This window comes from Pseudophryne corroboree, chromosome 10 (assembly GCF_028390025.1).
Source record: "Pseudophryne corroboree isolate aPseCor3 chromosome 10, aPseCor3.hap2, whole genome shotgun sequence".
NCBI classification, from domain to species: domain Eukaryota; kingdom Metazoa; phylum Chordata; class Amphibia; order Anura; family Myobatrachidae; genus Pseudophryne; species Pseudophryne corroboree.
In genome coordinates, this window is record NC_086453.1 from 360,171,012 (window position 1) to 360,243,100 (window position 72,089).

Sequence of the window (72,089 nt, forward strand, 5' to 3'; positions counted from 1 at the left end):
TTCATGATGAAGCGCAACATGAAATTCACCCATGCCATTCATTTTCTAGACTTTTTACTTAATATTTATGAAGAGGGCAATCTCTCACATATAAAGGAAGCCAATTGCAACAACAGCCTTTTTCCCTACAAAAGATATCACTTTCCACCACCAATACAAAATGTCCTGACGGGTGAGTTTGTAAGAGTATAGAGAAATTGCTCCAATGATCTCACCTATAAAATTCAAAGCATGGACTTGTCTAAGATATTATGCAAGAGGGGGTACCATAGTATACTGTTCAAAAAAGCCCAATACAAGGTTGCCAAAACAGCAAGGGACTCACTTATCTTCACTCATAAAAAAGACTGCTGAGAAACAAAATTAAGGTTTATTGATAACTACTGTAACAATTGGAAAGATTTGAAGTACTATGATTATCATCACCGTGATCTCTTATGTTTTATTTTTATTATATTATTTGAATATGCACTTACTCTTTTTTTCTTTTCTATTTCTACTTTCTTTTTTCATCTTCCTACTCTTTTTCCCTTTTTCTTCTTTTTGTATTCCCCACCTGCTTCCACTCTCTCTCACAATTATATCCTGGTTGGCATATATCTATTATTAGTATTCTACTTTCACTGTTCAATCTTTATTTTGTATTTTTTTCAAACAAATGACTATGGCTTTGAGTTGAAATTCCACAATGGCAAGCCCAATATCTGTATACAGTATGTGTTTACATTAGAAATATGTTAATTACATTGCTTAAATATTTGACAACATTTAAATATAAATTGAAAAATAATTAGTATGATGATTTATTTTGCTTTAGGAGATGATCACACTGTCACCTGCATTCCCATGTCAGCTCCTGAGGCTGATACCCCATCATGTGATAACACTGATATCCTGGTTACTGATGAATATAAATAACTGGATCCTAGTGAATATATACAGAATTCCTGAGCCAGTAAATTAATAGATGTGAGCGTCAGACAGCCTGTGACACAGTAATACAAGATGGATTCCAGCGCCCATAAATTCTATCCTGTACACGGCTTTGATTCTAGAGAACATCTGGAAACATATTTCTCTAACAAAGCAGACATGATCTTTGGAGACGATTTCAATAAATTTCCAATGGAATGGTTACACCATGTATTCAGTGAGGGTATGTATATTATACTGACAGTGTGTATACTGTACTGACCAGCTTACCTTAGTGTGAGTGATTGCATGTACATGATTGTGTGTAAGGGAATTTAGACTGTATTCTCTAATGGGGCAGGAACTGATGTGCATGACAAATATATCCTCTGTACAGCGCTGTATAAAATGCTTGGACTATACAAATAAATTGTAATAATTATACTTTATAATGGATCTAAGATTATATATTTCTACGCAGTTGTTATAGTGAAGAATTACTTTTTTAATCTGTTAAATGCAATGCCTATGACTCTTTCTTTGATGACGGAACATGACTGTGTACAGTACATACTGATTGCCATTGAGTGTTAGGAATATGCATTACATCATTATATCTGTCCACTGACATGTCTATGTAACATACAGTACTGTACACAAAAGTAGTTCTTACGCTATAGTGTATTTCAATGGAGACCTCTCACATGTGCAATGGTGATTCTTGCACTATAGTATTTTATTTGACACCTCATACATGCGCAACAGTGATTTTTAAAAGCAAAATCTGGAGGATGATCACTAGTATTATACTCGCCAGTAATGCCATACGCCAAACGCCAGAGATGGATAGATGAGCGAGGCTCCATCTGTATGCATTATATCATTAGATCTGCCCACTTACATACTGTAGTTACAGTGTATTGAGTGAGGACTGAAGAACCCTGTGTAATCACACTGTCAGATGATAAGGACTAGAAGGGCAAATTGGGAGTATCCCTGACAACGATTATACCCCAGGTCTTACAGTAGGGTGGGAGTTAAACTGACAGTAATTATTCCCCCGGGTCTTACAGTAGGGTTGGAGGATCCCTGGCAGCCATGACAATCCCAGGTGTTACTACAGGGTCACAAGATCCCTGGCTGCACAGCACCAGACCCCAGTACATTGTGTAGGATCTCCTCACCTATGTGTAGCCACCAGCACATGTGCAAGCTACTGTAACTCACCAGCAGGTTCCCTTGTTGGATGTAATTTCTGGTTACACCATCTGGGTCCCCTCTCAAAGCTCGAAGTCAGGGGAGTGGCAAAACAGGACCACCATGATGCTACCAGAGCAGGATGTGGGACTGTACCATCGCTAGGGAGTACGGAGTAGAAGATAGTTTAAGTAAGAGAAGGAAAATCACATGAGGGTAGAGGGCCCTGCTCATGAGAGCTTACATTCTAAATGGGAGGGGCAGATAGACAAGGGTGACACAGATGGGGTAAACAGTGAGTCTGGGAAAGAAGGCCTAGGAGCAGAGTTTGCTGGGTTTGGTAAAGAAGTAAAGAAACGGGTGCAGGGTGTACAGTTTTAGCCCCCCTTAAGCTGCATGGTCCCCATAAAAGAATAAAAACAATGCTTAAAAAGTTTCCTACCTAGAGTAGAGCTGAGATGGGAAGGGCTGGTAAAACATATGTGGGACCCAGAAGATACAGGTGGTGTGGCCAAATAGTGGAGATTTGCCCATGCACCTCTAAAAAAAAGAATGAGGAACACTATGCATATATTATGGGCAGGCGCATTCATCCTTCTCACCAGTTGGCCCTGGCCTCTGCCAGTACCCTCGGACAAGCCTGTGCCCAGGTAATGAGTTTTTAAATCTGTTTTTGAAGTGCTACAATGCAGCGGCAACACTTTGTTTCCATGCCAAGATCTGTTGTTCTTCACATACAGACTCATTTGTACACAGATATACAAGTGTTGCATATCATATTAATCATCACACTCTCAGGGTATGGGCTAGGTGCATTGCATTGTAATAGACACTAGCAGAGGGAACTGGTAACTCACACACGCCAGGCATCAGTGATATGTAAGTGTGCATGTTTCCTAAGAGTTTACATTATGGCACATTATGACACTTCTGAGGTCTGTAAATGTCTGTGTGTATATGCAGGAAAGGTGGCTCCAGTTACTGGAAATGCTGATCAAAGAAGTACTTACATACCTCATACATTACACTGAAGCAGAAACAGGTGTGTTGTGAGGAAGTGGCTTACCTGTATCTAGGGATGTGCGGGTTCTCACTTGTTTTGGATAACCAATAATATAAATCTGGATAAATCCAAACTTGAAATAATTTTGGCAAAAAAAGAGAGAGTAAATCTGAACCCGCACATCTCTACCTGTAACAGGACATTACAGAATGATGCATAGTAGAGTACTGTAGATGCTACATATTATATTACACTCTGTAATCACTGGGATCTTTCCCTGCAGGTCACATTAAGGGAGACCTTTTGATTGACATCAGTATTGGATCCTTTATTCATCATCTCTATACACCCAGTGGATATTTCAACCAGATCCTTGTGCTGAAGTGCTCTGAGCAATGTATTATGGAGGTGAACAAATGGATTAACACACGTACCGGAGCGTTTGATTGGTCTCACATAATGCCATATATTAAATGTCTAGAAGGAAACAGGTAAGAAAACATATTTTCCAAAACATATATCAAGTGTAACCAAGTGTCAGTACTCAGTAAACTTTTCTAAATGCTTTACACTGGGCCTCATTTAGCCTGGGATGAAAGAAAATAAGAATTTACTTACCGATAATTCTATTTCTCATAGTCCGTAGTGGATGCTGGGGACTCCGAAAGGACCATGGGGAATAGCGGCTCCGCAGGAGACTGGGCACAAAGTAAAAGCTTTAGGACTAGCTGGTGTGCACTGGCTCCTCCCCCTATGACCCTCCTCCAAGCCTCAGTTAGGATACTGTGCCCGGACGAGCGTACACAATAAGGAAGGATTTTGAATCCCGGGTAAGACTCATACCAGCCACACCAATCACACCGTACAGCTTGTGATCTGAACCCAGTTAACAGCATGATAACAGAAGGAGCCTCTGAAAAGATGGCTCACAACAACAATAACCCGATTTTTGTAACAATAACTATGTACAAGTAATGCAGACAATCCGCACTTGGGATGGGCGCCCAGCATCCACTACGGACTATGAGAAATAGAATTATCGGTAAGTAAATTCTTATTTTCTCTAACGTCCTAGTGGATGCTGGGGACTCCGAAAGGACCATGGGGATTATACCAAAGCTCCCAAACGGGCGGGAGAGTGCGGATGACTCTGCAGCACCGAATGAGAGAACTCCAGGTCCTCCTCAGCCAGGGTATCAAATTTGTAGAATTTAGCAAACGTGTTTGCCCCTGACCAAGTAGCTGCTCGGCAAAGTTGTAAAGCCGAGACCCCTCGGGCAGCCGCCCAAGATGAGCCCACTTTCCGTGTGGAATGGGCTTTTACAGATTTTGGCTGTGGCAGGCCTGCCACAGAATGTGCAAGCTGAATTGTACTACAAATCCAACGAGCAATCGTCTGCTTAGAAGCAGGAGCACCCAGCTTGTTGGGTGCATACAGGATAAACAGCGAATCAGATTTTCTGACTCCAGCCGTCCTGGAAACATATATTTTCAGGGCCCTGACTACGTCCAGCAACTTGGAATCCTCCAAGTCCCTAGTAGCCGCAGGCACCACAATAGGCTGGTTTAAGTGAAATGCTGAAACCACCTTAGGGAGAAATTGAGGACGAGTCCTCAATTCTGCCCTGTCCGTATGAAAAATTAGGTAAGGGCTTTTATAGGATAAAGCCGCCAATTCTGAGACACGCCTGGCTGAAGCCAGGGCTAACAGCATTACCACTTTCCATGTGAGATATTTTAAGTCCACAGTGGTGAGTGGTTCAAACCAATGTGATTTTAGGAATCCCAAAACTACATTGAGATCCCAAGGTGCCACTGGAGGCTCAAAAGGAGGCTGTATATGCAGTACTCCCTTAACAAACGTCTGAACTTCAGGAACAGAAGCCAGTTCTTTTTGGAAGAATATTGACAGGGCCGAAATTTGAACCTTAATGGACCCTAATTTGAGGCCCATAGACAGTCCTGTTTGCAGGAAATGCAGGAAACGACCCAGTTGAAATTCCTCTGTAGGGGCCTTCCTGGCCTCGCACCACGCAACATATTTACGCCAAATACGGTGATAATGTTGTATGGTTACATCCTTCCTGGCTTTGATCAGGGTAGGGATGACTTCATCCGGAATGCCTTTTTCCTTCAGGATCCGGCGTTCAACCGCCATGCCGTCAAACGCAGCCGCGGTAAGTCTTGGAACAGACATGGTCCCTGCTGGAGCAGGTCCTTTCTTAGAGGTAGAGGCCACGGGTCTTCCGTGAGCATCTCTTGAATTTCCGGGTACCAAGTCCTTCTTGGCCAATCCGGAGCCACGAGTATAGTCTTTACTCCTCTCCTTGTTATGATTCTCAGTACTTTTGGTATGAGAGGAAGAGGAGGGAACACATACACTGACTGGTACACCCACGGTGTTACCAGAGCGTCCACAGCTATTGCCTGAGGGTCCCTTGACCTGGCGCAATATCTGTCCAGTTTTTTGTTGAGGCGGGACGCCATCATGTCCACCTTTGGTTTTTCCCAACGGTTCACAATCATGTGGAAGACTTCTGGGTGAAGTCCCCACTCCCCCGGGTGAAGATCGTGTCTGCTGAGGAAGTCTGCTTCCCAATTGTCCACTCCCGGAATGAACACTGCTGACAGTGCTATCACATGATTCTCCGCCCAGCGAAGAATCCTTGCCACTTCCATCATTGCCCTCCTGCTTCTTGTGCCGCCCTGTCTGTTTATGTGGGCGACTGCCGTGATGTTGTCCGACTGGATCAACACTGGCTGACCCTGAAGCAGAGGTCTTGCCTGACTTAGGGCATTGTAAATGGCCCTTAGTTCCAGGATATTTATGTGAAGTGACGTTTCCATGCTTGACCACAAGCCCTGGAAATTTCTTCCCTGTGTGACTGCTCCCCAGCCTCTCAGGCTGGCATCCGTGGTCACCAGGACCCAATCCTGAATGCCGAATCTGCGGCCCTCTAGGAGATGAGCACTCTGTAACCACCACAGGAGAGACACCCTTGTCCTTGGAGACAGGGTTATCCGCTGATGCATTTGAAGATGTGATCCGGACCATTTGTCCAGCAGATCCCACTGAAAAGTTCTTGCGTGGAATCTGCCGAATGGAATCGCTTCGTAAGACGCCACCATCTTTCCCAGGACCCTTGTGCATTGATGTACTGACACTTGGCCTGGTCTTAGGAGGTTCCTGACTAGGTCGGATAACTCCTTGGCTTTCTCCTCCGGGAGAAACACCTTTTTCTGTACTGTGTCCAGAATCATCCCTAGGAACAGCAAACGTGTCGTCGGAATCAGCTGCGATTTTGGAATATTTAGAATCCATCCGTGCTGTCGTAGTACTACTTGAGATAGTGCTACTCCGACCTCTAACTGTTCTCTGGACCTTGCCCTTATCAGGAGATCGTCCAAGTAAGGGATAATTAAGACGCCTTTTCTTCGAAGAAGAATCATCATTTCGGCCATTACCTTGGTAAAGACCCGGGGTGCCGTGGACAATCCAAACGGCAGCGTCTGAAACTGATAGTGACAGTTCTGTACCACAAACCTGAGGTACCCTTGTTGAGAAGGGCAAATTGGGACATGGAGGTAAGCATCCTTGATGTCCAGAGACACCATATAGTCCCCTTCTTCCAGGTTCGCTATCACTGCTCTGAGTGACTCCATCTTGAACTTGAACCTTTTTATGTAAGTGTTCAAGGATTTCAGATTTAAAATGGGTCTCACCGAGCCGTCCGGCTTCGGTACCACAAACAGCGTGGAATAATACCCCTTTCCCTGTTGTAGGAGGGGTACCTTGATTATCACCTGCTGGGAATACAGCTTGTGAATGGCTTCCAATACCGCCTCCCTGTCGGGGGGAGACGTTGGTAAAGCAGACTTCAGGAACCGGCGAGGAGGAGACGTCTCGAATTCCAATTTGTACCCCTGAGATACAACCTGCAGGATCCAGGGGTCCACTTGCGAGTGAGCCCACTGCGCGCTGAAATTCTTGAGACGGGCCCCCACCGTGCCTGAGTCCGCTTGTAAGGCCCCAGCGTCATGCTGAGGACTTGGCAGAAGCGGGGGAGGGCTTCTGTTCGTGGGAAGAGGCTGTCTGCTGCAGTCTTTTTCCCCTTCATCTGCCCCGGGGCAGATATGAGTGGCCTTTTGCCCGCTTGCCCTTATGGGGACGAAAGGACTGAGCCTGAAAAGACGGTATCTTTTTCTGCTGCGAGGTGACTTGGGGTAAAAAGGTGGATTTTCCAGCCGTTGCCGTGGCCACCAGGTCCGATAGACCGACCCCAAATAACTCCTCCCCTTTATACGGCAATACTTCCATATGCCGTTTGGAATCCGCATCCCCTGACCACTGTCGCGTCCATAATCCTCTTCTGTCAGAAATGGACATCGCACTTACTCTTGATGCCAGAGTGCAAATATCCCTCTGTGCATCTCGCATATATAGAAATGCATCCTTTAAATGCTCTATAGTCAATAATATATTGTCCCTGTCCAGGGTATCAATATTTTCAGTCAGGGAATCCGACCAAGCCACCCCAGCACTGCACATCCAGGCTGAGGCGATTGCTGGTCGCAGTATAATACCAGTATGTGTGTATATACTTTTAAGGATATTTTCCAGCTTCCTATCAGCTGGTTCCTTGAGGGCGGCCGTATCAGGGGACGGTAACGCCACTTGTTTTGATAAGCGTGTGAGCGCCTTATCTACGCTAGGGGGTGTTTCCCAACGCGCCCTAACCTCTGGCGGGAAAGGGTATAATGCCAATAATTTTTTAGAAATTAGCAGTTTTTTATCGGGGGAAACCCACGCTTCATCACACACCTCATTTAATTCATCTGATTCAGGAAAAACTACGGGTAGTTTTTTCACACCCCACATAATACCCTTTTTCGTGGTACTTGTAGTATCAGAAATGTTCAAAACCTCCTTCATTGCCGTGATCATGTAACGTGTGGCCCTACTGGAAAATACGTTTGTTTCCTCACCGTCGACACTGGAGTCAGTGTCCGTGTCAGTGTCTGTATCGACCTGAGGTAACGGGCGTTTTATAGCCCCTGACGGTGTTTGAGACGCCTGTACAGGTATTAACTGATTTGCCGGCTGTCTCATGTCGTCAACAGTCTTTTGTAAAGTGCCGACACTATCACGTAATTCTTTCCATAAGACCATCCAGTCAGGTGTCGACTCCCTAGGGGGTGACATCACTAACACAGGCAATTGCTCCGCCTCCACACCATTTTCCTCCTCATACATGTCGACACAGCGTACCGACACACAGCACACACACAGGGAATGCTCTGATAGAGGACAGGACCCCACTAGCCCTTTGGGGAGACAGAGGGAGAGTTTGCCAGCACACACCAGAGCGCTATATATATACAGGGATAACCTTATATAAGTGTTTTTCCCTAATATAGCTGCTGTATATATTAATATGCCAATTTAGTGCCCCCCCTCTCTTGTTTTACCCTGTTTCTGTAGTGCAGGACTGCAGTGGAGAGTCAGGGAGCCTTCCTCCAACGGAGCTGTGAGGAAAAAATGGCGCTTGTGTGCTGAGGAGATAGGCTCCTCCCCCTTCTCGGCGGCCTTTCTCCCGCTTTTTTGTGGAAAACTGGCAGGGTTTAAATACATCCATATAGCCCAGGAGCTATATGTGATGTATTTTTAGCCATTTAAGGTATTTTCATTGCATCCCAGGGCGCCCCCCCCCAGCGCCCTGCACCCTCAGTGACCGGAGTGTGAAGTGTGCTGAGAGCAATGGCGCACAGCTGCGGTGCTGTGCGCTACCTTATTGAAGACAGGACGTCTTCTGCCGACGATTCTCCGGACCTCTTCAGTCTTCTGGCTCTGTAAGGGGGCCGGCGGCGCGGCTCCGGGACCCATCCATGGCTGGGCCTGTGATCGTCCCTCTGGAGCTAATGTCCAGTAGCCTAAGAAGCCCAATCCACTCTGCACGCAGGTGAGTTCGCTTCTTCTCCCCTTTTGCCAGCAGGTCTCACTGAAAATAAAAAAAACTATTTAAACTTTTACTCTAAGCAGCTCAGGAGAGCCACCTAGATTGCACCCTTCTCGTTCGGGCACAAAATCTTAACTGAGGCTTGGAGGAGGGTCATAGGGGGAGGAGCCAGTGCACACCAGCTAGTCCTAAAGCTTTTACTTTGTGCCCAGTCTCCTGCGGAGCCGCTATTCCCCATGGTCCTTTCGGAGTCCCCAGCATCCACTAGGACGTTAGAGAAATATCTGTTGTACAGCTCATGCCATTTGGGGTAATTCAGATATGATCGCTGCTGTGTGGTTACACACAGCGAGTGATCAGATCATCTATGTGCAGGTGTATGCACCGCAATTAATATGGGCGTCAGGCAACAACAACGGGGATCGTCGGTCATTGACGGATTGGTGCGAAAAATCCATTTGCTTGGGTGCTCGCAAGATGATTGACACGAGGAAGCCATTTGTGTGTGGTAACTGACCATTTACTGAGAGTGTTCTGGAAAACGCAGGCATTCCCAATCATTTTCAGGGAGGGAGTCTGACGTCGGCTTCGGCCCCGATCAGCCTGATTCTATCGCACTGGAAGAGTAAGTCCTGGGCTGCACAGAGACTGCACACACAGAATTTTAGCAGCTCGGCATACACATAGCATTGCGCACTTGCAAGGTGAAAATACACTCCCCATGAAGGTGGCGACTATCTGAATGCAGGACTGCAAAAAATGCAGCCCTCGGTTAGATCTGAATGACCTCCATGGTCTCCTGATACATGTATTTCAACAGACTTAGATAATATTACTAAACCCATTACTGTTTATCTATTTCATTTGAAATAAACAACTTGTCCAAATCCCTGGGATTCAATTTCATTCATCGCCTAAATCCATATGGATTCTTCTACTCTTCTCTCCTGAAGGAGAGAAATAGGTAAAAATAAAAACCCTTTACTGAGGGACATGAAGTTGCTCTTCTGAGCCTTAAAGCACATACCCGTTGTGAGTCTGGTTGCAGTATGGGAAACCATCCTGTTGGCTGTACATTATTGACCTCTTGTGGTCAATGAATTAACATATTGTTAAATCAGATCATTAAAGTACGGGCATCTACTTTTATAGGTGGGATGCAGACAGTGATAGGCTGGGATGGGGGGCATGGTGCCATCTGCCATCTGAGCTCCTGGGCCACCTGCAGCCATGTTCTGCTTGCACATGGCCAGGTTTGGGAGGCAGGAAGGAAGTAGGCAGAGAGGATGCTCCCTGCCTGGCCGCTCTGCACTATAACATAATAAGAGTAGCTGGCCGGGCTGCTCCACCTCCCTGAGCTCCTCTCTCACTGACAGTCAGGTGTCACTACGCATGTGCATCGGGCTGCTGTGTGCCGCTGCTGGAGAGCTTGCCATTATCAGACAAGAAGAGCTGAGCAGCCACAGGAGATTAGGAAAAAGTAGATCAGGTAAGTTTGTTTGTGTTGCTGAGGGGTAGTTTTTGGAGGAACCAGGGAGATTGCTGTGTACTGGGTGGGGGAGAGAGAGAGTACTGTTGGGTGGACTCTGGGTGGACCTGAGTAGGGGGTTGATGTGTGGTGGTTGTTGAAGGGGGTAGTGCATTGAAGGGAGATGCTGTGAGGTGGACATTGAAAGGGTTAGGGAGTGATGGGAGATGGACAATGTAGGGGGGTGCTGTGTTGGGTGGATGGTGAAGAGGGAGTTCTGAGATAGATGGACAGAAAAAGGGGAGAGGTATTTTGACATGGATATGAAAGGAGGGTGAGTGCCAGGTGGTGTGCATTGGAGGGGCAAGGGGGGCAGTAAGGTAGGTATTAAAGGTGCAGAGTGCTTCTGAAGGACAGTGAAGGCTCTGATGAGAGTGCTGTGAGGTGGACATTGAGGAGCCGGGGTGCTGTGGGTGGTTGTTAGAAGGTTCTGGGGAAGGGGAGTGCTGTGAAATGGATAGTAGAGGAAAGGGCAGGGCAGTGAGATGAACTTTAAAAAGGTATATGGGTGACACATGATAGGCAGTGAAGGACAAAAGTGAATGCTCTAAGGGGACAGTGAGGGTGTCTCTGAGGTGGACACTGAGAGCTGTGGGTGGAACAGTGAGACCAGTGTGTGCTGCGTGGTCAGTGAGTGAACTGTGGGAGAGGGGGTAAATGGGTGAGATATGAGATCAGTGAGTGTTGCAAAAGGCTTAGTATTATATAGAAGGAACTGACTGAGACCTAGAGCTATAGAGGGGGTAATGAGAGCTTCTGTGCGATGCTTTTGCACTTCTGCTGGGGGGGGTCGGTACTGACATGCGGGGTGTGATAGCCCTGTGCTGGGCATCCCTCCGCATGTCTATGGACATGATTGTAGCCCTGCAAAATTTTCAGGGCGACGATCAACTCGGAATGACCCCCTATATCTGACTGGTCGCATCCTGTGTGACCAGGTCAAATAGAGAACTTGGAGGCATGGTCGCATCTGATGTGACCATGCCAGGCAAGTGGTTAATACTTTTAGGTGAAACTTAAATAATATGAGAATGGTGTGAAAACAGAAAACAGCCCTTTTCACATTATTTTAGTAAAAATAATGTTAATAAATGGACCTCTAAATGAGGCAGCTATGGAGGGGACAGTCAGGAAAATATGTGGTACCCCACCAAAAGAACACTTTCCCTTTTCATATTCACTGTGGAATGTCTTATTTGTACTCAAATATTTGTCTTATGTGTTATTGTGGTATATTTACTTATTAATATCTACAAATGCAAAGAGTTCCCCTCGTACATTGGTGACAGTGGACAGGAGTGTGCAGTGCTGAAAGTAGGGTGGTACGATGTACCATTAAGAAATGTGGTTGTAGTATTCAGCACCACAAGCCCACAGCTGGGGCATAATTTTTTAAGGGCATTTTTATGTGTGGGAAATAAAATGGTGTCAGTGGCATAACTGTGTGTGGCATAATATGTAATGGGTGTTACGGTGTTTGGCATAATGTGTAAGAGGCATTACAATGTGTGGCATAGTGTGGCCATGCCCTATTGTCATGTAGCCACTCCCCTAGTTTTGTATAAGCCCACCTCATAATGACACAGGACCACACCCATTTTTACTACCCGCAACACTAAGAAAAAAATTCTGCTTGCAGCAGAGGGAGTGTGACCCGTGTTATATGCACTGTACATTAGTGGCAGGTGCCGGCACATGATTGAAACTGGTAGACTATCCAAACACGCCAGACGCACAGGAACTCTAAAAAAAAGTCAGTTAGGGGAACTACGCACTTACCACTGGAACGGGGAAGGCAGTGGAGGTGTGTGCTGTGCCATCAACCACCTGGCTGGACAAGGTGTGCAGTTTTGGTAACACCTGGTGTATGAGACTAAGAGCGGCTGGACTTGAGTGTCCAGTGGCAGTGAAGCGGGGCTTCCCTGATTGATGGCAGCAGTTAGAAGCAGCCCTGGTGATCGGCCAGTGGGGAGGAGAGGGGGCACGGCTTTCTTGCAGTAGTCACACTAGGAGGCAGTGAAAAGGTGGCACCATCTTTGCTTAAGCCATCCCGGAGGAGTGGCCCACCAGAGATTGACAGCAGAGGGAGAAGGAAGCCTAAGGGACATCCCATCTCTGTACAGCCAAGGCAGACTGTTAGGCAGGGCTGGTAGCTCCATATAAGGACATTGCTGTCTACAGGAGAGGTAGTACAATAAGCACCACACATCACACCTGCACAGCTTAGTGGAGGAGAGAGACAGTGATCTATCACATATTAAGCTATAAAGCTATCTTAGGGGGTCATTCTGTCCTGAATACTCATTGCAGTTCTTTACAGCGCAGCAAACAGGTCAGAACTGTGCATGCACCGCCACTGCAGTGCTCCGGTACATGGCTGACAGCCAATGCCTGTTGTTGCCTATTGATCGCCTCTGCATGATTGACAGGCAGAGGTGGTCACTGGGTGGGAGGGGCCAGCACAGTGGCTGTTGGCCGTGGTTTTGTGGGTGTGGTCTGGCCAAAGCATGCGTGGCCAAACCATGCTGGGGGCTGGTCGCAGCGGTTGCATGATATCACACACAGCCACTGCAAGTCGGGCAGTGACGAGCAGCTCCTGGACAGCCACAGCAGTTGCACTGCCTGGGAGTTACTCTACAAGTACAAAAGCATCGCCACTGTGCAAGCTTTTGTAGTTGTGCTGGGGGTAGGGGGGGGCTGACATGCAGGGCGGACTAGCCCTGTGCTGGGAGTCCCCTCACATGTCAGGGATGATGATCGTAGCTGTGCTAAATTTAGCACAGCTATGATCAGGTCAAAATGACCGCCTTAGTCAGCACTAATACTATTGCAGACAATATTCTCAGCTAATAACTAGGCTGTAGTAAAGTGATACACTATCTCCAGTTCATAATAACAGCATAGAGACAGTAACGGCAGTAAGATTACAGAAGAAGTAATGAACAGACTACAGGCTATAATAGATTTATTGTCTGCAAATTCTCAAACTATTTCCTCAGCAGCCAGCACTAACAGATGTGATTCTCATCTGTCATTTACTCCCAGCTTCTTCTTCCATCTGCTTATTTACCACAAGAGTCAGTCAGGATTATAAAGTTGCTGATAATAGGCACTGAGCTCTTAGTAAACCATTCATCTTCAAATACTCCTGTGAGGAGCAGCACTTACCGGTGTTAGTCAGGAGACCGTTACTTTACTGTTCCCTTTTCTACTCTCAGTGAACAGGCAGAGATAGAGCAGGATAATCAAATGGTTACATTGCTACATCTGCTATTATTGACCCCTTCAATCCCTGTAGATTTATACAAGAAGAGGGATTGGGGAATCCTAATTAGTGTTGTTTAACCCTCTTTAGCCTTGTAATCGGCAACTGTTTCAGAGGAAATCAAGACTCATTTAATAGAGACATAACCAGGCTTTATTACCTTTCCAAAGGATTCTTCCCATGTGCACCAACAAGGGAGAAGGGGTACCCCGATAGACTGTGATATTAGTATTGCACTCTGAACTTGATGAATTATCATATAGTCAGCTAAATCAGTGTTAATTGTTGGGGTGACTAAAGCAAGCATTATATGATAAATACTTTTGAGGGTATGTTATTGTGTTAATCTAAAAGAAACTGCACTAAACCCTTTATGCCTGAGATACTCTAATGGAACCAGGTAAAAGAAGACACAATGGCAAAGAGTTCCGGAACAATAAAACTCATTCATTGTTTTTGGGTGTGCAAAATTTACTGCATTGTTGTAATTCTGTTTAAATGACATATTGCTATTGCAAGTTCTTTATGTTGTGTAGTCATTGGTAGAGGACGTCAGTTAATAAATACACTGTGTAGCAAAGTCTTCCAAGAAGTCCTTATTGTGGAAACTATCCTTGCCCCTCTGGGAGTCTAAATGAGACCTGTAGAGTCAAGAAGAGTCAAGGTACTTCTATAGAGACTGCGTAGTTACCTGCAACTTGTAAAATCATACTTACCTTCCAACAGCTACATCTAGTACCTACCTGAGTGTGACAGCTCAAATTTGGCATCACGAGGAACAGGATCAAGGACCTAGTGTTAAGAACATTTAATATCAGACAACATGTCACAGGACCAGCAGCCGGCAGGAGATGCATGTAACCTTAGTTCTACCTCTGGGAATTCAGCAAACAATTAAAGACAAGACATTCCCGTGATGTCTCAAATGAACCCTATAACGCTACTCTATTACTTCGGGGCCCCATGGCTTCCAACCTACACAGGATATGATCTAGGTTCCGATGGCAACTCTCTGAGAAAGTTCCAGAACAAGATGAAAAGTATATTTCTTCTCTACCCCTTAACGGATGGTCAGCAAGTGGAAATTCTAATTGGACAACTAAAGGGATCTACATTACGAGAAGTTACATCATGGCCACATGAAGAATGACAGAATATCAATCAAATTTTGCATAGATTTGTAGAAACATTTGATATTGGTACAATTTCTGATCTAAAAATGAAATTCCATGTGAAGAAACAGCCAGGAGAATCTCTACATGGCTATTTTCTAGGCCTACAGGGGAAATTACGGAAGCTACAAGCAGTGGACAACACCAAAATAAGAAATTTTGACAAAACCTTGATTAACAAAGTCATAGAATTTGCGGATAGTGAAAATGTTAAAACTCAGTTCCGTTTGTTAAGACTAGGGTTGAGCAGGTTCGGATCTCTAAGATCCAAACCTCCCCAGACTTCAGGATCCAAGCCCAGCTCTGAGTCCGGCTCGGGACTTTCCGTCAGACTCAGATCCCAGAATAAGGCAAAATATAATCATCCCGCTGTCAGATTCTTGTGGGTTTTGGATTCCATATAAGGAGCCACGTGTCTCTGCTGTTTTCACTCCAGACTTGGAGAGTGAGGGAGATAGACCTCTGTCTGTCTGTGGATTTTAGTGAACATGGGTGCTGCTTTCCTGTGCTCTTCAGGGGTGGTGTGCTCTGCTGGTGTACTGTGCTGTTAGGGGTGGTGCTGTCTTGTGCTGTTCTGGGGTGGTGTCCTGTGCTGCTGTCCTTTTCTGTACATGGTAGCATTTCTGGGGGGGTCTTGTGCTGTTTGGGGTGCTGTACATGGGTGCTGCCATCCTGTGCTGTTAATTGGCATTTTTCTGTGTGCTGTAAAAATAAAGGGGCACTTTGGCCCTGTTGGGTGAAGAAAAAATACAGGGGTGTTTTGGCCCTGTCATGTATGCTGTAAAAATACAGTGGTGCTGTATGAATACAGGGGTGCTGTGGCCCTGTCATATATGATGTAAGAATACAGGTGTGCTGTGGCCCTGTACTGTATGCTGTAAAAATACAGTGGTGCTGTATGAATGCAGGGGTGCTGTGGCCCTGTCCTATATGATGTAAGAATACAGGGGTGCTGTGGCCCTGTACTGTATGCTGTAAAAATTCAGGGGTGCTGTGATAATACAGGGGTGATGTGGCTCTTTCCTGTATGCTGTAAAAATACAGGGGTGTTGTAAAAATACAGCAGTGCTGTAAAAGTGAAGGAACACTGTGGCCCTGTACTGTATGTTGTAAAATTATAGGGGTTCTGTAAAAATAAATTAACACTGTGGCCATGTCCTGTAGTTTGTAAAAATATGTGGGTGCTGTAAAAGTAAAGGAACACTGTCTACCTGTCGGGTGCTGTAAAAATAAAGGAATGATGTCTGCCTGTCGGGTGCTGTAAAAATAACAGAATGCTGTTGCCCTGTCCTGTATAGTGTAAAAATATAGGGGTGCTGTAAAAATAAAGGAACACTGGCCCTGTCCTGTATGCTGTAAAAATATAGGGGTACTGTAAAAATAAAGGAATGCTGTGGCCCTGTCCTGTATTCTGTAAAAATATATGTGTGCTGTAAAAATAAAGGAATGCTGTCTACCTGTTGAGAGCTGTAAAAATAAAGGAATGCTCTGTTCCTGTTGGGTGCTGTAAAAATAATGGAACACTGTGGCCCTGTCCTGTATGCTGTAAAAATATAGCGGTACTGTAAAACTAAAGGAATGCTGTGGCCCATTCCTGTATGCTGTAAAAATATAGGAGTGCTGCCTATCTGCTGTATTAGTCCACAGGTGCTGCCATATAATTACAGGGGTTTTGCTGTACTTGATCCAAGGTTTAAAATTTAAATTAATGCCTAGTGCAGAATATGTAACAAGCTTCACCATCACAACCAGATTTGTGAAAACATATAGCTGTAAAGGTGGAAATGGAAATTCCAAGTTTGACAAAGTGTTTTCCAATAAAGTGAAAAGAGACCATATTTGTGACCAAAGTCAGTCAGACTCAGAAAAGACAGAATCATAATCCAGCGGAATGTGACATGGCAACATCTCCTACTTCATTTTCTCTGGCAACTGCCGGAGAAAACTATATTTTCTAAACATACCTACTGTATGTCTATATGTCTGCAATATAATTCCAGGGGTGCTCTGTCTGAACCTGCTCATCTCTAGTAGGTATATCTTCTAGTGTGCACTGTCTACCCAGCATTAGAGAGAGGTTCTTCTCAATTATTTAATGTTCGGACTCAAATTAATGGCTCCAATTAGTCAACCTTAATATAAAATTATTAATTTTCCACATTTTGGGATTATTTTCAAGATGGACATTTGTTGTACAGGGTTCTTTTCCTTTATTGTGTAAATGTTTTCTCCTTAATAATTGTACTATGTAAGGGCTGCGTATGGTTATCGCAAGACCTTGCGGTGTTAGAAGAAAAGTTTCAATGATCTTGCATTGCATCAGCTTTCCATTGCACTACACTAGATGGGCCACGAGCTCCTGTGAGAAACATACAGTTACTGAATAATGGCACAGTATGGAGTCTCGTGATGGCTTACAGCCAGGAAGCTTTCTGGCTTGCCAGGCTGAGGAATGCTGCTGGCACAGAGGTTAGCATTGCTTCCTCCCACACTCTAACTTGTAATATGAAATGAGTTTGGATTAGAGTGGTAAACTCCACTAGGGCAAGGGCTCAATAACAAAAAAAAACACTGCACAGTCCTGCATAGGACTGTACCGAACCCACCAGAACTTAACTTTCCTAATCCGGGGCTGCTGTGGGGGCTCACGAGGGGCTGCTAAATCATCTAAGGGGCTGCTTTATTTAAAAATAAAATAGCAATAAAATAAACAAAACACACAGGTATGCTCACATGCGTGTAACTGGGAGCTGTGAAAAATTGAAATAAGGCATCTGCCATAAAATATGTAAATAGACATGCAATTAAAAAATGGAAAAAAGAAACCCACGAGATTTTCACAAAATAAGTCTCCATATTCCATGGAGGGGAAAATATCCAATCTTGATCCTATGGAATACACCAGTTTATTTGCATCTCAGATTTAAATCTCAGATAATCATAATCCCAGAAAATGGAGAAGGGGGTACAAATTCAGAGGATTGGCCCCTAGTTTTTCTTTTTGTCCAGTGATGTGGTAATTATATATTTGCTGGGTTAAAGTCTGTGAATGCCAAATTGCTTTCTCACAAATATTTAAAATGCCCACTCTAATATATATTGCAGATACCAGGCGCATCTTATTACCATATATGATAAAAGTGCGCTGTACATCGCAAAACACTGCATCCCATAAGAGAAAACAATACACCCACACATAATCTGAGTTCCAAAGCTCATCGATGTATATATTTGTTATTGAAAGGATATGGATTCAATATATTACAAAGTACAGTATACCTATAGTTACATGGTTACAACTCACACAGTAAGCAGTTAAAATATACAGTTACAGTCACAGTTACATAAAGTTACAGGCCAGCATACAATACCATTATCCTTAAGTTATATAAATTCATCTTTCCATATTTCTCTCTCTCTCTCTCTGTAAATAAATGCAGGAACTGGTCTGCCAGCAACTCCTTCATCCTCTGGTACCAAAAAGCGATTGCCCTCCTGTGTGGTCAGCAATGTGTTATCTAGTTTCTGGGGGAGGGGACTCACTCATTCATGATGAGTTACTTGTCTCTTTGTATATGCTGAACAGGTTCAGCCTTGGGGACGTCCAAAGGGGCTGGCCTGAGCTTCCTGTCCACTACCTGTTTGGAATATCTATTGTTCTAATAAAAGTGATTTTAGCTTACATACATTTAATCATAATTATTTGTTGCAATGTCCTACAACTTTATAACACATATCAAATGAATCTACACATTAATCTTGATCCTTTAATAGTAAATATGACCGGTCTATCTTGTTTCGTTCAAATAATACACATACATGACACCACTTCATTACATAATTCCAAATCACCATAATGTCCGGCGCTTGACACTATCATAATTATGTACTGCATGAAATAAGTGTCGAATCCATCTCTGTGGCATGTCCGTGTAAATGCGTGTGTTACCATATATTGCTGTGCTCACTGCGCGTATTGGCAAGTATAGCGACTTATATGTGTGTAGTTTGTATGTTCTTTTTTGTAATATTTTTGACTTTGACAGTCCACCCTTTGGCAGCAAACAATAACTGCCATCAATTATTGACATAAGAAAAAATATTTCATACAATAATCGGTGACCTAGACACAAGTATGTATTTATTTTGCAAATCAGACACTTGACTATATTTGGGGAAGACAGGGAGGAGGACAAGACATCCTCTATATGCACTCGGCGGTCACGGGACCACTGGGTGTGGGACAACATTCAACCTATAGAGTATGCTGGGACAGTGTTTTGGCCTATAATGTCTGATTTGCGACGAACATTTCATACATACATGTACCTACGTACACTGATGTTTGAATTCGATTGAGGTTCTGCTGGGTAGATGAAGTAGACACAAACAAATCGTGACAGTGACATATAAAATTTTCATGATCTACATATTCCTATCATTTTCTGAACATTGTTTCCATTTCTGGAATGTTTGCTAGGTCTGTTTAATCATTGAACAAGGGTTATAAGTAGTGTCCTTCCTAAATAACATAAACCTTAGGAGTTCGGGGAGAGCCACTCATAAACCTTTCTTCCACATATATTAATGAGCTCTTTATCTGCAATGTGTGAATAGCCATTGTCTGATTGTTCCTGAATACCTCTGAACTCCATAACTACTAGAACTTTGATTTTTTTTATCTAACTTTAACAAACTGACCGGCTAATCCTGGGATCCTATAAGGAAATCACTCCTTCCTCCAGAACCAGTTCCAGTCCCACACTCGACTCCTCATACAAAAAAACCTCGCAAAAATAGAATATCCTGAAAGAAAATGTTTGTCAGCGGAAAAGAGAGAAAAGAGAAATAGAAGAAAACAACTCTTGTTCATACCAAATCAATTACAATGACTGGTCTTTCTGCAGTCCTTTAGTATGCTCAGGTAGTGTTCAACAGTGCCGCCTCTCAGTCTTCACGGAACAGAGTCTCTAGTGATACGAGGTTCTCTTTGCCTTGCTCTTTGAACACACAGATCACTTGGAACACACAGTTCACTTTGCACTCCACCTTGCTCTTTGAACACACAGTTCACTTGGAACACACAGTTCACTTTGAACACACAGTTCCCAAACTACACAAACTCGATGAATGTGAGCAATAAACTACTTTGTCACGAGTTCTCTCCGGGTCAGCGACCTTCTTGCAGTGGGATGAGTGGACCCAAGTCTCTCTTTCGGCGACCTTTAGTACTGTCAACAAAATTTGGTATGGTCCTTCCCACCTGTCTATTAGGCAACCTGAGCGTAAGAACAATCACACAGTCTCTTGGTTCACAATCCAGACAGTTAGCATTTGGCATACCAGCAATCAACAGTTTCAAGTTCTTTTGTCAAGTTCTCAAATGCTGGCTCATCTCAATAAGGTACTGTACTGTCACCTCATTGGTGTATTTCTGATCATTGTGCGGATCAATCATGACATGAGGTTGTCTTCGAAAAACAACCCAAAAAAGACACAAATACCAAAACAAAAACAAAAACAAATTTCGAAGAGGGTGATTCGTTGAGTGAAGATCTGGGAGTGGTTCCGAAGCTACATAATACTAGTGGCAGTATCTATGATCACAATAGTACAATTTCAAGCTTTGCTCCTACTTCTAGGTGTACCATTATCTACACACAAATTTCTGCACAATTTTTCTTTGCGGTAAACACAGCATCATCCGTGGCAGCAGGAAATACCTCTACCCAGTTTGAGAAAACATCAGTGCACACCAATACATAACAATAATTCCTAAAGGTGTTAACTGTACGAAGTCAATTTGTATTTCCTGAAAAGATCCATCTGCAGGAGGGATATGGGATGGCTCTGTTGGTATTGCTTTACCAATATTCTTCCTCAAGCAAGCAAGACAAGTCATTGCTCTCGCCCTGCATGAGAATAGAATCCTGGCGCACACCAGTAGGCTCTCATCAGCCTGCACCTACCCTCCTTGCCTAGATGAGTCAGACCGTGTGCCACCTCAGCTAGACTTGGAAGGTATGCTCTGGGGGCTACTGGCTTACCGTGTCCCCCTGTTACAGTCCTGAGGACTCCTGACCATACCCCTTTGTCCTCCAGACTGCCTTTTCCTGTAGGGAACACAAATTTTTTGTATCTTAATTTAACTATCGTGTGTTTGCAATGTAGAGTACCATGAGCATAACTAAAAAAAAAAAGAAAAAAAGAAACATCTCTAGAGGAGAGAAAGAAGAAGAAAATGAAAAAGTAAATGTCAGGTTTGCCATTCACCAACAGGCATATCAGTGTCTATAAAAAATTTCCCTTCACCAGTATTGCCTTTCTCCACCCTTTGTGCATGACAAGGCACACTGCAGTAAAACTGGTGTCATCATGCTGTTGAAATAAACTGGGTTTGGGCAGAACTCTGAAGGACCTAGGCATGTGGAGTTTGAACTGTACTTGGGTCCATGCATTGTACCACCTTGTGTGAATGCAAAAGATGAAGAGGAAAGTGTAGAGAAACAGAATAGAGGTTGGTGGGGGGGCATGGCTTGGCTGGAGAAGAGAGCAGACGTGTCTCTGCTGCTCTCCTCTCTCCAGTGCTAAATACTTCAATAAATCAGGGTACTCACCCCCTGGATTTTCCTTCTGGGGGCTCCCTGTCCCTCCCTGTGTGTCCCCTGTGCCCTGTGGTGTGTGCTGCGGAGCGGTTTTCACCGCTCTTGCAGGTTGCGGCCTACGCACGGGCCAAAGCCGGGGACTCGCGTACTCCTGGCGCCCGCATCTCGAGCTCCACGGCGGGAGCGCGGCGCCAGGGAGCGGCGCGGACCCCACAAATAACCTCCGGACCACGCGGGGGCCCCCGGACCTCCGGAGCGGACACCCCCTTGTTGTTGCAGAGCGAAGGGACACAGGACAGCGGGAGACGGAGGTTGTTCAGACGGCCAGTGTGACTCGGCGGCCATCTTTAACTCCCCTGGTGTGCTGGCACTAAGGTAGCAGGGTGCATCTGCGGCTGTGGAGGTCTCTTGGTGGGGAAGTATTCAAGCCTGGTGGCCCTCTTGCATTGTCCCTTCCCTGCTCCTGCCCTGGGGCCCCTGCAGTGGGATTGGTGCATTTTTGAGTGGGGAGAAACAGCCTGTTACTTGGCTCTATTATTTTCTATTGCAACTGCCCCATCTAGTGGCCTCTGGAGGTAATAACATACACCTCTCACATAGTGTGCTGGATATACAATACATATTGCTCTGCTGAATTCGTAGGGCCGCAGATATCCCGGCACCTGCTGAGACGATCGGCTGTGATGTCCTCATGGTTGAATAACCAAGATATTATGAAGTGATCGTTCTGAGATAATTCTGCCTACACTTGAATGCTCCTATGACATGATATGACAACTTGACTTTTGCATGGATCCCTACTCGATTGATATCTCAGAAGCCTTGTGCCTCCCGTCCCTTCACCTTTGACATTCAGCACCACCATGCCTCCCAAGAAATATAAGGCCGCTAAAACTGTCTCCCAGGTGGCGTTCTTTAAACCTTCTCCTCAGGCCGCTAAAGCAAAAGATGCACGGGGTGGTGCTTCTAAACCTGCTGTCTCGGTGCCCTCGCCATCTGGAGTCATGTCCGTCCCTGCCACTACACACCCCAGCTCCATCAATGACGGTGACTCGCTTACGGTGGGTGCTATAAAATATCTATTAACGCAATTTAAGGATGAAGTCGCGGCAGAATTCAAAGCGACTATGAAGGAATGTCAGAGATCTATTGACGAGATAGGTGGCCGCACCGATCACCTAGAAACGAAAATGGGTGAAGTGGTGTCGTCGCACAACGACCTGATCTCTTCTCATAATCTGCTTCAAAATGAGGTCACGGCACTCAGGGACAAATTCTCGGATATTGAGGACAGATCGAGACGTAACAATATAAAGCTATGTTGTGTCCCGGAAGCTGTCGCTAATGGCGTTTTAAAAGATTTTGCAGTTGACCTCTTCAGCAAACTCCTTCCTTCGTTCTGCTCAGTTGACTTTCTACTGGACCGTATCCATAGGCTCCCTAAAGCCAGGAACGCACCTGATGGTGTCCCCCGAGATGTCCTGATGAGGTTACACTATTTCCACGTGAAGGAGGTGATCTTGAAAGCTGCTAGACCCTCGGATACTGCATCGGAGGCTTTGGGCTCACTTCAGATATTCGGAGACCTGTCCCCTCCTACTTTAGTGAAACGGCGCTCTCTTTACCCCATCACATCAGTGCTACGTAAAGAGAACATTCTATACAGATGGGGATATCCCACTAAGTTGCTTATTTCTCGAGAGGGCTCTACTGTTGTCATAACGAATGTCGAGGAGGGTAAAAAGATCCTAGCATCATGTAACTCTGCAAGCTCTTCTACACACACCTCTCCCGAGTGGGGCCTCCAGCGGGACTGGGCCTCTTCGACTGCGGAACTTTGAGTATTGTTTGATTTACTACACTTGCATTGATTTCATGTCTTCTGATAGGTTTGTAGTGTCGTACCTCTTTCGTTGCACCAGTTCCTTAGCAACTGTTCGATGAGGGTGTCTATGTGATATCTGCGTGTTATTAGAATGTTTTTCAGTGATGCCTTCTCTATGCCGATTTACTGTTTGCTGCCTGTCTCTGCTGCCCCCACTGCCACCCACATTTTTTTGTCGGTTGGGAACTCGACCCGTGTTTCCTTTAATCCCGGTGGCTGTCGGGGGACCAGAGATGGAGGGCTAAGGAACTACATTTTGTTTCATTTTGGTTCGGGTGCGGGCAGATTTACCACTACCCCCCACAATTTAACTCTGAGTCGCCATGGTTAGGCGTCCAAATGTGCCCCCGCGAGGGGTTATTGTTCTGTTTCTTTTTTCTGTTATACTTCATCTCTTTTGTCCTTTCTTTCCCTTTTCCTCTCTTTTTGTCCGGAAATGTTACACACACTTTCTAGTTGCCAGTTGGTTATTGATAGCTATGCAATCCCCGACAGTTTTACAATATGGTTAACATTGTTTCTATAAATGCAAAGGGTCTTAATTCCCCAGACAAGAGGACATTAGCACTTAACTATTTCCATAAACTTAAAGCTCAAATCATAGCCGTAAAAGAGACCCACTTTATTAAATCAGCCCCTCCAAGGTTTACTAATGGGAGATTCCCCCACTGCTATCTGGCCAACGGGCCAGCAAAGAAGGCGGGGGTGGCAATCTTGATATCTCAACACTGCGAGTTTTCCCTCACTTCGCAATACTGCGACCCTGAGGGGAGAATTCTAATTCTGGTTGGCACTCTTGAAAATAAAGAGGTGACATTAGTTTCTTGCTACGCTCCTAACACCAAGCAACTAGCATTTTGCAGGAAACTTTGTGCTAAGGTGCAGCAATTGGCTAAGGGCGCTTTACTCCTATTGGGGGACTTTAACTTGACCCTGGACCCTTTAGTTGATAATTCTAGCAAACGGCCCTCGCTCTCCTGTCAGCTCCATAGGAATGCAAAGGGATTTAGCCAGCTACTGGCGGAATATGATCTTTTAGACCTCTGGCGCATTAAACATCCAATGGACAGAGATTACACGTTTTTCTCCCCGGTGCATAAATCATATTCTAGAATAGATCTAGCATTAGCAGACAAGTGGACTCTACAGTCCATCCGTAAAATCTCCATTCTCCCCATGTCCTGGTCGGATCACTCCCCACTATACATCGAATGGGACATAAATAGTAGAAAGGTTACCCCGGCCCCCTGGCGCTTAGGTAAACTCAGTCTCCTTCAGCCAGAGACCACGCAGGCGATCCAAACCACTTTGGATTATTATCTTTCTGAGAACTCTCCTCGGGAGACTTCTATCTTCACATTCTGGTGCGCCCTCAAAGCTGTAACACGAGGTACGGCGATTCAAACTGCGGCTAAGCTTAAAAGGGCATATCGTAAGAAATTTGAACAAGCTGAGCTCACAGTCGCTTACCTGGAGAGTTCTCACAAGGCACAACCACATGATAAAGCTCTCCTTAAGTCATTGAAAGAAGCAAGAGAGGCGGTAAATGTCTTCTATCTGGCGGAGGTCCAACGCAACCTACATAGACTGAACCAAAAATGTTATGTTTATGGCAACAGGGCTTGTAGACTACTGGCGAGGAAGCTGAGGGGTAAGAAGGCGAAAGAAAAAATCCATATTGTCCACTCAGATAGGGGCAAGAGAGTCTACGATCCTGACAAAATTGCAAATGTATTTGCATCCTATTACTCTAAATTATATAACTTGAAGAGGGATTCTGCTACTTTTCAACCTACAGGCACAGATGTTAAAAATTTCCTGAGTAACTTTCCTCTCCCCTCGCTGTCGTCAGAGTCTTGTAACTCACTCAGTGCGCCTTGGACTTTAACCGAAGTCGAAAAGGCTATTGACTCCCTTCCAGCAGATAGGGCCCCGGGACCCGATGGTTACCCTTCTGGTTTCTATAAATCCTTTAAGGAGAACTTGGCCCCGATGCTCTTATCAGTGTTTAATGAAGCCTCAGAAGCTGGCCACTTCCCCAAAGAGATGCTGGAAGCTCAAATCATCACCATTCCCAAACTGGGAAAAAGCCCTACCTCAGTCCAAAATTTTAGACCAATTGCTTTATTGAATACAGATCTAAAAATTTATGCCAAATTAATTGCTAACCGTATCAGTCCCCTTCTCCCTTCCCTTATCAACCCTGATCAAGTGGGGTTCATCTTAAACCGACAGGCCCCGGATAATACGCGTAGGGTGATTAATGTTATTGAACACTCTGCCAGTAGACGCGAACCACTCCTAGTTTTGTCTCTAGACGCCGAAAAGGCGTCCGATAGATTGAATTGGGAATTTATGAGATTAACTCTGGACAAATTTGGCTTCTCTGGAAGGATCTTAGACTCCATCCTAGCTCTATATTCCACACCCAGTGCGCGGGTCTATGTTAACGGATGCCTTTCTTCACCCTTCAACATTTCTAATGGCACGTGACAGGGCTGTCCGCTATCCCCTCTTATTTTTGCATTGGCGATAGAACCCTTGGCTGCGTGCATTAGATCCTGGGACTCGATTAGAGGCCCGGTTATAGGGGGCATTTCCCATAAAATTAGCTTATTTGCGGACAATATTCTGCTATGTCTCTCTGACCCTGAGGCTTCCTTGCCGGTTCTTCATGATGTCCTTCAAAGTTATTCAGATGTTTCCTTTTATAAATTAAATACAAATAAAACTGAAGCCCTCCTGTTCAATATATCTCCGACTGTGGTCTCTGGATTGAAGGATTCGTACAAATATGCCTGGAAGTCCTGCTCTTTGAGATATCTAGGGATTAATTTAACCAGAGAAGATAATTTGATTGAGTGTAATTATGCCCCGTTACTAAAAGCGTTTACGGAGCTGACTGGGGAGTGGATGTTACAGGAAGTGTCTTGGTTGGGTAGGATTGCTGCTGCCAAGATGGTCCTTTTGCCGAAATTAATGTACCTGTTTCGCGCCATACCAAGGCCCCTTCCCAAACTCTTCTATAATAAATTTAATCAGGTCCTGATCAGATATGTGTGGGGAGGCTCTAGACCGAAAATTGCAAAAAAAACTCTTATTCTGCCCAAATTGTCTGGTGGGGTAGCTTTCCCAGATATAGAAAAATACCATGCTGCATGTCTGATGAGTCAGTCTAGAGACTAGTTTGACACCTCGAGTCTGAAACCTTGGGTTATCCTGGAAGCTTCATGCTTAGATGCTGTTTCTCTCCCTGACTTGTTTTGGCTACCACTGTCTGCTTCTCGGAGTAGGGCCAGATCCTGCAAGTCTATTAAAACGACCCTAGATTCATGGCATAAACTAGTGCTCTCTTCGGAAGAGATTAATTTACCTGCCCCCTGCCTGTCGCTATCTGCTCTTATGTCATCGATTCTTAATGTCTCCTTAGAGGAGTGGATTCGGAAGGGGCTTTCCACTGTGGGCGATTTATTTGTAGGAGACGTCTTGATATCCTTTTCTCAATTGCAAGAGAAATTTGGGATTCGGACTCAAGATTTTTTCAAATACCTACAGGTGAGAAGTTGGTTACACTCATTTACTCCCTCACATCTCCACAAACCTTCTCTTCCGGCTTATATTATAAACCGATTGGAGTCGTCCTCGCACAAATATGGGATTACGTGGTGGTACCAATTTCAATTGACTAACGGCCCCCAGACAAAATTAAAAGCTCAGGATCTATGGGAAAGAGATTTGAATAGGTCCTTTGTTGATGCAGATTGGGACAGTATATTTAGATTTTGTTTTAAAGTCTCCAAATGTGTTAACCACTCCGAAATGTTCTACAAGCTTATACAGAGGGCCAACTTCACCCCTGAAAGACAACACAGGATCTGGCCCACACAATCTAAATCATGTTGGAGGAAATGCGGCTCCACGGGGGATATCTTTCATATCTTCTGGGCATGCCCTCATATACAACCACTTTGGAGAGAAGTTTTAAATATGGTTAGCATAGTGTTAGGGCTCAACATCCCTCTGGACCCAGCTCTAGCGCTGTTCCATTTATACGTTGATCGCCTCTCCGCAGCTGATCGCTACGTCTTGGGACATACCCTGATAGCCACTAAAGCCGCTATAGCACAATTGTGGAAGTCTGAGAATATTCCTACCTTAGCGTCTATTCAAAACAAGATCCACAAACATTTCATTTTCGAAACAGCGGAGGCTAAATACTCATCCTCGGCTAACTCTATCCACCTGAAATGGTTAGGATGGTAGAGAAGGTAGGCTAACCGTTTATAGCTCTCCAATTGATGTGTCTGTGCTTTACCCCACCTAGATTGACCTTTTCAAGAATGTTGTGCTATCAGGTATTGTCTAAGTTTATTGTATTTTAGTCCTTCTTGTTTTTTTCTCCTTCCATGTCTTTTCTCAGTGCTTTCTTCTTCGCTTGTATTTGAACGCCTAATGTAGCCAATTGTATATTCATCCGACTGTGAGCTGTTTGTATTTTGCATATGATAACCATTCCGGACTTACCCTGTGTTTCCCTTACCTTTTTTTTCTGTTCCCCATTTCTGTGTGTAAACTCTTCAATAAAAATGTAATGTTTTAAAAAAAAAGAATAGAGGTTGGTGACAGATGAGTTTGTAAAGGTGAAGAAGATTTTATAAAAATTTGACAACTGGATTGGGCACTACGGGGAAGTAATTCTCTACATGGTTTACTCCCCATAAAAAAAAAAATCTGTGTTTATCATATCGCTATTGGGACTATCCCAGCCATCAATCCAGTGTCCTGTCCATCCTAAGTTCATAGCGAACCCGGTATCTGTGAGATAATTTCCTCTACCTGTGATGGACATGCATCTAGAACAGTAGAATGCGACATTAGTCTTCGTGGGAGCACAGTATATGTATATCATATCTAACAAAATTAAGTTAATCAGGGGCCATTTCTGCTAGGAAAAAGAAGCAAAAGTTTAGGGCCCCATCTTAACCCCATCAAGTTTTGTCAAAGGGTAATGTTGCATTTATTTTGTTTTTCCCATTAGCCGAATCTGTGTTTTCTATATGGCTTATAATTCCTTACTATATGTCCCTTGGTCCCGTCTATGTGTTTAATAATGTGGCTTGTGTATTCTGTCTAGGGGATCTATATTGACTATGTGTCCTACTACTCCTACAATCTCTGGCAAAATGCCCTTCCTTCCTACAAGTTTAACATATTATTGACCATTAGGGATCTGGGGTTTGGACTGATGGGTCTTTCCTGTATGTGCCAGTATACTTACCGTCCTCAACCTCTCCACCTGTTGTTCTCTGCGCCTAGCACTATTCTTGTGATGTTCAATAGCACACTATCTAAGAATAGCTACTGTGACCCCTTTCCAATTTTGCAAAGAAGTCTGCACCCTGACACTCAATGCCTTATTGAGCCCGTCCATTTGCACAGAGACAGCCACCTCCCATTTGCCGAATTAGTGTTTACCAGTGGTCTTATCCAGATGGAGAGTTTTCAATTACTGCAAGAGACAAAAAAAAAAAAAAAAAGTTTAACAAGCTTCTAGGTCATGCGAAGTATTTCATTCAATCCTTCTCATCCCATATTAAGGGTCTCTACATGGTCCAACAAACATTTCTGAGCTCATCTTTACTAGGGACATTACTAGGAATGAATACTTCTTATATGGTAACTGAAAGAAATACCCTGGGGATACCTTTTCTCTGTCCGCTTTCCTACTGGCAAATACTAATGTGCGGACAAGTTTTTCTCCATTTCTGATGTTATTTTCTTGATTTTTTTTTTCATTACTATATATGTACACGAATGATACCATACTTACCTGTTCCACTGGTCTCAGCCACTTCCCCCACAGGCTACTGCTCTTCTTTTACCGGTTGGATACTCCTCTGGGTACATGAGAAATGGCTGAAAACAATCAGGTCACCTTCTCCTCCTAAATAAAACTTCAACATTCATTAGTACATATATAGGTTACAGTCATATTTTTAATATTTTTATTATTTTCTATAGTTTGTATGCTGGCCGTAACTGCTTCCACATCTACATAAGGCGGTGTACTTGCATTCTCTTTTTTTTTCTTCCTACTTGTTTATTGTTGCTACAAGTTCAAACAGTTCTTATATTTCCATTCTTGTCTTATATGACTTTGGTTAGACATACCACCTGCAATACCATAGGATCAAACTCACCAACCCCTCTTGCTGCCACAGGTTTAAACAATTTGTATGTCTGACCCTTTGTTTTCGTGATTTTATCAGACATATCCCTATCCTTAAGTTCTGCAATACCTCTGGTTCAAAGCTGCCCACCTTAGTGAATGGTACCCTATCTTTGTAAGTCATACATAACCATTCATTGCAAAAAGCCTCCGTGTGTGAACCATACTTTTCACACATAATAAACCTTGCTGACCCTCGGTCGCAATACTGACCTTTTCGGTCCCACTTCTTCAGCCTGAACCCTAGCTACTAAACGCCCACTGCTTGTGCAATTGGATCCCATCGCTGACTTTTTGCCAATAAACGCAATCCCCAATGCACACCGCAGATAGACGGTGAAAGACACCTAGCGCTTTCACTCGCTCCTTCTCCGCTGAGTACCACGACTCACTCCAATAGTGACCACCGCATACCCAGTGAGGCCCTATCTAGTTTCTATTTACTGGAAGTTGTTAGGAGTGACTTACCTTTTCCAGTAAATATCTGCCGCTGGAAATTTTCCCGAGAGAGACCAGCGAAAACTCCCTATACTCTTATACACAAATCACGCTTGCGTATGCTCTATACAGCGCTAATGATACCGCGATTCTACGCAAAAAGCTCGTAAAAGGGGTATCAAGATGAGCTATATATCACACCCACAAACGCGCGGTCCAATCGCACAGCGTATAGGTACTTGTTACCTATCTGCTGTACAACCACGGGTCTATGTACAAACTGCGACCCTCAGCTCGGAGCGTAACAAAAAACCTTTTTACTTCAATACTACAAAATGCACAATTCCCTATTACGCTCCTCTGCAAATCTCCTCACAATTTACGTATTTCAATCTATATTAACGTGAGTCAGCCGCCTCATGTCACCAAGCCTCCACTTACTTGGTGTACCACGGGACCCGATTTCCGGGGTTCAAATCCACTCTCTCCTACGTTCGCTCACTACAATACACTTTGTTTTTTTTACTGTACAGAAAATTTCAATTCATTCAGATAGGCAGCTTTACCCCAGAGGCAACACAGTTTTTAAACTAAATTTAGAGTAACCTGCTTTTGAAATCTGATAGTTATGTGCTATTGTATTAAATGTCTACTATCCCACCTTTGAACTAAACAACACTATTGTATAATTTGTACTCAGCACCCGCATTCTTACGCACTTTGTGTAAACATGCGACCGTGCGTGTCCCTTACGCTGCGTGCGCAGTCCTTTACTTTGTCCGAGACACGTGTACAAAACCCTGCGTCCGCAATAAATCACACAGATCTATAAATGTGAACAATACTAATTACTATTGCCCACTAGACACAACTTGTTCTGTATAAACTTTTATGCAGACCTGTGTTTGTGTCTTTACACTTACTTCCTTAAAATACTGTTATTTCAAATTTACCTATATAGCAACAAATGTATCCTATTTCACACAGATCTATAATGACTATAGCAATAATCAATAATTTAAATGATATGATTCAGATTGGATAGCTATCTTGCAGAACATACACTGATATAAATATACACATAATTATAATATTATCTATATGTACCATTCACTGGTCTCCTATGAGACACCATACCTCTTATTTGCATATCAAAGCTATTTGGTTTTCACTGCTAAGAAAAAGTAGTTACACAGGTTAATTTGCGTTTCAATGGCTATCCTATAGCAAACAGAGAGTTAACTAAATCCTGGGAAAGAAGAAGAAAAAAAAAGTTTTTGTTTTTTTTTTCAATTTCTTACAGCAAGCCAAGCATTTATCTCACCATTTACTCTCACTGGCCCTACTGAAACTATTTGTAATTGACTATGGCATGGGTTAAATAAATGCATTAGTAACTCATAAATGGTGTTTGATGTGAACAAGGAAACTGATTATTCTGAGCAGACTGAAAATCAGCTATTTAGATAATGACCTTCCTAAAATGGCCACTGCTCCTCCCCCTTCCACATGCATGAGGTTTACACAAAATGGTGGACAGGCCATGTGGTTAGTCCAAAATGGAGAACAGACCATGGGGCTTTCTTTGTTACAAAGAAATCACACATTATACAATCACCAGAAGTTATTTTAGGCCTGAGTTGTGTAGTAGTGTATGCCGGCGGCCGGGCTCCCGCGACCAGCATACTGGCGCCGGGATCCTGACTGCAGGCATACCGACAGCATGGTGAGCGCAAATGAGCCCCTTGCGGGCATGGTGGCACGCTACATGTCCCACGCTATTTATTCTCCCTCCAGGGGTGTCGTGGACCCCCAAGAGGAAGAAAAAGTGTCAGTATGTTGGCTGTTGGAATTCCGGCACCGGTATACTGTGTGCCGGGATCCCGACAGCCGGCATACTGAAGACCACCCTCCATGGCAAATGTTCAGACCCGTCTCATTAGCAGACTACAGGCTATAATAGATATATTGTCTGCAAATTTCCAAACAATTTCCTCTGCAGCCAGCAATAATAGATGTGATTTGCATCTGCCATTTACCCCCAGCTTCTTCTTCCATCTGCTTATTTACCTAAAGAGTCAGTCAGGAATATTAAGTTGCTGATAATAGGCATTGACCTCTTAATAAACCATTCTTCAAATACTCCTGGTGCTCCCAGAAAAATAGTTCAATAAACTGTATAGATTAAATTTTTTTAAATAGGAGGTAAAGACAAAAGGAGACTATAAATCTGTCCTGGGGCACACTTGTAAAAAATTATTCATAAAAATATAACTTTTAATATTCACAGTTAAAATAGATCATCACACAAAGTGACATGGTGACATGTAAAAATTGTAATCATAAACTTTTGGTACAGTAATCAAAATTTGTAATCACAAACTTTTTGATACTGTAATCCAATATATCATAAATAAATATATGCAGTATTGAAATATCAAAACTCTCTCAGCGGTGTATTACCTTGTTACAATACCTTGAGAGAATTGGCTTCTCTATACTGACACCTTAAACACCAAATACTTGCAAAAAATGACAAGTATCAATAGTGCTTCTTAATTAGTGTCATAATTTTCATATCAAATCTGTGTTGAGTTTGTAGGAACTCTCCATCAGCACATCATCAATCATAAGAGAAAAGATTTTTGCAAACATACAGGCAACATTGATCTAAACATCAGAGTTGATTCACTATGGCTTTTTATGAAAATATTCTCACAATGGTGTTTTTAATTTTCCCCTTAATGTAAAAAAAATGCAATCACCCTAAGGAATTGGAATGTGGATGATCAATTAAGTCATAAAACACTGCAAAATGAAGAGTTTGTCAACCTAATTGATCAATAACATTCTGCAATTAAGGCAACAAACATACTGTTTGCCCTCAATATGCTTGTAGTCCTATTTGCATATTTTTTCACTTTTACCTGGGATGCTCATGTATTACACAGGTTCTGTGGCTGGCTCACTTCAAGCCTACATTTTAGCTGGTTAAAATTAGAGATGAGTGGGTTTGGGTCTCAGAGAACTGAACACCCCTGAACTTCACGCTCTGAGGTTGGATCCGAACCCGGCTTGGGACTTCCTGCCAGACTCGGAAACCAGAACGAGGCAAAATGTCATCATCCCGCTGTCGGATTATCACAGGATTTGGATTCCATATAAACAGCCGCGTGTCACTGCCATTTTCACTCCAGTCCTGGAGAGTGTAGCGAGAGGACGTGTATCCTCAGTGTCTGTGCAGGAAAGTAGTGTAGCGCATGGGTGGAGTGGCGAACTACTCTTTTGTATCAGTCCAGTGGTTGTGTCTTGTGCTGCATCAGTCCAGTCGCAGTGGTGGTGTCCTGTGCTGCCATAAGTCCATTGCTGCTGTATAAATCCAGTCCAGTGGTGCAGTCTTGAGCTGCATCAGTGCAGTGGTGGTGTCCTGTGCAGCCATAAGTCCATTGCTGCTGTACAAATCCAGTCCAGTGGTGCAGTCTTGAGTTGCATCAGTCCAGTGGTGGTGTTCTGTGTTGCCATTAGTCCAGTGCTACTGTATAAGTCCAGTCCAGTGGTGCTGTCCTGTGCTGTCCTAGTACATATATAGGTTACAGTCATATTTTTAATATTTTTATTATTTTCTATAGTTTGTATGCTGGCCGTAACTGCTTCCACATCTACATAAGGCGGTGTACTTGCATTCTCTTTTTTTTCTTCCTACTTGTTTATTGTTGCTACAAGTTCAAACAGTTCTTATATTTCCATTCTTGTCTTATATGACTTTGGTTAGACATACCACCTGCAATACCATAGGATCAAACTCACCAACCCCTCTTACTGCCACAGGTTTAAACAATTTGTATGTCTGACCCTTTGTTTTCGTGATTTTATCAGACATATCCCTATCCTTAAGTTCTGCAATACCTCTGGTTCAAAGCTGCCCACCTTAGTGAATGGTACCCTATCTTTGTAAGTCATACATAACCATTCATTGCAAAAAGCCTCCGTGTGTGAACCATACTTTTCACACATAATAAACCTTGCTGACCCTCGGTCGCAATACTGACCTTTTCGGTCCCACTTCTTCAGCCTGAACCCTAGCTACTAAACGCCCACTGCTTGTGCAATTGGATCCCATCGCTGACTTTTTGCCAATAAACGCAATCCCCAATGCACACCGCAGATAGACGGTGAAAGACACCTAGCGCTTTCACTCGCTCCTTCTCCGCTGAGTACCATGACTCACTCCAATAGTGACCACCGCATACCCAGTGAGGCCCTATCTAGTTTCTATTTACTGGAAGTTGTTAGGAGTGACTTACCTTTTCCAGTAAATATCTGCCGCTGGAAATTTTCCTGAGAGAGACCAGCGAAAACTCCCTATACTCTTATACACAAATCACGCTTGCGTATGCTCTATACAGCGCTAATGATACCGCGATTCTACGCAAAAAGCTCGTAAAAGGGGTATCAAGATGAGCTATATATCACACCCACAAACGCGCGGTCCAATCGCACAGCGTATAGGTACTTGTTACCTATCTGCTGTACAACCACGGGTCTATGTACAAACTGCGACCCTCAGCTCGGAGCGTAACAAAAAACCTTTTTACTTCAATACTACAAAATGCACAATTCCCTATTACGCTCCTCTGCAAATCTCCTCACGATTTACGTATTTCAATCTATATTAACGTGAGTCAGCCGCCTCATGTCACCAAGCCTCCACTTACTTGGTGTACCACGGGACCCGATTTCCGGGGTTCAAATCCACTCTCTCCTACGTTCGCTCACTACAATACACTTTGTTTTTTTTACTGTACAGAAAATTTCAATTCATTCAGATAGGCAGCTTTACCCCAGAGGCAATACAGTTTTTAAACTAAATTTAGAGTAACCTGCTTTTGAAATCTGATAGTTATGTGCTATTGTATTAAATGTCTACTATCCCACCTTTGAACTAAACAACACTATTGTATAATTTGTACTCAGCGCCCGCATTCTTACGCACTTTGTGTAAACATGCAACCGTGCGTGTCCATTACGCTGCGTGCGCAGTCCTTTACTTTGTCCGAGACACGTGTACAAAACCCTGCGTCCGCAATAAATCACACAGCTCTATAAATGTGAACAATACTAATTACTATTGCCCACTAGACACAACTTGTTCTGTATAAACTTTTATGCAGACCTGTGTTTGTGTCTTTACACTTACTTCCTTAAAATACTGTTATTTCAAATTTACCTATATAGCAACAAATGTATCCTATGTCACACAGATCTATAATGACTATAGCAATAATCAATAATTTAAATGATATGATTCAGATTGGATAGCTATCTTGCAGAACATACACTGATATAAATATACACATAATTATAATATTATCTATATGTACCATTCACTGGTCTCCTATGAGACACCATACCTCTTATTTGCATATCAAAGCTATTTGGTTTTCACTGCTAAGAAAAAGTAGTTACACAGGTTAATTTGCGTTTCAATGGCTATCCTATAGCAAACAGAGAGTTAACTAAATCCTGGGAAAGAAGAAGAAAAAAAAAGTTTTTTTTTTTTTTTTTCAATTTCTTACAGCAAGCCAAGCATTTATCTCACCATTTACTCTCACTGGCCCTACTGAAACTATTTGTAATTGACTATGGCATGGGTTAAATAAATGCATTAGTAACTCATAAATGGTGTTTGATGTGAACAAGGAAACTGATTATTCTGAGCAGACTGAAAATCAGCTATTTAGATAATGACCTTCCTAAAATGGCCACTGCTCCTCCCCCTTCCACATGCATGAGGTTTACACAAAATGGTGGACAGGCCATGTGGTTAGTCCAAAATGGAGAACAGACCATGGGGCTTTCTTTGTCACAAAGAAATCACACATTATACAATCACCAGAAGTTATTTTAGGCCTGAGTTGTGTAGTAGTGTATGCCGGCGGCCGGGCTCCCGCGACCAGCATACTGGCGCTGGGATCCTGACTGCAGGCATACCGACAGCATGGTGAGCTCAAATGAGCCCCTTGCGGGCATGGTGGCACGCTACATGTCCCACGCTATTTATTCTCCCTCCAGGGGTGTCGTGGACCCCCAAGAGGAAGAAAAAGTGTCAGTATGTTGGCTGTTGGAATTCCGGCACCGGTATACTGTGTGCCGGGATCCCGACAGCCGGCATACTGAAGACCACCCTCCATGGCAAATGTTCAGACCCGTCTCATTAGCAGACTACAGGCTATAATAGATATATTGTCTGCAAATTTCCAAACAATTTCCTCTGCAGCCAGCAATAACAGATGTGATTTGCATCTGCCATTTACCCCCAGCTTCTTCTTCCATCTGCTTATTTACCTAAAGAGTCAGTCAGGAATATTAAGTTGCTGATAATAGGCATTGACCTCTTAATAAACCATTCTTCAAATACTCCTGGTGCTCCCAGAAAAATAGTTCAATAAACTGTATAAATTAAATTTTTTTAAATAGGAGGTAAAGACAAAAGGAGACTATAAATCTGTCCTGGGGCACACTTGTAAAAAATTATTCATAAAAATATAACTTTTAATATTCACAGTTAAAATAGATAATCTCACAAAGTGACATGGTGACATGTAAAAATTGTAATCATAAACTTTTGGTACAGTAATCAAAATTTGTAATCACAAACTTTTTGATACTGTAATCCAATATATCATAAATAAATATATGCAGTATTGAAATATCAAAACTCTCTCAGCGGTGTATTACCTTGTTACAATACTTTGAGAGAATTGGCTTCTCTATACTGACACCTTAAACACCAAATACTTGCAAAAAATGACAAGTATCAATAGTGCTTCTTAATTAGTGTCATAATTTTCATATCAAATCTGTGTTGAGTTTGTAGGAACTCTCCATCAGCACATCATCAATCATAAGGGAAAAGATTTTTGCAAACATAGGGGGAAATTTACTAAGCTCCCGATTTTGACCGAGATGCCGTTTTTTCATCAAAGTGTCATCTCGGTAATTTACTAAACACTAATCACGGCAGATATGAGGGCATTCGTAATTTTTTGCAAGTCCAAGTAAAAAATTACGAATGAATACACCATCGGTCAAAACGCGGCTGTTTAAGTATGAATCTCGGTCATTTACTAAGAAGTGCAAAGCAAAAAAAAAACAAACACTGCCGTGAAAAATTACAACTCGTAAAAAAGTGCTAAAAAAAAACAGACCTTATTTTTTTTCCCGTGATTAGATAGGCATGCACGGATCCATGAGATCCGTGCATGTATATCAGTGGGAAGGGGTGGGAAAGTGCTTATTTTGTCAAAAAAAATTGCGTGGGGTCCCCCCTCCTAAGCATAACCAGCCTCGGGCTCTTTGAGCCGATCCTGGTTGCAAAAATATGGGGGGAAAAATGACAGGGGTTCCCCCATATTTAAGCAACCAGCATCGGGCTCTGCGCCTGGTCCTGGTCCCAAAAATACGGGGGACAAAAAGAGTAGGGGTCCCCCGTATTTTTAAAACCAGCACCGGGCTCCACTAGCTGGACAGATAATGCCACAGTCGGGGGTCACTTTTATATAGTGCCCTGCGGCCGTGGCATCAAAAATCCAACTAGTCACTCCTGGCCGGGGTACCCTGGGGGAGTGGGGACCCCTTCAATCAAGGGGTCCCCCCCCCCAGCCACCCAAGGGCCAGGGGTGAAGCCCGAGGCTGTCCCCCCCCCATCCAATGGGCTGCGGATGGGGGGGCTGATAGCCTTTGTTGTAAAAGAAAAGATATTGTTTTTAGTAGCAGTACTACAAGTCCCAGCAAGCCTCCCCCGCATGCTGGTACTTGGAGAACCACAAGTACCAGCATGCGGCGGAAAAACTGGCCCGCTGGTACCTGTAGTACTACTACTAAAAAAATACCCAAAAATAGACAAGACACACACACCGTGAAAGTATAATTTTATTACATACATACACACATACATACATACTTACCTTAAGTTCCCACGCAGGTCGGTCCTCTTCTCCAGTAGAATCCAAGGGGTACCTGTTGAAGAAATTATACTCACGAGATCCAGGGGTCCAGGCTCCTCGGGAAATCCAGGGGTAATCCACGTACTTGAAAAAAATAACAAAACGGTGTCCCGACCACGAACTGAAAGGGGACCCATGTTTGCACATGGGTCACCTTTCCACGAATGCCAGAAACCCACTCTGACTTCTGTCTAAGTGGGTTTCTTCAGCCAATCAGGGAGCGCCACGTTGTAGCACTCTCCTGATCAGCTGTGTGCTCCTGTCCTCACTGACAGGCAGCACACGGCAGTGTTACAATGTAGCGCCTATGCGCTACATTGTAACCAATGCTGGGAACTTTCTGCCCTGCGGTTGACCTAAAGTGACGTCACCGCTGAGCAAGAAAGTTCCCAGCAGACATCAGTCAGAGTGGGTTTCTGGCAGTCGGGAAAAGGGGATCCATGTGCAAACATGGGTCCCCTTTTAGTGCGTGGCTCGAGTGTCCGTTTTGTTATTTTTTTCAAGTACGTGGATTACACCTGGATTCCCCGAGGACCCTGGACCCCTGGATCTCGTGAGTATAATTTCTTCAACAGGTACCCCTTGGATTCTACTGGAGAAGAGGACCGACCTGCGTGGGAACTTAAGGTAAGTATGTATGTATGTGTGTATGTATGTAATAAAATTATACTTTCACGGTGTGTGTGTCTTGTCTTTTTTGGGGTATTTTTTTAGTAGTAGTACTACAGGTACCAGCGGGCCAGTTTTTCCGCCGCATGCTGGTACTTGTGGTTCTCCAAGTACCAGCATGCGGGGGAGGCTTGCTGGGACTTGTAGTACTGCTACTAAAAACAATATCTTTTCTTTTACAACAAAGGCTATCAGCCCAACCATCCGCAGCCCATTGGATGGGGGGGGACAGCCTCGGGCTTCACCCCTGGCCCTTGGGTGGCTGGGGGGGGGACCCCTTGATTGAAGGGGTCCCCACTCCCCCAGGGTACCCCGGCCAGGAGTGACTAGTTGGATTTTTGATGCCACGGCCGCAGGGCACTATATAAAAGTGACCCCCGGCTGTGGCATTATCTGTCCAGCTAGTGGAGCCCGGTGCTGGTTTTAAAAATACGGGGGACCCCTACTCTTTTTGTCCCCCGTATTTTTGGAACCAGGACCAGGCGCAGAGCCCGATGCTGGTTGCTTAAATATGGGGGAACCCCTGTCAATTTTTTTCCCATATTTCGGCAACCAGGATCGGCTCAAAGAGCCCGAGGCTGGTTATGCTTAGGAGGGGGGACCCCACGCAATTTTTTTTTTAAATTTTACAGTGTTTAATTAAAAAAAAAAAAAAATAGAACCCCAGCACGGATCGCACAGATCCGGCCGAGATTAATTGTAAAAAAGTCGGCAGTGTTTTGCTAATCACTGCCGTAAAAAACACAAAAAAAACACGAATGACATCGACATCGGAAGAAAAGAAAAACCCGAATACGACAGCTTAGTAAATCCATCGTAACAAATTCAAAAAGTTGCAGTTTTACACTTTCGATGTCATTCGTGATTGAACTTTGACCTGAAACGGGAAAATACGAATCTTAGTAAATTTACCCCATATAGGCAACATTGATCTAAACATCAGAGTTGATTCACTATGGCTTTTTATGAAAATATTCTCACAATGGTGTTTTTAATTTTCCCCTTAATGTAAAAAAAATGCAATCACCCTAAGGAATTGGAATGTGGATGATCAATTAAGTCATAAAACACTGCAAAATGAAGAGTTTGTCAACCTAATTGATCAATAACATTCTGCAATTAAGGCAACAAACATACTGTTTGCCCTCAATATGCTTGTAGTCCTATTTGCATATTTTTTCACTTTTACCTGGGATGCTCATGTATTACACAGGTTCTGTGGCTGGCTCACTTCAAGCCTACATTTTAGCTGGTTAAAATTAGAGATGAGTGGGTTTGGGTCTCAGAGAACTGAACACCCCTGAACTTCACGCTCTGAGGTTGGATCCGAACCCGGCTCGGGACTTCCTGCCAGACTCGGAAACCAGAACGAGGCAAAATGTCATCATCCCGCTGTCGGATTAGCACAGGATTTGGATTCCATATAAACAGCCGCGTGTCACTGCCATTTTCACTCCAGTCCTGGAGAGTGTAGCGAGAGGACGTGTATCCTCAGTGTCTGTGCAGGAAAGTAGTGTAGCGCATGGGTGGAGTGGCGAACTACTCTTTTGTATCAGTCCAGTGGTTGTGTCTTGTGCTGCATCAGTCCAGTCGCAGTGGTGGTGTCCTGTGCTGCCATATGTCCATTGCTGTTGTATAAATCCAGTCCAGTGGTGCAGTCTTGAGCTGCATCAGTGCAGTGGTGGTGTCCTGTGCTGCCATAAGTCCATTGCTGCTGTACAAATCCAGTCCAGTGGTGCAGTCTTGAGTTGCATCAGTCCAGTGGTGGTGTTCTGTGTTGCCATTAGTCCAGTGCTACTGTATAAGTCCAGTCCAGTGGTGCTGTCCTGTGCTGCATCAGTCCAGTGCTCGTGTCCTGTGCATCATCAGTCCAGTGGTGTTGTCCTGTGCTGCCATTATGCCAGTGCTGCTGTATAAGTCCAGTCCAGTGGTGCTGTCCTGTGTTGCATCAGTCCAGTGTTGGTGTCCTGTGCTGTCATAAGTCCAGTGGTGGTGTTCACTGCTGCCTTAAGTCCAGTGCTGCTGTATAAGTCCAATCCAGTGGTGCTGTCTTGAGCTGCATCAGTCCAGTGGTGGTGGCCTGTGTTGCCATTAGTCCAGTGCTGCTGTATAAGTCCAGTCCAGTGGTGCTGTCCTGTTCTGCATCAGTCCAGTGCTCGTGTCCTGTGCTGCATCAGTCCAGTGGTGGTGTCCTGTGCTGTCATAAGTCCAGTGGTGGTGTTCTGTGCTGCCATAAGTCCAGTGCTGCTGTATAAGTCCAATCCAGTGGTGCAGTCTTGTGCTGCATCAGTCCAGTGGTGGTGTCCTGTGCTGCCAAAAATCCAGTGGGGGTGTTCTGTGCTGCCATATAAGTCCAGTGCTGCTGACGTATAAGTCCAGGGTTACTGCCATATTAGTTCAGGGGTACTGCCATATAAGTCCAGGGGAACAACCGTATAAGTCCAGTGGTACTGCCATATAAGTGCAGGGGTACTGCTGTATAACTCCAGGGGTACCGCTGTAAAAGTCCAGGGGTGCTGCCGTATAAGTCCAGTCGAGTGGTGCTGCTGTATAAGTCCAGTGATGCTGTACTGTGCTGTATATTATTTACGCCAAATAAAGGTGTTATTAATATTTAATCCAAATAATTTTTACAGGGCTTGCCCTGTGTGGTGTAGGGGTATGCTCTCCTGTGCCGCATATTGTTATATAACTCCAGAAAAATAATGGAGAACAAAAATTTGGAGGATAAAATAGGGAAATGTCAAGAACCACTTCCTCCTGCTGCTGCTGCTGCCGCTGCTGTTGTTGCTGCTGGGAGTTGATCGTCATCCCAGAGGGGAAGAAAAAAGTGATTTTGTGGACTAGATGGCGCTAACGTACAAGCAAGAGTGGAAATTGTGAGGGAATAGGAATACTTAGCTGTGCTCTGTATATCCCAATAGTGGACCGGAAGACTCTGTGTTCGGATCCTTGATGGAACACTCGACCACGGAAAGAGAATATAAAAAGAAAATACACAATGTGTAGTATTGTTATGTACCCTAGGGTGAAAACTTCACCAATCTCATCCGGCGTACCTCACTTACAATGTGAGTCGTCAGATGATATACATAAAGGTATCTTTTAGCATGAATGGTATCTTCACATGAACACACCTCACTTACATCGAGGCAGGTATCTGTACTCATATAAAGGTATCTTTTCTGACCATAGCCAAATTTTTTCACAAAGATATAGTGACAGATTTATTTCAAAAATGTTGGTACGTGATCAGCGTACCTAACACTCACTCTGACAGCTGCATGTCTCCTCACATCACGGTTTCTTTAAAAAGCTCCATCCAAAAGAGGTAAAAGAATGTGCGTTTATTCAAAGATAAAAAACAACATAAAAGGCTTGATTCAGCGTAAAAGTCAGACTCCAGGGGAGGTAAGTGCCGTCTTGGAACATAGAAGTGGCCAACCTTGTCTTATTTGTTTTTTGGAACTCATATAAGTTGGCCACTTCTATGTTCCAAGACGGCACTTACCTCCCCCGGAGTCTGACTTTTACGCTGAATCAAGCCTTTTATGTTGTTTTTTATCTTTGAATAAATGCACATTCTTTTACCCCTTTTGGATGGAGCTTTTTAAAGAAACCGTGATGTGAGGAGACATGCAGCTGTCAGAGTGGGTGTTAGGTACGCTGATCACGTACCAACATTTTTGAAATAAATCTGTCACTATATCTTTGTGAAAAAATTTGGCTATGGTCAGAAAAGATACCTTTATATGAGTACAGATACCTGCCTCGATGTAAGTGAGGTGTGTTCATGTGAAGATACCATTCATGCTAAAAGATACCTTTATGTATATCATCTGACGACTCACATTGTAAGTGAGGTACGCCGGATGAGATTGGTGAAGTTTTCACCCTAGGGTATATAACAATACTACACATTGTGTATTTTCTTTTTATATTCCCTTTCCGTGGTCGAGTGTTCCATCAAGGATCCGAACACAGAGTCTTCCGGTCCACTATTGGGATATACAGAGCACAGCTAAGTATTCCTATTCCCTCACAATTCTCACTCTTGCTTGTACGTTAGCGCCATCTAGTCCACAAAATCACTTTTTTTCTGTCCAAATCCTTGGATCTTTTTTGGGATAGGTCCAATATTGGATTCAGAAGGCAGCCAACGGTAGACAAGGAGCGCCCAAGAGGTTTTTCACTTTTTTTGTAGCATCCCAGAGGGGAAGTCAGAAGACCACTTGTACTACTTCAACTAAGCAATTGACTGTCCAACAGTCCTTTGCTAGGAAGATGAAATATGACAGCAGTCATCCTGTTTCAAAGTGGATAACTGACAGCTATGTTGGTGTTAGACGTGCGTCTGGTATCTGTCATTAGTGCAGAGGGATTTTGACAATTGATGGAGGTAGTGTGTCCCCAGTACCAAATCCCATCTAGATTCCACTTCACTAGGAAAGCGATTCCTGGACTGTACAGGGACATTAAGAAAAGTGTCCTCAGTGTCCTGAAAAATGTGGTTGTACCAAGTGTCCACTTAACCACGTACATGTGGACAAGTGGAACAGGGCCGACTAAGGACTACATGACTGTGACAGCCCACTGGGTAGATGTATTGCCTCCCGCAGCAATAACAGCAGCAGCAACAACAGAAGCAGCATCTCACAAACACCAGCTTGTTCCTAGGCAGTCTATGCTGTGTATCACCAGTTTCCGTAAGAGGCACACAGCTGATAACCTCTTTCGGAAACTGAGGGACATCATTACACACTGGCTTATCCCACTTAGACTATCCTGGGGATTTGTGATATCGGATAACGCCACCAATATTGTGCGTGCATTACATCTGGGCAAATTCCAGCACATCCCATGTTTTGCACATACAATTAATTTGGTGGTGCAGTATTTTTTGAAAAATGACAGAGGAGGTACAGCAGACAGCAGATAGGTAGACTTACCCGCTGTTGCCTAGGAGATCCACTTGTGCAGCTCCTCTCAAAACAGGGCATCCCCTGCAAAAGGGAGGTTTCCTACACCTTTTTTTAAATCAGAATCCGCTGACCATTGTCTTAGCCACAGAGCCCTGCGGGCCGAGCCCGGCATAGCTGTAGTACGGCCACTGATGAGGCATAATTCTGTAATAGATTTGCTCATAAAGTTAGTCGCATCCTGTATATGATTCAGTAGGGTAATTATCTCCTCCTGTGGCAGGGAGTCCAACCCATTCACTATATTTTCAGACCATTTTAACATGGCCCTAGAAAACCAGCCACAAGCAATAGTGGGCCTCTGAGCTACACCCACTGCAGTATAAATTGATTTTAGTGTAGTCACAATTTTATGGTCAGCTGGATCTTTGAGAGAGAGAGCCCCAGGTACAGGCAGTACAACTTTATGCGACAGCCTGGACACTGAAGTATTGACGGGGGATTTTCCCAATCCTTTTTGTCCTCTGCAGGAAAGGCAAAATAATTTAATAACCATTTTGGGGTAATTAATTTCTTTTCTGGGTTTACCCGTGCCTCCTTAGTCAGGGAGTTTTGGTCCTTTAAAACAGGAAAGGTGACAGAGGATTTTGGCTTTACATTAAAATACGATTCCTCTTATTGTTCTGCCTCCTTATCTTGTAAATTGAGGACCTCTCATGGCATAAATTAGGGCCTCAACTCCAGGGGACAGGAACTTATCCTCGTCCACCTCAAACTCTGCCTCCTCCAACTCCAGTAAGTCAGTCTCAGAGTAAGACTGGAGTTCCTGTGGAAGCATTCATTTATGAGAGACCACCAGAGGGGGCTGAGTAGACTGTCTGCGGTCTGCAGCCTTAACTAGGAAATCATCCATAGACTGTTTTAAGGTCTGTCTTTCATGCTTAGCCATAGCTAACTCAGTATTAATATTAGCAATAATTGTTTTAAATGATTCTAACCACTCAGGTTCCTGCATATCACTGGCCTGTGAAGGCAGAGAACACTGGGTACACAGTAAAGATACCTGTGAAGAAGGTGTAAACTTAGTGTTACATGAGGGACACACAGATTTTTTTCCCAGACATTGTTACAGCAGATTACAAATAGTTAATAAGAATACAATGTAAACAACACAGTTAGTGCACAGACACAGTAACCCCAAACAGCCCTGTATGGGGTGACACAGAGAGGATCGAGACCAGCACCCAATACCATACTTAGCAAACAAATCTATATATAATATATCACTGGGTATATTAAATATGTGTATATATATATATATATATATATATATAAACAAACGAGGTGATGTGGGCGGCACTCAATACAGACTTCACAGCGTGAATAAACGGTACTTTATTAGGCCAACATGTTTCGGGGACCAAACCCAATCCTCAGGGCCAGACAAGGCACAATACACTAACACATATACTTATATAGGCTGAACAAGACAAACATTAGTGCAGATCATACTCACCTGCTCCACGGCGCTGCCACCCGCCAGTCCGTCCGGCCACGCTTGCACGTTGCTTACCGATGACGTCACGGCGCGCCGCGTTGCAGGAGAGTAACCTAGGCAACCAAACGAAGCCTCCGCTCGGTCACCTGAGAAAGTGCCGCATGAACACAATGAGACAATCAAAAACACAAAACAAATATAAATACTCTAACAATAAAAACAATCACCAAGGAATGCATACTGGTAATAGGAATCTATGGCAGCCATAGCTTAAGCCCATATACAGGCTACAGACATTGAAACAATACTGTAATGTGATTAGGAGGGTACATAAAATAAAATAATAGGGGGAGCAACAGATGGATGCTGAACTAAATGATGGTGATATCAAAGGAAACACTGTAATCCTAGGTTCTCATTGAGACCCCCGGGTGACAGAGTTCCCAGTTTATAAATCCACCTGGATTACTTTTGTAATAATATCCTATCCCTGTTGCCACCCCTAAGTTTACGAGGAGCGTGATCTATAAGGATGGCCCTAATGCTGGCTACCCCGTGGCCCATTAGCATACGGTGCCGTGCAAAAGGTTGTTCACTTTCTTTTTTCTCAAATGCCTTTTTTATTGCACTCCTGTGGAGTGCCATTCTCTCATGGAACTGCCTAATGGTCTTGCCCACATATGCAAGACCACATGTGCACGTATAGATTTGTTTGCTAAGTGGACAGCGGTGTAACTGCTGTATATATATGCACTCTCCCCTTCCTATTATACCCCCAGGTACCAGTACAGTAGTGGTTCAGTGGCCTTTGTGAAGGAGCAGCATCAGCATGCAGCCTGTAGCAGCAGGAAATGGTGCCTTCTGGTCACTGGTCCCGCTCTCCCGGAAGCCCCGCCCCTTTCATGGTGTGTGGTCCCTATCTATTATACTGGCTTGTACTGTGTGTAAAAAGCAGATTTGAGGTAAAAAACACAGAGAACAAGTAAAAACTGTAACATACCATTTTGTATGCAGATACAGCCAAAGACACACACATCATTCTAATCAGCAGTGTCTGTGTATGCATCATATTCACATCATGACACAAATAAGATGCAATTTAGCAAAAATAGATGCCCAATGAATACAGAATTGCACAGGACCTGTCAGATCACTCACACCAGGGATCTCCCACTACATGGCATATTGAGGTAAGATGTTTCAGGACATATCTGTAGTTGCGGTACATGGAATCAGCGGACAGAATCATGCTGGAGATGATTATAGCAGGCTGAGGATTAAGCTCACAAATATAATCACAGGAGACTTGTTCATTAAGTGTCCCTGGTGACTTGCAGGACATAGACAGTTCATCAGTGGTCCTTACTGCTCCCTAGTTACAGTATATTGGTCCTAGTTAATGGTCCCTAATGCTCCCTAGTTATATTGCTAAGGTAGCAATATACTGTGAAACTGTTGCTTTAATATCTTTTGCAACTAAGTAGCATTTTTGTTGCACTGGAATTTCCAAATAAATGAATTACCTCACTGCACCCACAGGCTTTTACTGGTAACAATGTTCCGCTTAGTCAATGCTGGCTGCCGGCGTCCCGGCTAAGTTCAGACACAGAATACTGATTACCGTAGCGTGGCCGCTGTAATAGTTACCCCTGCACACGTGTAGTGATCCTTCCACTGTGATCAAGCCACCGGACTATGGTGGTCATTCCGAGTTGTTCGCTCTGTAAATTTCTTCGCATCGCAGCGATTTTCTGCTTAGTGCGCATGCGCAATGTCCGCACTGCGACTGCGCCAAGTAAATTTGCTATGCAGTTAGGTATTTTACTCACGGTTTTTTCTTCGTTCTGGTGATCGTACTGTGATTGACAGGAAGTGGGTGTTTCTGGGCGGAAACAGGCCGTTTTATGGGCGTGTGGGAAAAAACGCTACCGTTTCTGGGAAAAACGCGGGAGTGGCTGGAGAAACGGAGGAGTGTCTGGGCGAACGCTGAGTGTGTTTGTGACGTCAAACCAGGAACGACAAGCACTGAACTGATCGCACTGGCAGAGTAAGTCTCGAGCTACTCAGAAACTGCACAGAGATGTCTTTTCGCAATATTGCGAATCTTTCGTTCGCAATTTTAAGAAGCTAAGATTCACTCCCAGTAGGCGGCGGCTTAGCGTGTGCAAAGCTGCTAAAAGCAGCTTGCGAGCGAACAACTCGGAATGAGGGCCCATTATCTTTAGAACAACTACTAGCAGAGAATACAGAAGGATCCTTATATACGATCAGACTATAAATCTGTCTTCTAGAAAATTCTAAAGTTATAAGGATATCACAATTCTTTCCTATTGATGAGAAAAGCCCAGCTATAACACTGTATTATAATAAGACATTAGCTGACTTTAAAATTATATGCAAAGATACAAATAAGAGTAAGAACAAAAAGAAATACTGCCTACAGGGCCAGATTAACAATGGGGAGGATGGAGCTACAGCTCCAGGCCCCCCATTGAAAATAGGCCCACAGGAGGAGACTGACAGTGCTGACAGGATACAACTGTTCCCTATCACAGACTGCTAGCAGCCATCCTCCCAGGCTCCGCCTCCTGAAGCCCCGACACTCCCACCTGTCAGTGTTATCAGCAGTCGCAGAGCCAAGCAGGCAGTGCAGTGGCCGCCCCTCCCCTCTCCTCCAGAGCCCACTCTCTCCTCACTCGGGTCCTGACTGAGACTGACACACACAAGCTCCACCCCCCAGACTATACTATACAAGGAAGGAGCTGCTACTGATGTTGCTGCATGGTGCCTGGTAACTTCTATAATGGCTGCATGATGAGCAGAATCAATTTATGATGTGTGTCTGTGAGGTGTGTGTGTTGGGGTGTTGAAGTGTGTGTTTGTGAAGTGTGTGTATGGTGGTGTGTTTTGTGTGTGGGCAAGGAGGTGTGAAGTTTTTTCATGTATGGGGGTGAATGTGTTACTGGGCATTGGGATGTAGAAATTGTTGTGTTACTGAGTGCTAGGTGGGGGAAGTTAATGGGGGCTGTGTGAGCATAGTATGGGTGCTGTGTAGTATGGGTGCCACTGTGTGTGTGTGTAGTATGGGTGCTGTGTAGTATGTGTGCTGCTGTATAAACATAGCATGGGTGCCACTGTGTGAATGTAATATGGGTGCTGTGTAATATGGGTGCCATTGTGTGAGCATAGTCTGGGTGCTGTGTAGTATGGGTGCTGCTGTGTAAGAGTAGTATAGGTGCAGCTGTATAAGCATAGTATGGGTGCTGCTGTGTGATGTAGTATGGGTGCTGCTGTGTGAGAGTAGTATGGGTGTCACTGTTCGACGTAGTATGGGTGCTGCTGTGTGAGAGTAGTTTGGGTGCTGCTGTGTGATTGTAGTATGGGTGCCGCTGTGTGATTGTAGTATGGTTGCTGCTGTGTGAGTTGTATGGGTGCTGCTGTGAGAGTAGTATGGGTGCCGCTGTGTGAGCATAGTATGAGTCCTGTGTGAGAGTAGTATGGGTGCTGTGTGATGTAGTATGGGTGCAGCTGTGTGAGAGTAGTATGGGTACTGCTGTGTGAGCTTAGTGTGGGTGATGGTGTAAGTGTAAAATGGGTGCTGTGTGATGTAGTATGAGTGTTGTGTGAGAGTAGTATGGGTGCTGTGTGATGTAGTATGAGTGCTGTGTGAGAGTAGTATGGGTGCTGTGTGATGTAGTGTGGATGCAGCTGTGTGAGAGTAGTATGGGTACTGCTGTGTGAGCGTAGTGTGGGTGATGCTGTGAGTGTAATATGGGTGCTGTGTGATATAGTTTGGGTGCTGCTCTGTGAGTGTAGTATGCGAGCAGTTTGAGTGTAGTATGTGTGTTGCTGTGTGGGGGGAGCTTTATGGGAGCTTATAGGGTGGGTGGATAAATGTGCTAATGGGTGTTGGGAGGAGGGATTGATAATGACTTGAGGAGAGATGGGATAATGGATGCACATCACCACATGACACCACCAAGATACCACATGACTTAGTGGTGACATGTAGTTTTGTACATAGTACTTTTTTTAAAAAAATCTCACTATCGGGTCCAGCTCTAGTATCTTCTTTGTATATACAGTACTGTATATAGAGATGTCACATTCATGATATCGCATATACCCCTTTCAGACCACCAGCTATGAACACGGGTAATTGGCAGATCAGCACGCATAACCCGTGTTCATGTGCGGTCTAAAGGTGCCAAGGGAAAAATACAGATGGTATTACCGGTACTGGTAGTGAGCAAGGTTGAACTCGTGTTCAACCTGGCTCACTGTGCGGTGTGAATAGGAGCCGGGTCGGTATGACCCATTTCCCGTTCACTGTGTGTGTGTACGGGCAGTGCTTGAAAATCATGTGATCTCCATGCACTGCCCCCACTTCATCACTGCTGATGTCATCATACAGGCAATATGAGGCGGGGCATTCCCTGGGAGCTTCCATGTCAGGCTCCTGTGGGCGACCTGCCTCAAGTGGTGTGAAAGGGGTATTAGTGACCCATATGCTCTTTAGTAGAGAGGTTCAAATTCATATAATCACTAAGCACCATTTTTACTTTTTTGTCAGGTGAACAAGTATGTTTTTTTTGTTTGTAGACTTTCATATTACACTGTTGATACAGTGTAGCCACGCTCATCCATCCTGCAGCTCGGCCACACAAGCACACACGCCACGCTCAGCTGCAGCTTAGTACGCTGCTCATATTTTCCTATGGGTGCTTGTACTTATAAGCACACGTTCGTCCTAGTCGTGGGCACACTTGATTGCCGCAAATATGCCGAGCTGCAGGATGGATGACCGTGGCTACATCTGTATAAGTAAAGTGTGTAGAGGGTGGGGCAATTGAATGAAGGCTCTTGCTACAACCCATGAAGCAGGCCACACCCCCACTCCACTGGTCATGCCCCCCACATCACTAGTCACATCCCCTGCGGCAGCACACAATAGTCCTACCATAAATTTCAGCTCCAGGCCCATATGAACCTTAATCTGGCATTGACTGTCCACTACCATTTAAGCAGAATTTATCTAAACAAGAGAGACAGGCACTTAGGGAAAGGAATAATATCAATTTGCTGGTCATCAAACCAGCTGACAAGGGAGTGGGGGGAATCATTATACAAGATCGCATGAAATATGTTATAGAAGCAGAAAGGCAGCTACATAACAGTGATCACTATAAATAATTATCCAGTGACCCTACCTCCCCTTATCAAATTGAATATAATGGCTTACTAATTGAGGCCTGGGCAGAGGATGCAATCACAGAAATAATTACATTTTTTAGTGTGTCCCCATTCTATCCCTCCCATTTTTTATAATTTGCCTAAAATTCACAAATCACTTAGTGCACCACCTGGTCATCCCAATATTTCTGGTATTAGGTCCCTCACTTCTAATTTATCATAATTTGTAGATGCCCACTTGCAGAGCCACGTCACCAAACTAAAGTCTCACATTAAAGACACCAAGCATATCCTGCAGAAAGTCTCTGAAATTTGTTGGCATTTGTTGGCATTTTTGACACTCAACGTCCAAGCCCTATATACAAATATTCAGCATAAAGCAGAAATTGAGGCGATAAAATATTATTTAAATGGAGACATGAAAATAACAAGAGAGAGACGTGACATTGTAAATGATGCAATAATATGTATATTAACACATAATTATTTTTTGTTTAATGACACATATTATTTTCAGACACTGGGGATGGCCATGGGAACCAGATTTGCACAAAGTTTTGCAAATCTCTATATGGGCCGCTTCAAGGAACAATTTATTTGGAGCGGTCCATATAGAGATATGTGGTCCTCTATGGCCATTTGATTTCTTTATAATTTGGAAGGGCAGGTCAACACAGAGCACTGGAATTTGTTAAATATTTAAACACTAATGATTTTAATTTGCAATTTACTCACACATTTAGTTTTGACATGGTAGTCTTTCTGGATGTCGAATTCTCTGCAAGGGATGGTATCATTGTTCCATCAACTTATTTGAAGCCCGTGGGTGCCTCTAACTATTTACATTATAGTAGCAGTCATCACAGACCATGGATAAGGAATATCCCACAAAATCAAATATTGCGTCTAAAGTGAAATTGTGCTGCTGATGAGGACTGTTTTCCCAAATTGGGATAATGCTGGGACACTTCAAAAGGAGAGGATATCTGGATAAACTCCTTAATAATGTAAGAGATTATGCTAGGAAATTATGTAGAAAAGAGCAAATACTACAGTGGAAGGGGAAAGCTTGAGCATTTTAAAGATGGGGGATTTAGCTGTTGATATGAAGAAACAAATAAAAAATAGGCTGATATATGAAAATATAATATTTTCATCTAAATATAACATCAAATCATGGAAAATAAAAAAAGATTGTGATAACTTCATATTATTGGAATAGGATCCTGTATTGAAGAATGTTTTTGAAAAAATAACAGCAGTAATCTTAAAAAAGAACCCAAACTTGGGTGACATTTTAAACCCAAGTATGTTGAAAACTCAGATTTGTGTAGACAAAGGAGGTCCAGGTACAGTAATTGGCTAGCACAGAAATTTGTAGGTAGCTATTGATGCAATAAATCAATCTGTGTCACGATCTGGGTAATTATTCACCACTTCTTACCTTCCAAGTGTCTCCTGAGACTGGCCCAGCATTCCAAGCCTGGACTCCACCTGCGCTGTCTGCGTGCAGCGCGCTGTACAACATTGCCTCAGTCTCCCCTCTATGATCCAGGCAGCGCTGTCATGGCAACTACTGTATACAATTTATCCCTTCTGTCATAGTAAATGACGTCCCCTGTCTCCTGCAGCCTCTGCCGCCATCACCACTGATTTCCTCATGCTAAAGTTCAAACAGACTTTCCCTCCAAATTTAAACATGGGCGCCGCCATGTTTGATTTCATCACATATCATTCTACAGCCTATCCGCTGCACTCTGGACTCTGCCTGATTGCTCAGCCAATACCTGCTTCCCAGCTGGTATAAATATCCTGCATCAAGGCTGCCTAATCGTCAGTGCTTTGGTTGTCCATCCTAGTGGTATATGTATCTCCTGTCTGTTGATGTTCCAGCTTGTGCTTACAGGTATTCCAGCTCCTGTGACCTTGCTCCACTTAGAGACCCAGAACCAGTTACCATCTGGTGGTGCTGCCTGACTCCAGCAGTGTTCCTACATTGCATCCTGTGTCCTGCAGAGATCCATCACCGGCTTCCAACTTTCAGCATTGTTCCAGAATTGCTTCCATCTTCCATCGGCTATCCAGTATCACTCCTAGCTCTCATTGCCTACCAACATCTCTGTGATCAACAGTGACTTCATCACTGGCTTCCAGCATTGCTCCAGTTTCACTTCCACCTGTGTTCCTGTGTCACTCTCAGCTCTCAGCGGTGTTCTGTATCACTCCCAGTATCTCTCTCCATCTCCAGCGGTGTTCCAGCATCGATGCGTTCATCATCTATCACACAACATCGAACCACAGTTCACCATCGATACTCACCATAGTTCAATACACCTTCTGTCTGCACGGGTTCCATCCGGCATCCCTGGCAATTCTCCGGGTCTTGCAAGGACTTTGTTACACCTCATCCTGCATTTGTCACAGTATTCATTACCACTGCGCTTCCAGGAACTGTACTGCTATATTTATCTGCACAAGTTACTGTTGAAAGTTATCTGAACTGCCAAGATGTCTAAACTGTGTGTTCAATAAACAGACTTTGTTTTATATACTCCGTTGTTGTGGTTATGTCTTCGGGCAAACAATGCTTAACCTGCTGCATGTCCAAGAAACCAATTCTACCTCTATGGTTCACATACATGCCAGCCCCTATGTCTGAGACTTCCCCAGCTCAGCCTCAGCCCTCAGTTGTGACAATACGCTTAACTTACACATTTATGGTAAATAAATCAAATAGTATAAATCCAGTGTGACTGGGGAAACATTTGTAATTAAACAATTTATGAATTGTGAATCCAGTTACTGTGTGTATGTTCTCCAGGGTCCGTGCTCCCTGCAATATGTAGGGAAAACCACTAGAACTATTAAGAGCAGGTTCAGAGAAATGTGGCAGTAGAAAAATATAATAACACAGAAAGGGGAGGTAATAAGATTAGACAGCTCTGTATAGGTGAATCATCTTAGATTTTTAAACTACTGTAGATGTTCCCACTCCTAAAGGCCTCAATGAGGCATTGGATTATACATGTTTAGATGGTTAATTATTTTTTATTATTATTATCCTTTATTTATATGGCGCCACAAGGGTTCCGCAGCACCCAATTACAGATTACATATGCATATAATCAAAACAGGAAAACAGTGACTTACAGTTGAAGACAATTTAGGACAAGTACAGGGTAACTAAGCATAACTACACCAGTAAATGACAGAGCTAAGTTCCAGGTGGCCAAAAAACTGCGTGATTTGGGCAGTTGAGGATTATTAAAGTAAGAAAAGGATAAGCACATGAGGGAAGAGGGCTCTACTCGTGAGAGCTTACATTCTAAGGGTCAGCCTCATTAAGTATTAAGTATGTGCCTTATCCTATGAGACACAATGTAACCTATAATGTTTGGTATGGATATAGGATGAAGACGATATTGGAAAAGGAACAGGTTGTGCTACACTTTTATCCCACTAAACCATAATAATAGGTTAAGTATACAAACTGGAGATTTATTTCAGGGTGGGAGAAAACTAAGGAGGGGAAAAATCATGTGAAATAGTTGAAAATATCCTTTGAAAGAACTAGTAGTTTTTTCTGAGGATGTAGAACCCAATCTGGCAGATTGTTACTTAGGGGGATATCCAATTATACCCGGTAAAACATCTTTTCAGACTTTTTTCTGACGTTTCACTGATTTTTTTTTACAGGCTATCCAGATGGATAACTGTAAAGAAAAAAAGAAAAAACACTACTCCCGAAAACACACAGGTTCAGTGAAAGCTGTGTGTTTTTGTGTGAAACAGCCCCGATTTTGGACAAAAAACAGGCTGTTTCCGTGGATTCTGCTTCGCCTGCCGGGGCAGGTGAAACAAAATCTCTAATTAGCCGGCGCGTGCCGCGGCTTATCGGGGCTAATTAGCTAGCCCCCGGCGGGACAATTAGCCCCCGTAATTTACCAGGGCTAATTGGATATCCCCCATAGAAGGGTTAATTTATGTGTAAAGTTAGAATTCGAACTGGAGGACTTAAATTATTAAACATATATGTTGGTATGTATGAATGTTTTATTAGCCTTATTAGTTATGAAATCCATTAATGTGGATAACATACGTATAGACACTCATCAGTTAATATAGATGGGATTAATTAATGAGAAATCATAGATATAAAAGACTAAAAAACCAAGGAGTCTGCAGTCTTGAGAAAGTCCAAGTGCATTGTGGGATGAAACGCGTTGACACTATCACTCACTGGCTTACCTCTACTGCATCACCAGCACAGGGAGATACGCTGCTGTAAGTGACTGAAACTACCCCAGCACTGTGGTCTGCACTGGCAGCGACAAAGATCCGGCAGCTAACCAAACAGAACTAAATGCTTACCAGCACTGTTACCTGCCCGGGGCGGTGATATCCTCACCACTGGGAGAAGAGGAATGGGGGCTTGATCATAGTGGAAGGATCACTACACGTGTGCAGGGGTAACTATAAAAGCAGCCATGCTACGGTAATCAATATTGATTAAGCGGAATATTGTTACCAGTAAAAGCCTGTGGATGCAGTGAGGTAATTCATTTATTTGGAAATTCTAGTGCAACAAAAATGCTACTTAGCTGCAAAAGATATTAAAGCAACAGTTTCCCAGTATATCGCTACCTTAGAATAACATCACTAGGGAGCATTAAGGACCATTGATGAACTGTCCATGTCCTGCAAGTCACCAGGGACACATAATGAACAAGTCTCATGCAATTATATTTGTATTTTATTGTGTGATTTTTTTTTTTTGTATTTTAATATGTATGGTTAAAATAAATGTACAGGTATATTTTATAAAGTATCGGTCTCCCAATGTTTACTGCTGAGCATGCTGCCACTTTATTATATGTTTATTGTAGTTTACAAGAAGCGCAGTGCTTTACTTTAAATTATTTTGTCTGAATGGAAGACTCTACTAATCATGTGGTTCATAACATAACTCAGCTGACAAATGAGATATTGATAATCATTTAATTTGGGCAGTTGGTTGTGGGTTTGATTGCCAGCATGTCCTTTGTGGAGTTTGTATGTTCTCCCCGTACTTGCATGAGTTTCCTCTGGGTGCTCCGGTTTTCTCCCACATCCCGAAAAATATATTGTTTGGTTAATTGGCTCACAACCAAAATTAACCCTAGTGTGTGTGTGTGTGTGTGTGTGTGTGTGTGTGTGTGTGTGTGTGTGTGTGTGTGTGTACATGGGCAGATGAGATTGGCCAAGTGCTTCTTATCTGTCATCACATTCTATGGGGTAAATTTACTAAGATGAGAGTTCTATTTAAGATGGGATGTTGCCCATAGCAACCAATCAGGTTTCAGGTATTATTTTCTAGAAGGTGCTAGATAAATGATAAGTTGAATCTGATTGGTTGCTATGGGCAACATCCCATCTTAAATAGAACTCCCATTTTAGTAAATTTACCTCAGAGTTTCTATATTTCTTTGAAATAATACAGATACTGTAGTTATGTAATTTCAGCAGGTAAGGTAAATCATTCTTGTTATTTTATCAGTATCCAAAAATTATATTCTTCCTGAATCCGATCTATAACACAGAATGAAATAAATAGGTTCTATGCATTTCCCGAGTAGTAATTAGGCAGAATTAGTAATCTCCCAATACTGTATGTGAAAAATGCCGCCTGAAGCTGTTATGGTCACCTCACAAAGGGCCAGATGTACTAAGCCTGAAAAGTGATAAATATCACAGTGATAAAGTACCATCCAATCAGCTCCTAACTGTCATTTTTCAAACACAGACTGTAACATGGCAGTTAGGAGCCGATTGGCTGGTGCTTTATCACAGTGATATTTATCACTTTTCAGGCTTAGTACATCTCCCCCAAAGGGAGGCAATTGCAAGACCACCTATCAGGATCCCAGCAATCACAATGCGGACACTGGAATCCCAACAGTTGGTGAAATGCTGCCGCCGGAATACCAGCGCAACAGGCTTTTTCCCCTTTCCTCCCCTTCCCTCTGGCACAGCCAATTATGGAAAATCTGCCCCACAGGCTGTACAAGAATGAAAAGCTGATTGAGCAGCAAGAGCCCAGCAAGTAAGGGAACCTTTAATGGGTTCTTGGTGTGTGATTGAGGTTAATGGGTGCTGTGAGAAGGGGAGTTAATCAGTGATAGGGGTGACTGTATTAATAAATGCTAGGTGACAGGGTTAATGGGTGTTGAGCATAAAAAGATAAATAGGTGCTGGGAGGGGTGAGGGGTAATTTTTGCAGTGAGGGGGGGTTAATGAGTGCTTGGAGTGAAATGATTAATATGTGCTGGGATTATGTTGGGTAGGAGATAATTTGTGCTGTGAGAGAACTGAATGAGTTCTAAGGGAGATTGGGTTAGTAGGTGCTGGGTAGCAGGAGAATAGGGAGTGCTGACAGTGTGGACAAATGTGTTAATGGGTGCTTTGAGGATGAGTTGATAAATGGGTGTGCAAAATGACTGCGCCCCCTTTGTCATAGACCAGGTGTGGTTTTATGGAAATGATTTGAAGGATTGTATTGGAGAATTAGGGCAGTAATGTAAATCTTTGCCTAGGGTGCCTAGAACCCTCACAGTAGCCCACATGCCAATCATAATTGTACATGCCACTAAATCCACTAACCCAAAAGTGACACAAATGCTCTTAAATCCACATACACTACTTATATTGTATGTGGATAAGCAATAAAGAAATCTGATGCTCTGATCATCTTCAGTCTTATTCTCTGCTTTAGAAATTATTGTAGCTGTGTTTTAAGCAGAGAATAAAGCAGGTAGGAGCTGAGTGTTCCGGATAGAGGTATCCAATGGCCGCCTGTTTCCCACCACTGCCATATAAAATGCTCCTGAAGGATTAAAGGTGTGTCTGATTGAAAGTGAAGAATAATGCCCAATCTCTACCACTTTTGAGGAACCCTTCTAGAAAACAGACAATGCCTTCCTAAATTATACCTTCCCACTTATTCAATCTCCATATATTAAACTATATCCTGTTTCTTATGTGGTAGCATGGCTAGTCCTAGATCCCAGTGAACTTTATTGTGTTTGTATATTTCAGTGACCAGTGTCAGGACAAAGACATGACATTGAAGATGACAATAACAAAGATCATGAAATGTGTCACTGACAATGAGAATCTCACAGACCCGGAAGTGATTCCACCAGCAGACTGTGTCATCAGTGGAGCTCTCTTGGATTTCATCAGCAAAGACCAAGATGATTATATAAATAATTTCAGAAAATTAGTGAAGCTACTAAAACCTGGAGGATACCTGATATTGATAGGTGCTTTAAATACAACTTATATGATGATTGGTCAGGACAAGATACATGTGTTCAGATATGATGAGAAATTTGCAAGAAAAGTTCTCACTGATGAAGGGTTTGTTATTGATCACTGTGCAGTCCATAAAAAAACAGCAGTGAGTGACCTTACTGACTATGAGGCATTTATATTTATTACAGCTCATAGAGAGTAATATGGGCCCGATTCTGAGTCACATGCTGTGTTAGGTGCAGTTAAACATTTTCTTTATACTGCGCATGTGTTTAAATCACACTGTGCATACATCTTGATTGTGTTTTGTACACAGTTGAAGTAGCTTTGACACACGCATGTAGAAGTGTATTGAAAATGTATTAGGTGTTCCCAGATGCGGCTTCAAATAGGAGGGGGCCTATATACAGGTTCCGTATGGGCCACCTCCTCTCCGGTTGTGCAGTAGACTCTGGCTTTGTGCCACAGTTTGCTCTGCATGCAGAGGTCTCTTAGAACTTGGCACCTGCACCTTGTTCTAGGGGAAAATCTTTACTGTGCAAATCACAAGGATAATGGCCACGGCAGACACTTTCACTGTGATTTTTGCAGCTCTACAGCCAGTGCTGGGACAGTATATATATATATAGGTACAGGGTGTGTGGTATGTGGGCTTGAAAACAAGGGGTGTGGTTCACAACAACATCATTCCTGTGAAGTCATGCCTCCTTTTGCCAAGTCCATGGCCCCTTTTTGGGCACAGGAGTCCCTACGCCACCATGGAGAATGTTGGGTGATATGTATGTGAGTGTCATGGAAGTGTTGCAGGTACAGATGTGACCACTTACACCTTTTCTGTACATACAACTGCTAAACTTTTTTGTAAGTGCAGTAAGTGGATGGAATATATTGTTTCCCATAATAGAATATGTATAAAGTAGTATAATAAAGCATGGCTAAATCTCTGACTCTATGGCATGCCAAACCATAATATACATGGCAGAATATAGGAAAGGTGTATGAGGACACATCTGTATGTTGGTGAAGTAGCTGTGTATAGAGATGTTTAGACACTCACATTGGAGGTCACACTCAGATAGAAACTCTGCACCTAGCATGGGGCTGGGGTAAGTGTCTATGATGTGACTGACTGATGGTGACATGTAATGATGTACTGAGTGGTGTTACAGTGTCTACAGATGCTGGAGGTCAGCGTCTCAGTCCTGGCACAGTCAGACGCAGCTTGTACACCAGGAGAAGGGCTTTTACCTGTATTATCATATAGTCACAGACACAACTACACCAACAGAAGCGGACGCAGCGTGTGACTCAGATCAGCCCCTACTGTAAGTCTGAGATGCAAATAGACATAAATACACCAGATCTTCCTGTCAATGTGCAACTGATAAACCTTAATAATAAATAATCACATAGATTACTGTACATTTATACTGAGCTGATGTTTAAACCTGATCAACAGATAAAGATATTGTCATTTCTGGTAGTTTACTGTTAAATAAAGATTCTGAGATTCATGTGTGATCTGAGTGGTTCTGTCACCCACCAGGGATCATTGTTGTCATTCGCTCAGCAGACTGTTAGTTACTACAATAACCCATATATCATTTTATTATCCCACTGATATCTGACATAGAGACAAAGAATAAATTAGGATTAATGTCACAGAGAAAAATAAACTTTGTAATTTACTTTAATGTAACCTTATAACATTTTCTATTGAAATATATTATTATATTACTGTAGAGCTTTGATTCTTCTAAGTAACTCCACAATTCTTCCAGCCAACATACATTTACAGAAAGACCCCACATCTTTCTAATAGGACCCACCCTGCTAGGCAGCTGGAATCAGAATTGTCCCAAGTGACATGGAACTGTAATTTACCACATGTATGTCAGCCATCAGCAAATTTACTGGCACAGTTTAGGTGGGGAATTCAATTGTGCCCGTTAATTATTGACACAAAAAAAATGGGCTTTAATCACAATTTTTGCCCGTTGGTCTGTATTGGGCAACTCAATTTAAGAACTGTTTTATCATATGAAAAAAACTGACCCATTTTCTTGCAAAAACAAATGTATCAGGGATAAGTTTCTAGATCTATGAATTTTCATGGGGTTTATTGTGAAAATGGGTCAGTTCTCAAGGTTTTTCTCACATCAGTGTTCAGGGTTTTCTCAGGTCAGTTCTCAGGGATTTTCTTTGCTGCCTCCAGTCAGGTTAAAAAAATTCTCAATAGTGCTGGCTTTAGGGGCTACTTGGATAACCCTCGGGGGAATAATTAGCCATGGTAAATTACCGCAGTTAATTTATTTCCCCTGTATGTTTTTTTTTAAACTAAGCTCCTAATCATTTACATGGTCTGTACCATGTTACTGATGGTGAAACAGTGGCCCTCATTCTGAGTTGTTCGCTCGCTAGCTGCTTTTAGCAGCATTGCAAACGCTAGGCCGCTGCCCTCTGGGAGTGTATCTTAGCTTAGCAGAATAGCGAACGAAAGAGTAGCAGAATTGCTACTAAATATTTTCTTGCAGTTTCTGAATAGCTCCAGACCTACTCCTAGATTGCGATCAGATCGGTCGGTTTAGTTCCTGGTTTGATGTCACAAACACGCCCTGCGTTCGGCCAGCCACTCCCCCATTTCTCCAGACACTCCCACGTTTTTCCCTGACACACCTGCATTTTTTAGCACACTCCTGGAAAACGCTCAGTAACAACCCAGAAACGCCCCTTTCCTGTCAATCACTCACCGATCAGCAGTGCGACTGAAAAGCGCCGCAAAGACAACAGCAAAACTGCTACATTTTTTGTTAAATAACTAAGCGCATGCGCGCTGCGTACCATGCGCATGCGCATTTAGCAACAAATCGCAGCATAGCGAAAATCGGCAACGAGCAAACAACTCGGATTGAGGGCCAGAATCCCTAAGAATGATGAAGTGAGTGCATTCAGGTTACACAGGGAGAAATAACCACACTTTATTCCAAGTCAGTGGATAAAAATCTATGATAGCCTGTCTGAGCGAGGTCATCTGGTCACACCTTCCAAGAAAGAAAGAACCCATGTTTTTCACTGAATTCAAGCAATAAGCATATATAAACATACGTGTTTAGTTGTATGTAATATATGTGCTCGCATGTTTCCGAGATCGGCAAGAGGTGCTGTATACCACAGCCACCAAGCAGAACCCTAGGACTCTCAATTAGGATTCCCTTTCCTAAGGAGTCTGGAGGCAGGCCACTCCCCAGCAAACCCAATCCAGTGGTGACTAGTGGGGGGGTAATGCCATGTCCGCAAGGACCAACATAAATGTGTCACCCGGCTTTGGCCTTGTGTCCCTGGCTAGTGGAGCGCTGTGCTGGTTTCAAAACTACGGGGGACCCCTACTTCTTTTGTCCCCCAAATATTTGGAAACAGGATTGTCCCAAGAGCCCGGTGCTGCTTGTATAAATACTGGGAAACCCTAGGCAATTTTTTCCAGTTATTTAACAACCAGGACCGGCTCAAAGAGCCTGAGCCTGGTTATGCAATTTTATTTTGTCTTTTAACTCTTTCAGAAACTTCTACACCAAGAAACAATCACGTATCTCACTGGCCCATGCATGACTATCAAAACACGCCAGCAAAAAGAAGTTCTATTTAAACGCTCCTTTTCTGTATGAATTCAATGCTTTCCCGGCAGTGTTTGGCTATTGTCGGCATTGATTGAGAATACAAATTCTTAGTAAATTCCTATGTTGTATAAAATAACAGCCGTGTTTGACCAATGGTCTATTGATTCGTATTTGTGTGGCTGGCAGTGTATCTCAATACGAATAGCCCCAATACTGCCGAGATTTGTGTTTAGTAAATTCCCGAGATGATGCTTAGAAAAAAAAGCAAACTCTAATGTAATAGGGACCTTAGTAAATTTCCACCATTGTAGGTAAGTGCTCTATCCGTAATCCATAAGTTCCCTAACCCTTCTTTTCAGCAGCCTGACACTAACCCTCCCCCGCAGACTAACACTATCCATCCCCGGGGTTGTGTAACCCTAACCCCCCTCCCCAAAGCCTAACACTAACACTCCACCCTGCAGACTAACCCTAACCCTCTGCTACATCCTAAACCTAAACCTCATCCCCCGCAGCTCACCTGACCACAGCCATGACAGACCTTCATTCGGTGCCGGGATTGTAATCAATGTCAGGATTCCGGCATCAGTATTCTGACTGTTGGGATCCCATGTGCCGGGATCCTGACCATACCGCAAGTTATCATATCTTTTCTGCATTAAACACATTCTTATAATTGATATCAGATGGCTTCAGTCTTAGTAGTGAACTCATTAGCAAAGGTCACACCACAGAAGAACTTGACAGCATTTATCTGGACAAGATACAAAAGACAATGGCACTCATTCCGAGTTGATCACTAGCTGCTTTCAGTCGCAGCGCGGCGATCAGGATAAAATTCAGCATTTATGCGCATGCATATGGGCCCCAGTGCGCACGCGCGAAGTACTTTCACACAAAACTATGCAGTTTTACACAAGAGCTTGTGGCGCTTTTCAGTAGCACTGCTGATCGGTGAGTGATTGACAGGAAAGAGGTGTTTCTGGGAGTGTGCTAAAAAACGCAGGTGTGCCAGGGAAACGGGGGAGTGGCTGGCCGAACGCTGGGCGTGTATGTGACATCAAAGCAGGAACTAAACTGTCTGAAGTGATCGCAAGGTAGGAGTATGTTTGGAGCTACTCAGAAACGGCATAAAAATATTTGACAGCAAAACTTCTAACCTTTCGTTCGCGCTTCTGCTAAGCTAAGATACACTCCCAGAGGGCGGCGGTTTTAGCGTTTGCACTGCTGCAAAAAGCAGCTAGCGAGCGATCAACTCGGAATGAGGGCCAGTACCTAATATCAGCTGGGAGAGTGACTTCAACTCAAATCGAATTTGTAAAAATGTACAAGAGTCAGGACAGAACCTAGGATTTTTGTCACCTGAGGCAAGGCTGTAATTTGGTTCCCTTTCCCCGGTGTCTCTGCACCAGCCTGTGCCCCTTTGTTGTATCTACAGCAGTCTGTGTTCCTCCTTCCCATATCTCTGCAGCAGCCTGTGTCTCTCCCCCATATCTCTGCAGCAGCAGCCTGTGTTTCTCCCTCCATATCTCTGCAGCAGCCTGTGTTTCTCCCTCCATATCTCTGCAGCAGCCTGTGTCTCTCCCCCCTATCTCTGCAGCAGCAGCCTGTGTTTCTCCCTCCATATCTCTGCAGCAGCCTGTGTTTCTCCATCCATATCTCTGCAGCAGCCTGTGTTTCTCCCTCCATATCTCTGCAGCAGCCTGTGTTTCTCCCTCCATATCTCTGCAGCAGCCTGTGTTTCTCCCTCCATATCTCTGCAGCAGCCTGTGTTTCTCCCTCCATATCTCTGCAGCAGCCTGTGTTTCTCCCTCCATATCTCTGCAGCAGCCTGTTTCTCCCTCCATATCTCTGCAGCAGCCTGTGTTTCTCCCTCCATATCTCTGCAGCAGCCTGTGTTTCTCCCTCCATATCTCTGCAGCAGCCTGTGTTTCTCCCTCCATATCTCTGCAGCAGCCTGTCTATCTCCCTCCATATCTCTGCAGCAGCCTGTGTTTCTCCCTCCATATCACTGCAGCAGCCTGTGTTTCTCCCTCCATATCTCTGCAGCAGCCTGTCTATCTCCCTCCATATCTCTGCAGCAGCCTGTGTTTCTCCCTCCATATCTCTGCAGCAGCCTGTGTTTCTCCCTCCATATCTCTGCAGCAGCCTGTGTTTCTCCCTCCATATCTCTGCAGCAGCCTGTGTTTCTCCCTCCATATCTCTGCAGCAGCCTGTCTATCTCCCTCCATATCTCTGCAGCAGCCTGTGTTTCTCCCTCCATATCACTGCAGCAGCCTGTGTTTCTCCCTCCATATCTCTGCAGCAGCCTGTCTATCTCCCTCCATATCTCTGCAGCAGCCTGTGTTTCTCCCTCCATATCTCTGCAGCAGCCTGTGTTTCTCCCTCCATATCTCTGCAGCAGCCTGTGTTTCTCCCTCCATATCACTGCAGCAGCCTGTGTTTCTCCCTCCATATCTCTGCAGCAGCAGCCTGTGCCTCTCCCCCATATCTCTGCAGCAGCCTGTGTTTCTCCCTCCATATCTCTGCAGCAGCAGCCTGTGTCTCTCCCCCATATCACAGCAGCAGCCTGTGTCTCTCCCCAATATCTCTGCAGCAGCCTGTGTCTCTCCCCCCATATCACTGCAGCAGCAGCCTGTGTCTCTCCCCCCATATCACTGCAGCAGCCTGTGTCTCTCCCCCCATATCACTGCAGCAGCCTGTGTCTCTCCCCCATATCACTGCAGCAGCCTGTGTCTCTCCCCCCATATCACTGCAGCAGCCTGTGTCTCTCCCCCATATCACTGCAGCAACAGCCTGTGTCTCTCCCCCCATATCACTGCAGCAGCCTGTGTCTCTCCCCCCATATCACTGCAGCAACAGCCGGTGTCTCTCCCCCATATCACTGCAGCAGCCTGTGTTTCTCCCTCCATATCTCTGCAGCAGCCTGTGTCTCTCCCCCCATATCTCTGCAGCAGCAGCCTGTGTTTCTCCCTCCATATCTCTGCAGCAGCAGCCTGTGTTTCTCCCTCCATATCACTGCAGCAGCCTGTGTCTCTCCCCCATATCACAGCAGCAGCCTGTGTCTCTCCCCAATATCTCTGCAGCAGCCTGTGTCTCTCCCCCCATATCACTGCAGCAGCCTGTGTCTCTCCCCCCATATCTCTGCAGCAGCCTGTGTCTCTCCCCCATATCTCTGCAGCAGCCTGTGTCTCTCCCCCATATCACTGCAGCAGCCTGTGTCTCTCCCCCCATATCACTGCAGCAGCAGCAGCAGCCTGTGTCTCTCCCCCCATATCACTGCAGCAGCCTGTGTCTCTCCCCCATATCTCTGCAGCAGCCTGTGTCTCTCCCTCCATATCTCTGCAGCAGCCTGTGTCTCTCCCCCATATCTCTGCAGCAGCCTGTGTTTCTCCCTCCATATCTCTGCAGCAGCCTGTGTCTCTCCCTCCATATCTCTGCAGCAGCCTGTGTTTCTCCCTCCATATCTCTGCAGCAGCAGCCTGTGTTTCTCCCTCCATATCTCTGCAGCAGCCTGTGTTTCTCCTGCCATATCTCTGCAGCAGCCTGTGTTTCTCCCTCCATATCTCTGCAGCAGCCTGTGTTTCTCCCTCCATATCACTGCAGCAGCCTGTGTTTCTCCCTCCATATCTCTGCAGCAGCCTGTGTTTCTCCCTCCATATCTCTGCAGCAGCAGCCTGTGTTTCTCCCTCCATATCTCTGCAGCAGCATGTGTTTCTCCCTCCATATCTCTGCAGCAGCCTGTGTCTCTCCCTCCATATCTCTGCAGCAGCCTGTGTTTCTCCCTCCATATCTCTGCAGCAGCCTGTGTCTCTCCCCCCATATCTCTGCAGCAGCCTGTGTCTCTCCCCCATATCACTGCAGCAGCCTGTGTCTCTCCCCCATATCTCTGCAGCAGCCTGTGTCTCTCCCCCCATATCACTGCAGCAGCCTGTGTCTCTCCCCCCATATCTCTGCAGCAGCCTGTGTCTCTCCCCCCATATCACTGCAGCAGCCTGTGTCTCTCCCCCCATATCACTGCAGCAGCCTGTGTCTCTCCCCCCATATCTCTGCAGCAGCCTGTGTCTCTCCCCCCATATCACTGCAGCAGCCTGTGTCTCTCCCCCCATATCACTGCAGCAGTCTGTGTCTCTCCCCCCATATCACTGCAGCAGCCTGTGTCTCTCCCCCCATATCACTGCAGCAGCCTGTGTCTCTCCCCCCATATCACTGCAGCAGCCTGTGTCTCTCCCCCATATCACTGCAGCAGCCTGTGTCTCTCCCCCATATCTCTGCAGCAGCCTGTGTCTCTCCCCCCATATCTCTGCAGCAGCAGCAGCAGCCTGTGTCTCTCCCCCCATATCTCTGCAGCAGCCTGTGTCTCTCCCCCATATCACTGCAACAGCCTGTGTCTCTCCCCCATATCTCTGCAGCAGCCTGTGTCTCTCCCCCCATATCTCTGCAGCAGCCTGTGTCTCTCCCCCATATCACTGCAGCAACCTGTGTCTCTCCCCCCATATCACTGCAGCAGCCTGTGTCTCTCCCCCATATCACTGCAGCAGCCTGTGTCTCTCCCCCCATATCACTGCAGCAGCCTGTGTCTCTCCCCCATATCACTGCAGCAGCCTGTGTCTCTCCCCCCATATCACTGCAGCAGCAGCAGCAGCCTGTGTCTCTCCCCCCATATCACTGCAGCAGCCTGTGTCTCTCCCCCATATCACTGCAGCAACAGCCTGTGTCTCTCCCCCCATATCACTGCAGCAGCCTGTGTCTCTCCCCCCATATCTCTGCAGCAGCCTGTGTCTCTCCCTCCATATCTCTGCAGCAGCCTGTGTCTCTCCCCCATATCTCTGCAGCAGCCTGTGTTTCTCCCTCCATATCTCTGCAGCAGCCTGTGTCTCTCCCTCCATATCTCTGCAGCAGCCTGTGTTTCTCCCTCCATATCTCTGCAGCAGCAGCCTGTGTTTCTCCCTCCATATCTCTGCAGCAGCCTGTGTTTCTCCTGCCATATCTCTGCAGCAGCCTGTGTTTCTCCCTCCATATCTCTGCAGCAGCCTGTGTTTCTCCCTCCATATCACTGCAGCAGCCTGTGTTTCTCCCTCCATATCTCTGCAGCAGCCTGTGTTTCTCCCTCCATATCTCTGCAGCAGCAGCCTGTGTTTCTCCCTCCATATCTCTGCAGCAGCATGTGTTTCTCCCTCCATATCTCTGCAGCAGCCTGTGTCTCTCCCTCCATATCTCTGCAGCAGCCTGTGTTTCTCCCTCCATATCTCTGCAGCAGCAGCCTGTGTTTCTCCCTCCATATCTCTGCAGCAGCAGCCTGTGTTTCTCCCTCCATATCACTGCAGCAGCCTGTGTTTCTCCCTCCATATCTCTGCAGCAGCCTGTGTTTCTCCCTCCATATCTCTGCAGCAGCAGCCTGTGTTTCTCCCTCCATATCTCTGCAGCAGCCTGTGCCTCTCCCCCATATCTCTGCAGCAGCCTGTGTTTCTCCCTCCATATCTCTGCAGCAGCAGCCTGTGTCTCTCCCCCATATCACAGCAGCAGCCTGTGTCTCTCCCCAATATCTCTGCAGCAGCCTGTGTCTCTCCCCCCATATCACTACTGCAGCAGCCTGTGTCTCTCCCCCCATATCACTGCAGCAGCAGCCTGTGTCTCTCCCCCCATATCACTGCAGCAGCCTGTGTCTCTCCCCCCATATCACTGCAGCAGCCTGTGTCTCTCCCCCCATATCACTGCAGCAGCCTGTGTCTCTCCCCCATATCACTGCAGCAGCCTGTGTCTCTCCCCCCATATCACTGCAGCAGCAGCAGCCTGTGTCTCTCCCCCCATATCACTGCAGCAGCCTGTGTCTCTCCCCCATATCACTGCAGCAACAGCCTGTGTCTCTCCCCCCATATCACTGCAGCAGCCTGTGTCTCTCCCCCCATATCACTGCAGCAACAGCCGGTGTCTCTCCCCCATATCTCTGCAGCAGCCTGTGTTTGTGCTACCACTCCTCCAACCACCACTTACTGTACCTGGACCTTCTTCTAGCTCCTCCTTGAGGCAGTGACAGCAGCATACTCCTTACACACTGTTCTTCAGTGCATGTGACATAATGACACCATGTGCATAGTGCAGATAGGAAAATTATTATTGTGCCAGGTGATCCCAGTCCAGTTATGCCTGTGCTCTGCTGATTAGTCCAGAGGTGAAGGTACGGAGCCTGGTCACAATCATTAGACCATACTCAGGGCTGCCAAGAGAAATCCTGGGTCCAGGAACAACAACTTTTTGGGCTGCCCCTGCACACCCTGGAGGGGGAGTGACCACAGCATGCTGGGGGCATAGCCACACCTCTTTGGGGGTGTCTCATATGAGATGCACCCACTTACAGTAGAATGGCATGCCTCCCAGCCAGGGCAGTAGAGAGCCTGGCTTGGCCCATGTACTTTTCATGGGGCATGGCCTAATCACAGGAGACATGGACCCTCCAACAGACCTGGGCCCAGGTAATTTATACCCACTCTCCTACTCTCTCTGCGCCACTGACCATACATCAGCTAAAAATGGTTTGGAGGTGCTCCAGCCAGTGGGCCCCCAGAGAGAGGGAGGCCTGGGGGCACTCACCTTCTGTGTGCCCACTTAAAACAGCCAGGTCCTATCCTCTAAAGCAGGCATGTCCAAACTGCGGCCCTCCAGCTGTTGAGAAACTACAGATCCCAGCATGCCCTGACACAGCTTTAGAATTCTCTGACAGCAAAACTGTGTCAGGGCATGCTGGGATATGTAGTTTCACAACAGCTGGAGGGCCACAGTTTGGACATGCCTGCTCTAAAGCATACCCCCACCACCATGGCATACTTCTGACTCATCACTGGTTTCCCAACTTTTTTCTTTGACCATCTCAGCAGCCCCCCATTTGCAGCCATGGAAGAATAGTGTTTGTTTTGGGTTTAGAGTCTGCATAGGAATGGATTTATAATAATGCATACCTCCCAACATCTGGAGGTTTGCAGGAAGGATACTTCCCGCGGTGAAGCCGTGCACTTCTGAAAATGGGGTGTGGCCTGTTGGAAAGGGGGCATGGCTTTGTGTGAATGACACACTCACAAGCCACACCTTCCATTTTTGTCACAGTGGGGGCACAGCCAGTGCTATGTGAGCTGCTGGCCATGCTCCAAGAATGTCTGGCTCACTGAAATAGATGCTGTTCACATGCGCACAGTGTCTATTCTGCACTGCTCTGCTCTGAACTTAGCAGAGCAGCAAATGATAGGGAACCTCCAAACTGTCCTCCCCCTGCCCCTTCCATGGTGAGACACTGTGACCCACGGGAGTGACAGCGGGACAGACCAATAAAAGGGACTGTCCTGCAAAAATCTGGACAGTTGGTTGGTATAATAATGTATATATTTATGTTCAAATGTATAGAGATACCCTGCAAGAGTACACTGGTATTTAATGACAATTGAGAGCTATTTTAAACAAGAAAGTTGTCCTGAGGAGTCTGAGATCTCAAGTTTTTTCTGTTTCCCAATTAGTCAGAACCAGCTTACAAACAGAATGAGGAACATGTTCACAAGACATGATGTCAATCTTGGTTAAACACATTCTATTGGTTTTCAGAAGTGTTTTGCAAAAACTAAATCAGGTTTATAAAAATATGAACAGGTGGTTATTTAAAGGAAAAGTCAGAAATTTACTAAAAACAAATGAAACTTCACAAGTAAAATGATTTTTAGATAGAATTGCAAATCCAACAGTGAAACCTCAATACCCTGCAACAATCAGTACTTGACTAATCTAATGCAGAGGAAACAACAAAATCCAACTCTATCACCTCAGGTCTATCTTTTTTTAGAGATTCCTCAGGGATTCAAAGGAAGGTATCAAACATTCAGAGGCTGTGCATTAGGGTATCCATTCAGGATCCTGGTGGTCAGGATTCTGGCCATCAGAATACTAATGCCGGAATCCTGACAATACTTGGAAGGCCGAAACCAGAATACTGAAAAGAATCACCAGCCCACCACCAGGATCCCATCTGCTGGGATCCCGAAAGAGCATCCACCGGCTACTGGAGAGGTAAGACACGGGTAAGGGAGAGCAGGGTCAGGTTTAGGATGCTGGGGGGATAAGGGTTAGGCTGTGGACCAGCAGGGTTAGGTTTAGGGTGTGAAGATGAGGTTTTAGGTTTAGGCAGCCCCAGGGAGGGTTAGGGTGAGACTGCGGAGGGGGGGGGGGGGGGGGTTAGGTTTAGGCTACAGGGATGGGGTTACATTTAGGCACCACCAGGGAGGGTTATGGTTAGGCTGCAGGGGAGGGATGGTTTGGTTTATGCTGCTAGAAGGGTGGGTTAGGTTCAATGGCCAGAGAGGGAAGGTAAGTATACACACCTTCCCCTGAAAGGAATCTGATCATTGGGATGCAGCATTCAGTATTATAACCACTGGCATCCCAACTGCTGACATTTCAATCCCAACCCATGTATAAGAAGTGGAAGGAAGAACATGTGAAGTAAGGCTATGGGACACAACAATTCCCCAGCACCAACACAAGGTACCAACAGAGGACCAACAGGAGAAAATAGGTGATAACAATTATTTACAGGTGATCAATCTTACTAGAACTGTGTCTACTCCTGACCACATATCAGTCTTTCGAAAGGGACTAACTTTCTCTGCCACTAATAAATGTCATCATTTTGAAGGGGAAAAGAACCTACACCTGTTTGGAAGGAAATACCTGCTTGCTAAATTCTTTGTGAATCATAAGAAGGAATTTGCAACCTCAGCACTGATCCCCTCAAGGAGACAGACCGAACCCTAAAGTATCTGGAGACTATGGGGTAGATGTTTTAAGCCTGGAGAAGTGATAAAGCAGTGATAAAGAAGTGGTTAGTGGAAGGTGATAACGCACCAGGCAAACATTATGGGTTTGAAAAATGTCAGTTAGAAGCTGATTGGCTGGTGCATTATCACCTTCAACTTATCATTATTATTATTATTATTATTATTATTATAATTATTATTAATATTAGTAGTAGTAGTGGTAGTACTATTATCCTTTATTTATATGGTGCCACATGGAATTGACAGCGCAAAGTTACAGAGTACATAAACAAATTGGCAAAGCAAGAAAACACTGACTTACAGTTCAAGACAAAATAGGACAAGTACAGGGTATATAAACATAGCTGCATCAGCAGACAACACTGAAATAAATATCAGGGCATCACAAAACTGGGAGATTTGGTGCCATCGAGCCATCAAAGGGAGTATTGAAATGAAGATAGGCTTAGTGAAAGATGGAAAAGCTATAAGAAAAGAGGGCCCTGCCTATGAAAGCTTACATTCTACAGGGGAGGAGCAGACATGTAGAGGTGACACAGATTGGTCTGAAAAAGAGTGTGGGACAGATAACTTACAATGAGAGACAGCTGGGTTTAGTGACGGAGTAGGTTTTGAGAGCCCATTTGAAGTTTTGTAGAGAGGGGGAGTGTCTGAGGGGGAGAGGTATAGAATGCAAGAAAAAGTGAGCAGCATATGAAAAATGTGGGACTAAGCACTGCATTAGCAGAATGAAGAGGACAGGCAGGAGTATAAAGGGAGATAAGGTCAGAGATGTAAATGGGAGAGAAGTGGGTGAGGGCTTTGTAGGTGAATGCAAAAAGCTTGAAAGGGATTCTGAAGGGGAAGGGAAGCCAGTGAAGGGCTTGTAAGATAAGGAAGGTGTATGAAGTATGTTTGGTGAGGAAGATGAACCAGGCAGCAGCATTGAGGATAGATTGGAGTGGAGAGAGGCATTTGTCAGGGATGCAGATATGAGAAGTTTAAAGTAGTCCAGTATGAAGATCACCAGTGAGTGGTTATGGGTGAGAAAAGGTCTGATCCTAGAAATATTTTTGAGATGAAAATTACTGGTTTGAGAGAGGCGCTAAATGTGTGGTTTGAAGGAGAGTGAAGAGTGAAGGAAGAGTCAAGGATTCCTCTAAGAAAATATACTTAGGGGCTAGATAATGAAATTCTGGGAGGTAAGATGTTAGTGTAAGAGGGTTGAAAGATGATCAGCTCAGTCTTAGATATGTTAAGTTTCAGAAAGTTCTGGGACATCCAGGCAGAGATAGCAAAAAGACAATTGGATACACGAGTGAGGAGAGCAGGGTTGAGGTTAGGGGAGGAAAGTTAGATTTCAGTATCAGCACAAGAGAGAAAGAAAGAGGGTTCAAAATGCCCTATAGTGGTGCACACAATGAATTTATTAAAATATAACTTTTATTATGATATACAATAAAAACAAACAAATTTTAAAAGGAAAATAGAATGGTGTGAGGAAGAAAAAATTGTGATTAAAAATGAATTGCTACGCACTAGATGTCCCGAAATTGGCTCATATATTACTATTAAAGTTTCTAGGTAGTGAGGAGTGTATCAAAAGTATGTAATTCCTATATATCTGTAGTTAATGTTTGCACTACATTTCTGCTATCTGTAACGGGACTTCCTAAAATAAGTATCTGAATTTTCTAACCCTTCCCAGGATTTAAAGTATTGGACCGTTAAAGAAGCCGAACTCCAGATATCATCGTGTGTAGTAGAATGTAATGCTAATAGTACCTAATAATTTGCTGTGTGTGATCGTACTTATTCTCAATAAAATAATCAACAATTGCTGTGTACTGTACTTTCAATGTCTCACAGAATTGGTATCAAAACCCTGACTAGATTATTAGTGGGTCCCAA

The 72,089-nt window shown here is 44.3% G+C and overlaps 1 protein-coding gene across 1 annotated transcript; it reads left to right on the forward strand.

The window, feature by feature from the left end:
• The first annotated feature begins 1,005 nt into the window (after positions 1-1,005).
• On the forward strand, positions 1,006-57,971 carry LOC134965652 (nicotinamide N-methyltransferase-like). Its single transcript, XM_063941985.1, has 3 exons — positions 1,006-1,156; positions 3,396-3,603; positions 57,551-57,971. Exons 1-3 carry the CDS (start codon positions 1,006-1,008, stop codon positions 57,969-57,971), a joined length of 780 nt encoding a protein of 259 aa, XP_063798055.1.
• The last annotated feature ends 14,118 nt before the right edge of the window (positions 57,972-72,089 follow it).

What these genes read in the sequence shown, in the direction of transcription:
- LOC134965652 (XM_063941985.1), top strand. Translation starts at nt 1,006, where the DNA reads ATGGATTCCAGCGCCCATAAATTCTATCCTGTACACGGCTTTGATTCT. An exon ending in ACACCATGTATTCAGTGAGG is followed by an intron (nt 1,157 to 3,395) that starts GTATGTATATTA and finishes CTTTCCCTGCAG; the next exon opens with GTCACATTAAGGGAGACCTT. An exon ending in AAATGTCTAGAAGGAAACAG is followed by an intron (nt 3,604 to 57,550) that starts GTAAGAAAACAT and finishes TGTATATTTCAG; the next exon opens with TGACCAGTGTCAGGACAAAG.